The 71,669-nt window shown below is 49.0% G+C and overlaps 1 long non-coding RNA gene across 1 annotated transcript; it reads left to right on the forward strand.

The window, feature by feature from the left end:
• The first annotated feature begins 25,541 nt into the window (after positions 1-25,541).
• LOC138837969 (uncharacterized) lies at positions 25,542-26,255 on the forward strand. Its single transcript, XR_011375525.1, has 2 exons — positions 25,542-25,933; positions 26,030-26,255. It is a non-coding gene; the product is annotated as an uncharacterized lncRNA (long non-coding RNA).
• Positions 26,256-71,669: the final 45,414 nt, after the last annotated feature.

Consider the following 71,669-nt stretch of genomic DNA (forward strand, 5'->3'; position numbering starts at 1 on the left):
ACAGGGATTATACCATGGGGGAAGAACATACAAAAGAAACAAAAAAAATCACATAGTGCATTATAAGTACATTAAACACAACAGCGACAAAGATAAAACCTCTTGTGTCCCTACCTTGGGGTTCATTTCGCTTAGCATCATCTTATATGGTCATATGTACATAGCTTTTGACCTTTTCTGCTTGTCTGGTAAGATTATCCTATATGTATACTAGTTATTGCAAATAAGGAAAACCTATGTTTCTTTGGGTCTGGCTTACCTTACTGATAGAGTGCATATAGGTTGATCTGTAGAGTAACTTTTCTGAACTGGAGTTAAAAGGTATTTTCTCAAACCACTCAAACTTCAAGCTATGTTCCACAAATAAAATGACGAGAGACTGGTAGTCAAGTTTCATAGTCTAGAAAAGACATTGTACCTAGAACCAGCATCCTAGGAGGATAGCAATAACATAGTAGAAGGTAGGTGTCTGTCTTGGAGAGCTTGGCAAACCTCTGGGTACACAAAATACTGGCTTGCTAGTTTTTCATTGCTTTCTCTAGCATTCATGATCACAGGTTGCCAGTAACTACTGGGCACTAGCCCACGCTTCTCTTATTAATTTTGAGCCCAGAGGACCTCCTTATTTTCCTTTCAGATAAAGTATTTCATATCTCTTGCATCCCAACTTCTTGTTCCCACTCCTCCCTCCTCGGTCTCACTAGCCACTCCTGGTGCATTCCTGTATTTGGTGATTCACCTTGCTCATCCTCGGTGCCCCCAGCTACAGTACGAGCTCTGTGAAGGGGGTAGGGCTGCATCGTGTTGCTCATGGCTGATTTCCCGGGCTCCTGGACCATTGCCGGAGCACATAAATATTTATTGAGTGGGTGAATGAAAGAATCTCATTTGGGCTGTGTGTGGTCAGGGGCATCAAGACAATAAACAAACAATGAATATAAATACAATCTCAGGATGGCGTGAGAGACAGTGTCCAGGGCTGTATTAGGTGGCAGCCTGCCCAGGGAAATACTCCCTGAGGAGCAGTCTTAGGGGTGAGGCTTGGCTTTTTGCAGGCTAGACCCTAGACTCAGGAAATGGGTGACGTGCCTAAAGCCTGGCGGGAGATGAGCAGCGGCTGGGTTTTGAGGCTAGAGCGCAAGCGTGTCAGGTGCCTGGAGCTCTCTGAACACCTCCGTGTGGCAGCTGGCTGGGCCCTTTTGTACCCCAGGCACTTTGCCCATTATGTTGGTGGGCACTTAGTCTGTGATTTCTGTGTGATTACTCCCTTCCCAAGGGACAGACAGCTCCTCGGGGCTCACCAAGGCCTCATCCATCCACCTTGTATTCCTAGTTCCCGTTACAAGGCCTCGCTGTCAGCAGAGTCTCTGTGGGTGGCTTTGCCGTGAATCCCATGTGAGGCAAGGTGTGTGTGCCGTGGGGCTCATGAGTGTGGAAGGCACTGGAACTGTGAGAATCCTGGTGACAGCCGAGCTCATTTCATTAAACCCAGGGAGAGCAGCATCTGGAGGAGTTTGAGATCAGCAGACAGGAGGATTCCATCTATGCGCAGGAATCTGGGAGACTCTGAGTCAGGGCTTTGCTCCCCATTATGGGCTGCAAATAAGAGAAAAATGAGGCCTGGTGGATGAAGTCCCTGAAGCCCCGGGGCCTGTAATAACTAGGGGGCTCCTGTAAGTCAGAGCAGGGGGAGAGGCAAGGATCCCTGGGACCAGGAAATGCATGATCGCCGTGGGAACGGAAGGCCAGAAAGTGAAGTGAGGCTACACCTGTACAACCAGATGCCATCCAGACTCACAGCCCCAGGGTTCATGGTCAAGAAAGCCTTTGAAAAGCCTGACTGAGCACTGTTTTACTGACCCTCTGAGGCAAATACCTGTACTCCTGAATCTGTTACCTAGCCCCTGCTCTTTTACAGCAGCTTGCTTTGAGAGGACTTACTTGGAGACATTCTGGAAATGTTCTTTGTTATTTCTGCTTCTGTGTCTTTCTTTTTCAGTATAGGGGTTTGAATTCCAATCCTTACACTTGCTCCACTGGTGCTCTACCACTTGAACTATACCTCCAGCCTAGATTTTTGTTGATTAATGGGAGATTGAATCTTGAAGACTCTTCTTTTCAGGCTGGCTTTGAGTTGTGAACTTCCAGACCTCAGCCTTCTGAGTAGCTAGGATTACAGGCACAATTCATAGCACCTGGGTCTGGAAAGATTCTTGAAAAGACATAATGTGGGTGGAGGGGGGAACAGGCACACCCTTATTCCACGTGGGGCATCTGAGTCCTTTCCATGGAAAAGCCCGTGGTTGCTAAGGACAGGACTTGGAGAGGTGTCTGGAGAAGGACTTGGATAGCATTGAGTTAAGTGTAAAGTGAAGATCCGCTTACTATCAGTTCAACATCAAGAATTCTTTTTAAAATAAGTTTTTTATTGTGAACATACTGTACAGAGGGGTTATAGTTACATGAGCAAAGTAATGAGTACATTTCTTATCAAGCATTGTTGCCTCCTCCCTTGATTTTCCTCTACCATCCCTTCCCTCCCACCTCCACAACTATACTCCCATCGCCTCTCCCTGCCCTTCCACGCCTAAATTGTAAAGTTCGTTTTTCAACATCGTGTACTGTACATCTCATTGTGACAATGAAGAATTCTTTTTTATTCTAAAGAAAGGAAAAGAAAAAGAGCAACCCATTGGGGTGATTGCTTTGAAATGAGATCTTTTTTTTTTAAAAACCATCCAGAATTTTAATTTAATGTTCTAGCAGACAATGTACATTCCTCCATCACCTTTCCTTTAACGTAGTGTCCCAGTTTTTCACAATAAACTGCTTAAAGAGAAGCTTTGGTCAAAAACGCAATGTAGCAGCAAAAACAAAATAAAAACAAACCCCAAACAACCCGAACCTCTGCTGCCTTTAGAAGGAACATTTTCACCAGTGAGATTTAAACACACACACACACACACACACACACACACACACACACACACACACACACACACACACACACACACACAGAGCTCAGCCAGCTCCCCATCATACCAGTGATGAGCCCTGAGCAGCTGGTTTCTCATGCTGCATGCTAGAGGCCCAACCAGCTTCCCAGAGCCCAGGGACCTGGAGGACAGACTCCAAGGTTCTGATATCTGAGACTGTCACGACCCCATCGGTGTCCGAAGTATAAAATCTGTGACACTTCACTTGAGTGATGTTGTTCTGATGCAGAGTCTCTGTGAGGCCGTGCTGCAGCCTCGGTCGGGGTCTTCTCATCCATGGTGTAGAAGTGGTCCACACTGACATGTTGCATTGGGTACTCTGTTTTAGAATGTCTGGCTGGAGACAGAGCCAAGCAGCTGTGGTTGTAATTACAGAGCACTGGGCAGCAGCCGTGGCCGGCAGCAGTGACACAATTCTCAGTCGATCTACTCAGGTGTGGCAGGGACTGGTTTTAGAATTGAGACCCAGATGGACACTCTTTGAAGTGTTGGAAATGAACATGGTGCCGTTATGGCTGACCAAGGCATAAAGTCTTCCATTATGTAGAAGCTGTCTGTGGACCCAGCCACCAATGCCACTGCCACCAAACCTGACGTAGCTGACTGAAAGGCAGCTCACTGCCCCAGGGAGTACTGGCTGGCTTTTCATCCTCTTCTTTAAGGTAGGCAGAAAACATTCTGTGTTTGAAGTTGCAAGATCCTGCAGCCAGAAAAATGGTGCTGGGATGCCAGTCCAGGCTAAGCACTGTGGAGGAAGTTTCCTTCTCCTTCTCCTTCTCCTTCTCCTTCCCCTTCCCCTTCCCCTTCTCCCCTCCCCCTTCCTCCTCCTCCTCTTCTTCCCCCTCCTCCTCTTTTTCTTTTCTCTTCTTCTTCTTCTTCTTCTTCTTCTTCTTCTTCTTCTTCTTCTTCTTCTTCTTCTTCTTCTTCTTCTTCTTCTTCTTCTTCTTCTTCTTCTTCTTCTCCTTCTCCTCCTCCTCCTCCTCCTCCTCCTCCTCCTCCTCCTCCTCCTCCTTCTCCTCCTCCTCCTCCTCCTCCTCTTCCTCCTCCTCCTCCTCCTCCTCCTTCTTCTTCTTCCTCTTCCTTTTCTTCTTCTTCTCCTTCTTCTTCTTCCCTTCCTCCTCCTCCTCCTCCTCCTCCTCCTCTTCTTTCTTCTTCTTCTTCTTTCCTTCTTCTTCTTCTTCTTCTTCTTCTTCTTCTTCTTCTTCTTCTTCTTCTTCTTCTTCTTCTTCTTCTTCTTCTTCTTCTTCTTCTTCTTCTTCTTCTTCTTCTTCTCCTCCTCCTCCTCCTCCTCCTCCTCCTCCTCCTCCTCCTCCTCCTCCTCCTCCTCCTCCTCCTCCTCCTCCTCCTCCTCCTCCTCCTCCTCCTCCTCCTTCTTCTCCTGTGGTTGATCATGGGGCTTGAATGCAGGGCCTGGGCACTGTCCCTCAACTCTTCAGCTCAAGACTAGTGCTCTACCACTTGAGCCACAGCGCCACTTCCAGTTTCTGGTGGTTAATTGGAGATAAGAGTCTCACAGCCTTTTCTGCCTGGGCTGATCCTCAGATCTCAGCCTCCTGAGAAGCTAGGATTGTAGGCTCGAGCCACTGTTGCCTTGCTGGAAGTCAGCTCCTTAATGTGCTTGCTCACTTTCCCTGCCCACCTCCCCTCCCCCACCCCGCCCCAGTTATTTTCAGAAACGAATCTGCTTCCCACTGCAAATGTGTTCTCTAGGGACAACCATTGCACAAACATGGCTGCACGCCTCCTCCCGATCGCTGGTGCTGGCTTCCACACACCATCCTTCTGGCTCTAGACACAGACATGGCTACCTTCCTCACAGTGAGGATGAGTGGCCCTTGGGGGTCCCTCAATACCCATGATGTACCCACTGTGCTCCCTGAATTTGTGAGCACTTACAAATGCCCTGGTTCCTGTTCTCGTAGAGGCCCAGTCTGTGATTACTGGGGCTAAGGTGGTCTGGGTTCAGGCTCTGTTCCCGGAACCGTGATTAGAGCTGGTAAAAACGGATGCATGGACATTATTCTCAGTGTTTTCAAAGAACAGGAAGCTGGGCTGCTGGGGACTGAAGTGGGGGAGAATAGAAAGCTTATCTGTGGTATTGCCAGTTCTGTGTGTGTGTGCCAGTATGAGGGCTTGAACTCGGGGCCTCAGACTCTCACTTGGCTTTTTTACCCAGCTGGTGCTGTTCCACTTGAGCCACACCTCCAATTTTGGCTTTTTGTTGATTAGTGTCTCAAGGATTTGTCTGCCTGGGCTGTCTGCCTGAACTCCTATCCTTAGGTCTCAGACTCCTGAGAACCTAGGATTACAGGCATGAGCCACCGGTGCCTGGCTCAAGAAGCCAATGCAATCCTATTTGTCTAAGGCTGTCATTTTGGAGCCACATCTCACAATTTTTGCCTAGACCAATGCTGCAGAACTTACCCCCACCTCTCCTGCTAATAGGTTCACAGTTAAGATCTTACACTTGTCTTTGACTGGTGCGAGTTGATTTTTTGTATATTATATGAGAAAAGGATCTACTTCCATTCTTTTTTGCATGTAGAGCTCCAGGTTCCACAGCGTTGTTTATACTCTCTTTTCATCATGTGTGCCCTGGGCATCTGTGCTGAGACCAAATTGACCACCTATATATTCTTTTTCTGGGCTCTTTGTTCTATTCTGCTGGTCACCATGCTGTTTTGCTCACAGCAGCATTGTAGTGTATTTATGAAGGCGAACAGAGGAAATGAGCAGAGTAGAGTCAGCTGATGGGTTGAGAGAAAATACTTGCAAACCACACATCTGATGAGAGTTAATTTCCAAGCATACAGGAGACTTAACAGCAAGGAAACAAATCATCCAATTAGATGTGAACAAAGGACTTAACAGTATCAAAAGAAGACCTACAAATGGCCAACAGAAATATGAAAAAGGGCTCGATGTCACTCATCACCGGAGAAATGCAAGTTAAAACAACAATGAGCTATCATCCTCACTGCAATACAAATGGCTTGAATAAAAAACACAAAAGATAGCACATGGCAGAGACAGTTGGAGACCATGTGGGGGAACCCCTGTACCTCCACAAGTGTCTGGGACCTCTGGCATCTTCTCTCTCTGATGCCTCTGAATTCTGTCATTAATTCTGAGTCAACACCTGTAAGCACCTGCTGCGTCCCAGGAGTGGGGTTCAACATGGAGATCCCCAAAGAGCTGGTAAGGACAGATGGGCCCTGCCAGACAGACCTCCCCTGCCCTGTTCACTGGGGCTGCTGCCCTGTCCTTACTCAGGAACTTCCACGTCCTGCTCTGGCCACCTCCGCTGCCCACAGCCTGGCAGCCTTGTCCCTGCCATCAGTTTTGTGTTTTTAAAAAAAATCTTTTTAATTTCCTCAGAGCCCATAATAAAGGAGGGAGAATAACTCCTCCTCCCCACCCCTAACAAATAGAGCCCAAACCACGGGACTAAGTAGGCGACTTCTTGTTCCTTCCCATAAGAAATAACCAGGTTCACGGAAATTAATTCTAGGCCAGCCATAAGTGCAGAATAAAGAGGAGCCAGTTAGCTCCATTCTCTCAGTCTAGGATTAATCTATTCATCAGCGTAGCTCACGGGGAGCCAACATGCTTCTTCAGGAGTTTTCTAACAGAAAATAAACGCCTCATTACGTTAAATGTATTAACCTGAGAGCCGTCTTGATGGCAGGTAGACTAATGAAACATCATTACAGGGAGGGCGCGGTGGTCCTCAGAGGAACTCCCCCAGCCGCCAGGAGCTCCTTGCAATTGCACTCAGCCATTGTATTATCTGATAGAAAGAGAGGGAGAGACTAGGGAGGGTTGGGAGGGCAGGGGGAGGGCAGGGGGAGACTGTCCCCAGAGCCACAGCCATCTCTCTGAATGATGTTCCCTGATTAAGTCTGGCATCTTTAGATACCCGAGTCGAGCGAGAGTTCTTAGGTGACATTACAAGAAAATCCAGAGTGGAAGTTGGGGTCTGGGGCATCCGTTCCAGCGGTGGCCACCACTCCACCACTGGATTTGGGTCACTGGGTCTGAAGGTCAGAAGGTTCTTGGTCTTGTCAGATTAAAAAAAAAATTCAAGGAGAGACCCAGAGGAGACTTAAGCGGGTGCAGATTTATTAATGTGAAACAAAGCAAAAGCCAAAGTTTATGCTGAAGTCGGAAGTTGGGCAAGCTCAAGAGGGGGCGCTGGACTGGGTGTGGGGATCCAAATAAATCACTTCAAGCTTTTACTGGGGGAGGGCCGTCTGTGGCCAAGAGTGGTCAGTCCTGGGAAACTGACATATGAGTCATTACTTCCTGGAGACTGGGTTCTGTGGCAGTGACTCGGGGAGTTCTTGGCCTTGGATGGTCAGCCTGAGGCTGATATGGTTCATGGATTGCTCATGCCAAGGGTGAGCTCCCTGACATGTGTCCAGTACATTGAGGTGGTGACTTAACTCAGGTGGGGGTATTCGTGTCCACTTGGAGTGAAAGGCTGCTGTTGTCTGGCAGTGCCATTTCTGCAATCATTTGTTTGACGCAGCATTCCCCTTGAGCTTGGGGAAAGCAGAGAGCAAGCATCTAAATGTTAAATAACAGAATAAGGGAATGTCTGAGGGAGATGTAGCTCCTTGAGTTGAGGGTCGTCTTCTGGCCCAGTAAAGAATGTGGAAGAGATAGTGTACTGGATGTGGCCCTTCCTGGGCCTCTGGAGTTGGTGCGGACTAATTCTGTATCCCCAGGAACCATGGCCCAGCTTCCCGTGCGGAATGACCGTGTGGAGGTGCTGCAGGGTTTCCTCCTATGACCCGCGCCTGTACATGGACGATGCGGGATGTGGGAAACTGGGATTGCGGGAATCAGAGTCTGTCCCAACATACTCAGGAGGTTTGGGGAGCAGGGGTTTCTTTTTGGTGGGGGGAATGTCTCTGTCTCTTGCACAGTGCTGTTTGATTGTCTGGAAAGACTCATCCACCGCCCTCCTTGGGCTCAGAAGTGAAGTTTAACTTCAGTTGGAAGAAAAATAATTAAGACTTGTAAACCCTCCTTGTAAATGTCTCCAAGGCTTCTTGAGGGGGAGGCAAGGCGGAGTTTTATCATTTCTGGGTCTTAGGCAAAAGGCCCCCTTGGTGAGCGATGGACCACTTAGCACTTGTTAATGGATCTAAGTTCCACAGACTTTAAATGATTCCTTGGAATTGATCTTTCCATGAACAGTATGCTTTGGAGACACAAAATAACCACGAGAGAGCCTTAAATGACTTACGCTTTATCAAGCGGAGAGGAAAAAACAGAGAGCTTGTCATCTGCACTGAGAGGGAAATAAAGGCCTGCGATGCTTCCCCATGGGCGGGAGGGACAAGGCGAGAGTGGTTTGTGGGGTGCAGCCCTTCCTGTAGCCCTGCATCTACCCGGAAGTGCTGCGGCCTGGATCACCCTCTCAGCTGAGCCGTACAGCACTTCCTGTTCCTGTCCCCCTCTGACCCCTTCTCAGGGTGAAGGGTCTGTCTGGATCTCTCCCAGACCTCATTTACCCCTCAGACCTCCTCTGCTGAGGAACTGAACCCCAGGAGCAAGGTGGAGATATTTCACCAGAGACAGAACCAAGATGAGGCCCCTGCCTGTCTCCCACAAGGGCACAAGGAGGGCACTTGAATCATCCAGACACGAAGTTCCCAGTGCTCACCAGGGCCCGGCTGTGTCTGTCTCTGTGCCTGGGCTAGAGGCTTGGGAAGGATGAGCCTTGGTTCTCACCCTCACATCACCAAGGGCGAGGCCATGTTGGCCTGTGACCCAGGCAACTGCCACCTCTGGGAGCTCATGCTGCTCTGTGCTCTGCCTCGCATGGGTCTGGTTCTTGGTGTAGCCCTGGCAGTGTTTGTGTCTCCCCCTTCCCTCCCCTCCCCACCCCCTGCCAACAAATACCAACTTGGTGAGCACAGAGCTTTTCCTGCCTTGCTTAGGGCTATGTTCTGGAGTTTTGACCTCTTCCTGGTGGGCAGTGACACTCTGTTGTGGAAATGCAGGCCACAGGAGAGTACCACAAGGGGGAAACAAAGGCAGAGAGGCCAGAGTCCTCAGAGAGCTCCTTCCTGGGCTGTGAGGGCCAGGACGTGATGGGGATCCCTTACATGGGCTAAAATCACAGAACATGCAGTAAGAGCATCAGAGTCTCAGAGCTAGCAAACCTCATTCTCTGCAGTATCCCATGTCAGGGGAGGTGAGCTCAGTAATCAGGTGAGCTCAGTGATCAGGGGAGAGAGAAGGGTGTCCTTGGGGTGTGTGTCCTGCTATTGACCCTCTGCTCTGAACTCTGTGGCTTTGGCCTTGTGCCCCATTGTTGGGATTGGGCCTTTTCTGTCTGTGGGAAAGCATCCACCACAGGCCTTTGTCTCCCTCCCGATAGAGATTCCACGCTCACTGTTTTTCTCTCTGCTTGATAAAGCGTAAGTCATGGTTATTTCACATCTCCAAAGCACACTTTTCATGGAGAGATCAATTCCAGGGAAACACTTAATGTCGATGTGGAACTTAGATCCATTAACAAGTGCTAAGTGGCCCATCGCTCACCAAGGGGCCTTTTTCTTAAGACTCAGAAATGATAAAACTCTGCTTCTGTCTGAGACCTGGTGGCAAGTGCCAAGGATGGGCTGGGCGTCCCTATGGGAGAGCACTTTGATGCACTCTGCGCTTTGAACTTCAGGGATGACAAGAGCTGGGGCAGACGAGCCCCCTGCCAGTCATCTTCAAAAGGGACTCCTTAGGTGTCTGGGGAGACAGATTTCCCTGAGCCCATGGCCAGAGGCCAGTCATAGTCTTGGGTTCGTCACAAACACAGGAGTTGGATTTGTACCGATGCTAAGACCCTTGGGCAGCAGTGGGGTTCAATTCTGCAGACAGAGTGCCGGTCACCCCATTTGGGGAGGAGATGTCTGAGCCCCACAAGAGTAGGGAAGGATGGTAGGGGAATCCGGCTCCAAGATAGAGTGGGTCCTAATGATATATCCAGGCTCAGCTGTCTAGGTTCATTCTCTGGAGCCACTGGCTGGGGTTCAAATCTCACTCCTAGGCCTTGGTTGCTTCATCTGTAGATTAGGGAATCATTAACCTTTCCGAATGAGGCAGCAGTGAAGAGCTAGGGTCACCGAGTCAACATGCTTGAGTTTGAATCCTAGCCACGTGGCCTTCAGCTATCTGTGCAACTTCTCAGAGCCTGAGAATCTCACCTTGTACTGAATATGAGATTACAATGCATCTCAAGGGGCTTCTGTCAGGCTTAAGCGAATGTATAAATGAGTTTCAGAGAGGGTCCTTGTCCACAGGTAGCACATGGAGCCATTTTCTACCACTGTTATCCTGATTGCAATTATTTCTATGTATAATTACTCACGTCCTGCTCAGAGCCCTTCCTGGCTACAGGGCCTCTTCCCTAGGCTCCTCTGTCTTAATCTGTTCTAGCTGCCATAACAAAATACTTGTTTATAAACAGTGTGCAGTTCTGGAGGCTAAGAGGTTTAAGATCAAGGTGTCAGCAAACTTGGTATCCGATGAGGATCTATTCTTCGTAGTTGATCCTTGCTTTGGGTCCTTACATAGTAGAAAGAGGCCATCAAGTCTCTGGGAGAAAGAATGAGTGTGGGTCAAGGTAGAGAGCTAAGCTTTGAGGAATGGTAAGTGGGTTCAGGGAAGGGAGGCTAGGTTCTGGGTCAGGGACCCTGAGATCTCCTGTGGCCTGGACCATGGGGGGTTCACATGTGCAGGGTGAGGGGCTTTTCCTGGATGATCTTTGAGTGCCTCTCAGCTCAAGGCTCAGCTCTGTGTGGCTCCCCAAGACTGATATTCTGCTGCTGCCCAAGTGACTGGTGGCTTCCTGACATACATCAGCCTCCTGTAGAAGAAAGGACTTGATCCTGTATTGAGGGGACCCCTCACAGATCTGGGGCTTCCTGACAGAAATGCGTCATACCTCTCTGTCCAAGTCCTCTCATGTACCAGCCTGCATCCTCCCCCTGCTCAAGGGCAAGGTCCCAGTGCCATCCTTTCTGAGTGCCATTACATCTGTCTCCTCAGACTACCCCATGATGCCATTAATGTCCCCAGTTACAGAGAAGCCCAATCGCAGGACAACCTCATCTTGTTGCTTTGTATGTCAGTTCTACTTCCTGAAAAACTGCTCCTGCCTGCTGACCCCAGCATCTTCTTCCTGATGTCCTGGCCTCCCCAAGATGTATCAAAGCCATTGCAGATGGGGTTCATCTGTACCTGAACCTGGCTTAGTGATGAGATCCTGGGCCTCGATCCCAAGGGCAAACTTAGGGACCTTTTAGGGGGTTGAGAGAGGCACTGGAGACACACTACCTCTGGGGAATGCCACTGTCTACTAGATGGCCAATTAGTTGAGGCCAACATGGGCCCAGGCAGAGAGAGAGAGAGAAAAATTCAGCTGTCAATAAAAAGAACATGAGTTTCTTTTTTTAGAAAAATGTTTGAATTTTTCTAATCTGGGGAGGGAAAAGGAAATAACAAAATGCTTAAATAAGGATACAGGTTGACCCATTGTAACAATAAGATGTATAAGACACTATGTTGAAAACGAACTTTACAACTTGTGGAGGGAGGCAGGGAGGAGTTGTGGGGGTAGGGAGGGAAGGGATGGTAGTGGAAAAACAGAGGAGGAGGTAACAATGCTTGATAGGAAATGTACTCATTACTCATATAACTGTAACCCTTCTGTGCAGTATTTTTTACAATAAAAATATATAAGAATGTTTGAGAACTGCCACAGATGACATATGCCATTGGCATAAAAAGTTGGGTAAAGTTAAAGTGTCTTCTATCAAGGATAGAAAATGCACTATGCTTCCCAGGTGGAACTGTTGATCCTACTTCTCCAAGGTCCAAAGCCCAGTCTGTGGGTGGAGGCTCTAATGAAGATTGCTTCCCATATAGTTACATTCTCCAATTGAGCTACCCTGGACGTTAGACCAACCAAATAAATAAAGGCCTATTCTTCAGCCCAGAGTAGGACAGCAAGAAGACAGCTGAATATTTGGTGTACTGCATTTCGTAGGAAATAGAGGGACAGAAGAACGCTTTGAGCCCACTTCTGTGTCTTATTTTCTGGAATTTTCTTTGTTGCGATAAGTTAACAAATTTTACTGGGTCCTAAGAAGATATTTCTTTTCTGAGTAGCTTCCATTTAAACTCCCAACTCCCCGGGGGTGGGGAGTGAGTTTGCTGGAGAAATACCAAAGAATGACTTCGCATGTCACCATAAACTAATTAATGAAGCAAAAAAGGTAATGCACATTGTGGAAGATTTAAAAAAGAGACAGAAATCCTGAAAAGCAAACTAAAAGCAAAGAAAGGAGAAGTAAAGTGAAATGTCTTTCTAGTACAGTGGATATGATGGAAGACAGGGCTTGAGGGCAGAATAAATATAGTGGATGTATCAGGAGAAAATATAGGAAAAAGGTTGAAGACATATGAAAAAGGAATTTTCAAGAACTTTGAGACTCAACTGAAAGGTGAAGTGACACTGATCAAGATGCTCTGTACTCATAAATGGACACTGCTGAATTGAAAACTTCTAGTGCAATCTTCAAATAACTAAAAATAACCTAATATTTTCAAAAATAATCAGTTTAAATATAAAAGACCAAAGTTACGTCTTATTGGCATTGATGAAGGAGAAGAGAGAATAACTAAGTGATTGGAACTATATTCAACAGAGTACGATCAGAAAACTCCACAGACACTGAACAAGAGAATTCCATCGAGGTACAAAGGCTTTTAGAACACCTGACAGACCAGACCAGAAAAGGAACTCTATATGAAATATTATAGTTAAAACAACAAGCACAGAGAACAAGGAAAGAATACTAAAAGCTGTAAGAGGTGGAAAAAAGTCACTTACAAGGGCAAACCCATCAGAATAACAGCAGGTTTCTTCACAGAAACCTTTAAAGCAAGGAGGGCTTGATGTGTTTCAAGCCTTGAAAGGTAACAGCTGTCAACACAGAATATTCTACCAAGTGAAACAATCATTCACAATAGAAAGGCAAACAAAAGCATTCCATTATAAAAATGAAAAACAATTTATCAACACTAAACCAGCAATACAGAAAATACCTGAACACAGAGATCATCATAAATATGAAAAATGTGGAGAAAACATATCCTGCCAGATGAGTAGATTAATAGAGGAACAATAGGAAAGAATTTAAAATTAGTACTTTGGGGGGAAATGCACCAACTACTACATAGCTTTAGATTTTAATACCCAATGTCAGCAGACTTAATTCTTCAATCAAAACACCTAAAGTAATGGATTTAAAAAGACCCAACCATCTGTTGCCTGCAAAGAAATCTATCCATCTGACAAAAACCTTTCTAGAGTGAAGGATTGCAAAAAGTCTTTTAAGCAAATGGACCTTGAAAGCAGGTAGGAATAGGTATATTTACATCTGACAACAAATATCTCAAATAGTCAGAAGAGACAAAGAAAGTCATCGCATACAATTCTTAGCAACTATGTGCCAAATGTCAGGAGTCACAACTTTGTTAAACAAACACTACAGGATTTAAAGATTCACATAGACCCCAACATAAGGACAAATGGAGACTTTGATACTGCACTGTCACTAATAGATAGATCATCTGGGCAAAAACTCAAATCTCAGATTCAAATGACAGTGTAGACTGATTGGACCTAAGAGAAACCTGCAGAATATTTCATAGGGCAGCTGCACAATGCATCTTTTTTTCAGCAGGTTATAAAACATTCTCCAAAATAGATCATTATTATTCTAGGCCATAAAACAAATCTCTATGAATATAAGGAAGTAGAAATAACCACTAGTCTCCTATCAGTCCTTAATGGAATAAAATTAGAGGTTAACAACAAAAGAAACCAGAAAACATTCAAACTCATGGAAACTGAAGATCACATTGCTGAATGATTAGTGGGCCATTGAAGCAAGAAATGCAAAAGTTCCTACTATTCAATGAACATGGAAACATAATGTACCAGTAGCTTTGGAATACAGAAAAGGCAGTGCTAACAGAATAGTTTATACCCATGAGTGTCTTAACATGAATAAAACAGAGAAATATCAATTTATTTCTCAAACAGTGTACCTCTCCCCAGATTGATGCAAATAAACAATAAAAATTAAGGTAGGAATCAGTGAAATAGGAACTAGAAAATCGGACAAAGAACAAAAGAAAAAGTTTGCTCTCAAAAAGATAAATAAAAACTTTAAACCCTTAGCCAGTTTGATGAAAGTAGAGGAGAAATTACACAAATAAATAAAATTACAGATGAGTATGGGAATGTAAAAAAATTAAAGCAAAATCCAGAAGATCATGAAGGAATAAAAATCAGCTAGAAAATCTAGTAGAAATGGATGCAAATCTCAACCTAACAAAATTGAGCCAAGAAGATGTAAACCATTTTATCTGATCTATAGAGTAAGCAATGAGATTGAAACAATAATAAAGAACCTCCAATTTAAACAGCTGGGGACTTATGGGTCCACAGTTCATTTCTACAAGATCTTTGAAAGAGAACACTAAGCCAGGCGCTGGTGGCTCATGCCTGTAATCCTAGCTATTCAGGAGGTTGAGATCTGAGGATTGCAGTTCTACATCAGCCTGAGTAGAAAAGTCCATGAGACTTTTATCTCCAATAAACCATTCAGCAAAAGCTGGAAGTGGCTCTGTGGCTCAAGTGGTAGAGCCACAGAAAAGGAGGGTGACTACCAAACTTATCCTATAGAGCCTGTATTGCACTCATTCCCCAAACCAGACAGGGAAGAAACAAAAACAGCCACCACAGATGAGAACTATAGATTAATATCTCTGATGAATATAGACATAAAAACCTCAATAAAATACTTGCTAACCATATTTCAAGTAAGGAGGTCAGGTCTGGCCGCTGCCATATTGGCCATATGTTGGATGATAGGGTCTGGCATCTTGTATTCATGACACTCCCACCTCCCAGGTAATGGGTACGCCCGGATCCCTGGAGGCAGGGGTGGGCACTTGACTGATAGCTTACTGTATCTGTCAGACCAATGCCTGGGTCTGGGACTGAGCATCTGCTCCCTGTGCTGACCTATCTAGGCCTGGACCAGTCTAGCCGCCATGATGCTGTGCCACATGTGTCTGTGATCGTGTCCTGTGTCCTGTCTCATCTCCAGTCATCACGGTGTCCCAATTCAGCTTTCCATTGGAGCTGAATTGGATTGTTGGTATTGTTTTGTTCTTTCTTTCCTCTTTAGCCTGTTTCCTAGCTGTGTTATGTGTATGTTACAAAGGGCTGCAGCCCTTTGTAACAACTGTCAGCCTGCAGCCTGTTAACTGTATAATAAAGACTCCAATATTCTATATTTCAAAATGTGGCTTCTGGAATGATTCACCTTACAACATATTCAGCAACTAATCGAAAAGATCATACACAATCAACAAAGTTGGTTTTATTCCTTTGTATGCAAGGTTTTCCTAATACACATAAACCAAGAGATATAACACAACACATAATTTTCTAATTTTATAATTTTTTTCTTTTTGGTGCCAATCCTGAGGTTGAATGCAGGGTCTTGGTGCAGTCCCTGAGCTTCTTTTGCTCAAGGCTAGTGTTCTACCATTTTAACCACAGCTCTGCTTCTGGCTTTTTTGGGTAGTTTTAGTGGAGAAGAGTCTCACAGACTTTCCTGCATGGGCTGATTGGACATGTAATCCTCAGATCTCAGCCTTCTGAGTCACTAGGATCACAGGTATGAACCACCAGTGCCCATGCCCCTTTGTAATTTTTGAGTGCTGTAGTTTATGTATTCCTTGAAAATTATCTGTGAGGTAAGGTATTTAGATTTAAACAATTTCATTTTTACAAATGTGAATCAAGGATAAAGAATATAATTGAGGCAGAAAAGGCCTTTGATGAAATTCAGCATCCTTTTATGATAAAAGTCTCTGGAGAAGCTAGGAACAGAAAGGTTGTGCCTTAACATAATAAAGGCAATATAGAATAAATCTATAGTCAACATCATAGACAGTGGTGAAAAACTGAAACAAAACTCTCAAGGAATCAATAGCCCAATGGGGAGAGGAGCTAAACAGACACTTCTCAGAAGAAATACAAATGGTCAATAAATATATGAAAAAAACGCCCAAATTCCTGGGCATAAAGGAAATGCAAATGGAAACAACATTGCAGTTCCACCTACTCCTATCAGGATAGTCAGCACCAATCATTCGAATAACAAATGATGGTAAGATGGGGTAAAGAAAGGAACCCTAGCACATGGTTGATGGGATTTATTGCAACCACTCTGGAAAGCAGCTTGGAGATTCCTCAGAACACTCAACATAGAACTACTCTATGATCCAGTGAAAGCTCGGACATTTAGCTGAAAAAGTACAAGTCAGGATATAATAAAGGCCCTAGTACACCCATGTTTATTGCAGTACCATTCGTAATAGTCAAGGTATGGAAATTTCCCAGATGCCTTACAGTGGAATGGATCAAGAAAATATTGTATATATAATGGAATTTTATTCCTCCACTAGGAAGAATAAAATCATGCCATTTGCAGGTAAATGGGTGGATCTGAAAAAAATCATTTTTAATGAAGTAATCCAGGCTCAGAGAGATAAAGGGTGCTGCTTTCTTTCATACGTAGTTATTTAATCTAAAATATACACATACATGTAAACATACACACACGTCATGTGACGTGTATGTACATGATCGAATAAAGTATGGTATATATAGAAGTGAGATTCTTGAACCATTAACAGTTTAACTAAAGGAGTATTAGTAAGCCAAAACATGTCTTGATTGGGGTCGAGGTGGATGTAGAATGAGGCAGGCAGGCCAATGGAAAGAGGGGGTATTGGTCAAATATAGTCATAATACTCAATGTACACATGTGAAAATGGAACTATAGAATTTAACAGAGGTGGGGAAGAGATAGATGGTTGGAAAGAAAACATTGGAAGGGGTGACTGTGATCAGGATGCATTGTACACATAAATGAACATGTTCAATTGGAATTATCTTGCACAATGATTCGACTAGCAAACACCACAAAACTAACCAAGTAACCAAAGACAAAGAAACAAAACAATCTAGGCACTGGAGGCTCATGCCTGTAATCCTAGCTACTCAGGAGCATGTGGTCTGGGGATTGAAATACAAAGCCAGCCTGGGCAGAAAATTCCAGGAGACTTCTCTCTCCAATGAACCAGCAAATACTAGACTGGAAGTGTGGCGTAAGTTGCAGAGCACCAACATGGTGTGAAAAAGCCAAGGAAGAGAATAAGATGATCATGAGTCTGGGTCACCTCTGGCCCCACCTGACGTGGGACTGGTTAACTGGCTGGCTACACACACCTTCTGACTTCCTGCCCCAAATTCTCCCTGTTTAACCTAAGGCCAATGTCTGTATTTCAGGAGATGGGTGAAGATCAACTAAGGTACCATCTTCTCGTGGCACCATGTAATCTCTATGATGTATTTCTTTCCCAATAAACTTTCCTATCATTTAAAAAAAAAGATATGAGAGAGGGAGAGATAGAGGGAAGGTAGTAGGAGAGAGAGAAGAAAGAGAAAAAGAGTGGAGGGGGAGAGAGGAGTTCACTGGGAACAGAAACTTTTCTGGTGACCAGTAATAAGGAAGAATGATAGAATGATGATCAAACCTGCCAGCAAAAATTGAAGCTGCCTTGAATCTGAGCCTTGTTCCCTAACCAAACCCTCCCCCTGAAAGGAGATAGAGAAGGCAGTTTACACATCTGATCTCCTTCTGCCAGAAAAGAGGAGGATGGCTAGAAATTACACAATCACAGAGATACCTGCAGAACCAGTGGCCAGACACTTCTATGAACCATTTGCACCTCTATCCTAGGCCAAGTGGCTGAGGGGATTTGGGTAAGCATCTTATGAAGGTCTCTCTTTCCCATTTCCTCACTTGCTGTTGTAGATTTTTGGAGCCACTGGTTGGTAAAAGAATTCACTCAACTGTAATCCTAGCTACTCAGGAAGGCTGAGATCTGAGGATCGTGGCTCAAAGCCAGCCATGGCAGTAAAGTCTGTGAGTCTCTGATCTCCAACTAACCACCAGAAAACCGGAGGTGGCGCTGTGACTCAAGTGGTAGGGTGCTAGCCTTGAACTGAAGAGCTGAAGGACAGCACCCAGGCCCAGAGTTCAAGGCCCACAACCACCACCACCACCACCACCACCAACAAAAGAATGCACTCAAAGAGGAGAATAATACTAATCCAAGGTCTATAGGATATTGGTACAGTAGGGAGCCAAACAGAAGAGCATAGCACTTCAGGAGTGGGGTTTGTGCCTTTGGTCCTGTTACTTTTGATTGGCTATCTCCCTTCTTATGGGCTCTTGATTGGCTCTCTTGCTTGGACTATGGTAGAATTTCACATGCATGGGAACACTTTGAGAGTCCAGTGTTTCTCCCTGGTCCATTTCATGGGCTGGACTTTTTTTTTTTCTGCATTCGGTGTGGCCAGTTTCCTGTGCTTGGCTCACTTCTGTATTCTATTCAGTCCTCTTAGTATTTCTCTGTTTGCCTTGTCTGATTAAATTGGGCTCCTCCACAGCTGCTCCTCCTACCTTGCCATGTGGCATAGACTCAGTTGACACTGCCTTGAGCTTCTGTTGATTCACCCAGCTGGCAGTGTGGATGGTGACCCTGTCTCACAGTTGCCAAGGACCTGGGGCACAGCAGGTCCTCGGCAAGCTCAGATTGTCATGTAGTGTGTGTCCCTGCTCCGGCAAATGGGCACAAACCCTGAGGAAATGTCACCTATCAGCCACACTCTGAGATTCCAAAAGCAAATGGCAGCGGCTGCGGGGGGTGGGGGGTTGGGGTGGGGGTGGGGGTGGGGGTGGAGGGGGGGATGGGATTTCTAAGCATACACTTTCTGCATGGAAGGGGAGAAAGAAAGCAGGGGAAAAAGGAGGGCCAGAGACAATTCTGACAAGTGGGAATTTTCTACATATAAATATAACTTCTTTTTCTTCAGCTAGCTCTAGGAGGGCAAGGTCCCAGGGCTATGTCTGTTGTCAGCAGAGTTTGGACTCTGTAGGAGTTTGCTGCTGAAATAGGAGAAATGGGATCCTGCAGGCATCTGTAGAAGGAAAATTTTGGACAAACTAAATTTAACTGAGTTTAATTGACCAACGAAGAGTTTGGGATTCTGGCGGCCTCAGGATAGGGACAGATTCAGAAAGAACCTATGGCTACCATGTGGCTGGATAGTATCCATAGAGAAAAATGGGGAAGCAACTTAAGAACCAGAAATGAGCTGCAGGGCTCACTGAACATGGAGGCCAGACACAGGGCTCCCTGGATTTGTTAAAGCTGGGTACACCTGTGACGGACTGATAGAGGGATGCTCTGATTTGGCTGAGAGTCAGCTGTTAGTCAGCAAAGGTGACAAACAGTGGGTGTTCTGTTCATTTTCACTTGGACTGAGGTGGCCGCTCCCCATACCAGGACTTGAGTGTGCTAGTGCCAGGCTCTTACAGGCCAATTTGGTTTGCTTTCACCATGAAGGTCAGGGCTGTGCAGCCCCTTCCTGGCTCGGTTGCGATGCCTTTAGGAGCCATCAGATGCACTTGCTGCAGCCTCAGGAGGAAGCCTCTTCCCTACCCCTGCAACACTGTGAATACCTTGGTTGGCTCACTCAGGTGAAGAGCTGGGCTCCAAGCCCAGCACCACAGAATCTGCAGCAGAGAGAGGGTTCTTCCAAAGCTTGCCCTCAAGGCCCTGGGAGGAATCCCTGAGAATTTTGGATGGGGAGGTGTTATGACTCCAGTGCCTTCATCTTTTCAAAAGTCACATAGAAATGTACACACATCCGATGGAATTCATTCCTTCTTAATGCAGTACTCACGTAGACAATCACATGCAGGAGGAGTTTGTCTTTTTTGCTCTTCTGCCTCTGCCATGTGAGGACACAGCAATAAGTCATCATCTTAGAAGCAGGAAGACCACCATCCTCTCCTTCCCCAGATATGGAACCTGCCAGTCCCTTATTTTGGACTTTGCATCCCTTAGAATGGTGAGAAGCCCATCAGCATTGGATATAAATTGACCAGCTGCTAGCATTTTGTTATAGCAATACAGGCTAAAACAGGAAGGAAGGCAGACATCTTAAAATGCCAGGCCTTTGAGTCCATTCGACAGAATGTGCCCAGGGAGGATATTTTGTCTAAGGGAACTTAGTGCTGTGCACCAACATTAAGTCTGTGCTACAGTTCTGGTTGGGCCCTGGGGCCCAACTGTCTAGCTCCCTTCAAGTCCTTCCTCAACACCATTTCTCCCATAGTCCCTCCCACCTGACTTGGCTCTCAGGCCTCAGGAGTTGTGGGATGGGGGTGGCTCTGGGAACCTGTGGATGGTGTGGTTGTCAGACAGCAGAAGTCTCCACTCACCCTCTGGGCAGACAGTAGTCCCAGCAGGTTGGGGTGCGGGCAGCAGAGTATACTACAGACTCAGGGAGGGCTGACTGCTCCAAGTCCTCCACTCCACATTGTAGTGGTGTCCTGATGGTGCCTGGAAGGGGCTCCCTTCTAGAGCTCTGTGATGGGAGCCTTGGAGCAGCCAGGAGAGCAGAGGGGAGATTTGCCGACATTTGGTTACAATCTAGGCATTATGCATGAGGGTTTTCCCATATTATTCCACTGTACTAGTAATTGTCTAGTGGTTATTTCCTGACAAGCTATTGTTTCTCTGGATCTCAGATGCCCTTTTTGAATCAGGAGTGGGATGTCTGGAAGACCCCTTTATCCCACCAATGATTCCAGGGTTTCGTGGTGTAACAGGTGAGTGGTCATCCTGAGCCGGTTTCTCCCGCAGAACAGGGTGGTAAAAGCACTTATTTCACTAAGTGCGGGGAGAACCCAGAGGATGTGCTGCTCTGCTAGGGAGGGGGGCCAAGCCAGAGGACTGTTATTGTGATGGGCGGGGTGACTACTGTGGTGGGAGGATTCGCTGCTGTGATGGGCGGGGTCACTGCTGTGATGGGCGGGGTCACGGCTGTGATGGGCGGGGTCACTGCTGTTGTGGGCGTGGCTGCTGAGACAGTGGTTCAGGTTGCTGCTAGGATGGAAGGGCGAGCGGGGACTGTGGCATTCTGTGGAAGTTTCTTGGTGCCACCACTGGTCTAAGCTCTTCATTCTAATTGTCTTTCTGCTCTCATGATCCACAGAGGGACAGAGACAAAGGTCCTCAGTGAACCGTGTGAAATACAGATCCCTTTCGTCCCCAGTTTCTTAAAGCTCAGGGGCTCCCCACTCTGCCAAAGTAGAATCCCCACAAGACTAGCTTTTAGAGTCTGAGATGCCCAGCTTCTGCCTGTCCCATGCATCATCACCAGAGAGCTGATGAGATGACCCCAAGGTCCTTTCATCTGGAGATAATGGAGCTGGTTCAAACCTGGCCTGTCAGCAGTCAGTCTAGGGCTCAGCCAGGTGCCCAGCCAGCGGCTCTTCAACAATGGGGCAACACTCTTCCGCTCCCACATCTCTATTGGATGGGCACATGCTGCCCACCGCAGGCCAAATCCTGTCCAGTCCAGGTGTTGAGAGACCTCAGTTAGGACTCCTTTGCCCTGCAGGGGACCTCATGCTCTGGTTCACCCTGACTTACCTCCCTCCCCCAATTCTAGAGTGGGGAGTGGGCCATGGGAGGCACAGGAGGCTCCGCTGTATGGGCTGAGTTTGCCTTTGTAGGGAACAGCAGTTCATCTGCATGCTGAGCTGGGCCCAGCCTGAGGCTGCGATCAGTCCCCAGCTCTTAATGAAATAGCTAACAGGGGCAGAGAACAGACATCTGGAGCCTCCCTTCTAGGCATCTAGATCGAGGCATATGAGCATCCGTATCAGAGAATAAGGCTGAGCTGCTTTGCTGTCCGGTTCACCCGGTGATGAGCACAGCCTATCAAGTGTAGACCAGCCAGGAACCTGGGCCCAGCCCTCTCCCTTCTTCATTCCATGGCTTAGGCCCTGAGCTATGGGGTGATCAGGATAGAAATGATTCCTAAGGGGCGCTCAGTCCAACAGCAGAGGCAAGTGCTTAAGTGGACAATTACGCTGCAGGACCAGGAAACCCTGTGGTTAGGTGAGTACAGGGTTTGTAGCAGCATGCTGTGAGGTGGTGAAGGGTCAGAGGCTCCGTGGCCTTGAGACCTGGCTCAGCTGATGGCTGGCAGTGGGGCTCTGGGTGAATTCTTGCCTCGCTGAGTCTGCTCTCTCATCTTCTCAATGGGGCTCATGTTAGCACCTGTAGCATAGGGATGTTGGAGGAACAGGTGGAGAATGTACACAGTGGAGCTTATTAGGGAGTAGTTGTTATTACTATACCTCACTTAGAGATATTTGGGGGGGTTCCTACTCTATGCTGGATTGGAAAAACAGTCAACTGATGAATAAAAGATAGTTTTTGGCCTTTTTTTTTTTTTTTTTTTTTTTTTAGTGCCAGTCCCGTGGCTTGAACTCAGGACCCAGGCACTGTCTCAAGACTAGCATTCTACCACTTTGAGCTACCGCTCCATTTCCAGCCATTTCCTGTCCTGAGCTGGCTTTGAACTGCGATCCTTTAGATCTCAGCCTCCTGAGTAGCTGGGATTACAGGCATGAGCCACCAGCACCCGGCAAAAGACATAGTTTTTGAGCTCAAGGATCTCAGACTATTGGAAGAGGAAGAAAATTATGCACTTACAGAGGTGAAAGGAACCATCAGCTGAGCTTGACTGTGAAAGAAAGCCTAGGGTGAAGGGTTCTAATCCAGTGGTGTTCGTGGGCGTGTGGGGGTCATGGAGGAGACGGTAAATAAACAGATCTAAAAGATGAGTGAACTTTTAGCTGTTTGGGGTAGAGAAAGAAAGTTCTAGGCCTGCAAAGCCCTGTGATAGGGAAAGCCAGATACCTCCCCAACTTAAAAAGGTGCGTCATTATGGATGAGGTGGCCAGGGCAGTCCTGAGGGAGGAGTCAGGGCAGTAAAGGCATATGAAGTCTGGCTGTCCTGAAGTTTCTTGTGCCAAGAGCAGAGGGAAGCAAAGAGGCTGCAGACAGGCGGATTCCACGTTGTCCCTCAGCTGCTCCAGGAAAGAAGGGAGGGCAGGTCCAAGGAAGGGTTATAGCAGTGGGCAGACCAGAGATTAAAAGATGTGGAGGAGACAAGTCTGGATGTTGGTGGAGGAGAGAAGAGATCAAAAGAAGGGTAATGGTCTCTCTTTTTCTTTCTGTCTCTGTCAATCTCTGGCAGTACTGGAGATTCTACTCAAGGCCGTTTATAAGCACTCTACCACTTGAATCATGCTCCTAGACCTTTTGGCTTTAGTTGGTTTTCTGATTGGGCCATGTAATTTTTGCCCAGCCTGGCCTTGGATCTGGATTCTCCTTCTCAGGCCTCCTACATGACTGAAATTTCAGACATGCACCACCATGATGGGCTTTTGGGGTTGAGGTGAAGTGTTGTTAACGCTTTCCCCAGGCTGGCCTTGTACCTTGATATTCCCATGTCTTTGTCTCCTGAGGAGCTAGGATTACACCTTTGTTGCTAGGCAACCACCAACAATGGTAGCACTCTGTATTGTGAGGGAAGACCTTTGAGCAGGGGTCTGACATGCAAGACTGCAGAGGGGTAACCTCTGATATGTTGGCCTTCCAATGTCCCAATTTGCTGGAATAGATAAGAAATCCAGGAACACAGCTTTCTATCTTCATTCAAACTATAGATCAGAGGGTCCTGTTGAGTCACTAGTAAAGTGAAGGAGGGTGGCTGAATTTAATTTCTTAGTTGAAAGCCCGAAAACATTTGAGAGGAAAGATAGACTGAGAAGAACTTTGTCCTTGGAAGATGTTGGCAGAGGAGTCAAGTTTATTGCTCTAACCTCCCATGCGTTGTAGATTCAAATAGATCCAGACATCTATCGGAACATGGCCTGGCCCCACGAATCTTAATGTTCTTGTCTGCAAAAATATATGCAAAGAAGGGACCCCAGATTCTGTGGGACCATTCCCCAAATGGAACAAAAAAGAGATTAGTGAGTTCTCAAGGCAAGCCGTCCCAAAGATGGAGAAAAAACATTCGGGAATCCAACCAGAGTAAGCAAAGAGAAAGCAGGCTGTCATTTTCTAGAATTCAAAGAAAATATTTACACGATGAAATGAAATAAGATATTGGGGAACTTTAAAGTAGGTGCTCAATCCAGGAAAGGATCCAAGGCAAGGTTTGAGAATTCCTCTTCAATTTCTTAATGAAGTGAAGCCCCAGATTTAACCATCAGTGAATGTATTCTTACCTTTTCTCCATTCCAGTTCCGCAAAGCAGACCACATCTCATGAATGCATATGTTTATTAATTTCGGTTAATCATGACATTGCTCTTTAATTTGCTTCTATACTCTTAGGTTTTAAAAGGAGCTTTCACTTTGGTTTCCCATGGGTTGAATTCCCCAACCTCATTCTTCAAAAACAAAAAGACTCCCAACCAATTATATATTCACTTGATATCTGCCATTTATTTATATATATTATCTTGTATCTCATCCTATCTATCTATCTATCTATCTATCTATCTATCTATCTATCTATCTATCTATCTATCTATCTATCTATCTATCTATCTATCTAATCTATCTATCTATCTATCTATCTATCTATCTATCTATCTATCTATCTATCTATCTATCTATCTATCTATCTATCTATCTATCCATCCATCCTGTTTAGAAAAGTTGGAAAAATACAAATCTCATCATATAGAAACCTCCAAGAATAAATCTATGCCTCTTTCAAATAGCACAAGATGTGCTTGAAACCAGGTACATACAGCAACCTTTTAAAGAAATGAATTTATGATTTTTTAAATTTTTTGTCCGTCATGGGGCTTGAACTCTGGGTTTGGGCGCTGTCCCTATGCTCTTCAGCTCAAGGTCAGCGCTCTACTGCTTGAGCCACAGGGCCATTCTGGTTTTTCTAGTGTTTTATTGGAGATAAGACTTGTCTCACAGCCTTTCCTGCCCGGGCTGGCTTTGAGCATCCATCCTCAGATCTCAGCCTCCTGAGGATGACAGGCGTGAGCCATCGGCGTCCGGCTTGAATTTATGTTTCTTTAAAACAACAACAAGAAGAAGATTAAGTACAAAATTAATCTCTGTCGTGTCAAATACGGTGTGTGGTAAGGTAGGAGTCATGATCATCTCGGTAGGTCCTTTTATATTCTAAGAGCTTTCAGCCACAAGCCGCTTGGAAGCAAGAGGATGGGAACCTTAAATGTCTTAAGTAATGGGCTGGAGGTGCTGTGAACATTCAAAAGTTGCAAAAGCAAAGCCATTTGTCCAGGGTCCTAGGCCCGGCTTGGGGAGGGTGGGGGGGGCGGGAGGACGGGAAAGGAGCCGAGGTGGGCGGAGCCAGTCCGGGGGAGGGCGGGGCGAGCGCCCACTATTGACGCTTGTGACGTCAGCGTGACGCCCTCTCTGGTATATAAGGCCCGGCCCCCGGCTGGGCCTGCTTACTTCGCCCGCGCCTGCACCTGCCTCCGTCGGCCGCTGTCCGCCCGGGAGCTCGGGAGCTCGGAGCAGTGAGCCAGACGCGGCGCCGCCGATTCTCTGACATGGGAGGGGGAATGATGACCAGGCTGGGGCTGGGGCTGCTGCTCCTGGCGCTGCTTCTACCCTCGCAGTTGGACGCCCAGGAGGAGACCACGGCCGGGGCGGAGGCCCCCGCGGGGGGCCACAGCGAAGGTGGCTCGAGCGACGTCAGCGCCCTGCAGTCTTCACTCAGTGTCCTCATCTTGTCGCTCTCCTTCCTCCTCCATCTCTACTGTTAAGACTCAGGCCGGGGAAACATCTTCACTCTGCAGCTTATCTTTAGACCCTCGAGGCAACAAGAAGAGCGGCCTCGGGGAGGTGAGGGTGCGGCGAGGAAGGCGGCGGAGGTTTCTTGGCTTTTTGTTTGGGTTGTTTTGCGTTTTCTTCACCCGAGGGGACCCCTTTTCCACCCAGCGTCCGGCCTCGAAGAACCACCTGGAGGCTGGCGTCGAACACCTGCCGGCGTGGCGTGCGCGGGGCAGACGGCAGCGGCGAGGCCGCGGGGCCGCGGGCTGAAGGAGGAGCGGACTCCTTGGCTGGATCTCACCTCTGTGGGGGACGAAAAGGATGGGATGTAGAATGGAGACTTTTGTTTCGATGCACCAGATCTGTAAGGCCATAAAAACGATTATGTGCTCTACTCCTCTCCTGTGGCTGCCTTTTGATTGCTTCTTTCCCCCCCCCCCCTTCAGGGTAGACAGCAGCATCCTGCGGATTCCCACTCCTTCGATGTGTGGGGGTGCGGGGTGGGGGAGTATTGCAGGGGGTTTTCGTGGAGTCCTGGATGGGTCGATGGCTGGAGGTGTGTAAAAAAAATGCCAGCATCTGGAATCTTTTTGTTGTTGTTGTTATTGTTGGTCCCAGGGCTTGAACTCTGGGCCTGGGCGCTGGCCTTCGGGCTCTTCAGCTCAAGCTAGTGCTCTACCACTTGAGCCACTTCCGGTTTTCTGGTGGTTTATTGAAGATGAGAGTCTCATGGCTTTTCCTGCCGAGCTGGCTTTGAACCGCGATCCTCAGATCTCAGCCTCCCGAGTCGCTAGGATGACAGGTGTGAGCCACCATCTCCCAGCGAGAGTCATCTTTTCACCAAGGTAAAGGACACATGGCAAAGGGCAAAGGGCACAGGGCACTAGGCAAAGGCAGGCACTTGTTGGCATTAGTTACCATTAACAAGGGTTGTAACTCTCTTCTCTCCACTTTTTTTTTTTCTCTTTTGCACAATGCCAGGAAAATTTAGCCACCCAGATTCATTTAACTACGAAGAAGACCTGGTTCTAAATGGTAGAAGAGCACTGACTTCAACAAATGTTGAAAGACCCTTCTCTAGAAAGGAGGACTTGGGTCACATGAGCTCCCCAGGTCCCAGCCCACAGTCTGAAAACTGGACAGGAGGGACTTGACATTTAGCTTCCTATGGCTTCTTTAATCTTTCCCAGCTCCTCCCATCAGCATGCCCCCTCTGTCCAAGAGCTTCCCTTTACAGGTTCAAATCCCCCATGTGATACGTGATAATTACTGGATATGGGTGTCCAAACTCCCCTTAGGTTTCAATATGAAGAGGTAAAGGGACCTTTTTAAGCACCTCAGAGGTGGTTGCTGGCCTCCTCTCTGGCTCCGGTTTGCCACCATGTGCTCACCCTGTCTTGTATTACATCCGCAGCATGGCCATTATAAGGCCATGCTGTGGGGTGAGGTCATGCTGTTGCACCCCCAGCAATGTGAGCTAAATGATCCTCTTTTCTTTGGGCAAATTCCCCAAAGGGACACCTGTCTGTACTTTTTGCCATATGAATTTTGTGTGTGTGTCACATGAAGAGGGTCCTTTCCTGATTCTAGTCCTTGGGATCAGTCACATGCTTTGCTGTGAAATATGCAACAATGCCACATTGTTGTGCTTGTTGTGCTGTCATTGACCCTCGGGGTAACTTTTTAATCCTGATACATGTCATGATTTGGAGTTACTTCACATCCCTGTCATGATTTGGGATCACTTCACATTCCTGTCAATAGTCAAACCCACAAAGCTTTTGTGAGCTCTAGCTGTTTGGGGCAAGCAGATGTTTTATAACATACCACTAGATCATGCTTCAGTAAGCAGCTGAACCACGGAATAAGGTAGGCTGTCCAGTTCTAGAGCACAATGCTGCACACCCTGATGTGGGTCTCTGGTAGGTACCAGCCTTAAGAAGCCCACTTGATTCCCTAACAGCTTTATTGCCACAGGAAAAATCCTTCAAAAACAATATTCGCCCAGATCTAGCGCACAGTAGATGCCCATTTTTGGGCTGAGAAGCACCTTTGTTGAGTTGACTTGCTGCTCATCTGTACCTCATTCTCCGTCCACTATCAGGCACTTGCTCTGTGTCTCCCAAAGCCATGCTTTGGTCAGGTTACTGATGCTCTGACTGGTAACCATGGTAGTGGCTTAACAAAGGCCATTCTCTAGTTGTGCAACATGCCCATTGTGGGTTAGATGGGGAGGCTGTGCCATGTAAGGTCACTCAGGGACCTGGTAAACACAGTGACTATCTAGAGGGAACTTGAGTGCTGGAGGTATAACATCAGCAATCAGATGCTGGAGATGGAAGAAGCCTTTCTGTCCCAGAGAGAAGGGCAAGATGCCCTACAAGGAGCAAAATGAAAAATGTTTCGAGAATAGCACTAAAAGGTCTGCCTGTCTCTGTACGTCACACTCTAGTCTGCTCTCACAGTTGGAGGAATTTATCCCCTTCCACACAATAATCCCAGTAACCTTAACATGGAGGTTTGGAGCCACATCGGAGGATTCCAGGAAGGGCTGGAATCTCTGGCAAATGGACAGCGAAGCTTGGAAGGGTTAGCAGGTGCTCAAGCAGAGAACAACAGAGGATGGAGGAGCCCCGAGAAAATGGCCTGACCCTGTGCCTGGGGGAGGAAAAAGAAGGCAGATGCACACTGGGATAGAATAAGGCTGGCAGGCTGAGGCTGGGCGGCCAGGCAGGCTCCTCGCAGGGGAATCAGTTCAGGCAACCTTGGGAAGCCTGGATGAGCCACAGATGCTGAATCCCTGAGGACTTGGGGGAGGCAGGCTGCATTACAAACAAGGCTTGGGAGATGGCCAGGCTGTGGGTCAAGGGACCAGTTTGAGTAGCAAGAAGGGAGATAAGAGGCACGGGCACACCTAGGCTTGAAATCCAGACCAGCTACCCTATGTCGTCACGTTGCTAAGCTTGCTGGGCCTTCATTTCCCATCTGTGACATGGAAATTACATTCCTGGGTATGGATGGTTGGGGGAATGGCATGAGAAGAGGTGTATTTAGCAGGTGCAATAAGGCCTCCTTCACAGAGAGAGCCCCTCCTCTGTGCCAGGCCCTCCTTCCCAGCAGGGGCCCTTGAACAAGCCCTGGCTGAGGACCCATTGTTACACCCTTTTTACAGCAGGCCACAGAGGTGGCTGCCTGAGGCCACAGCTGGTCAGCTGTTGGGTATGTTCCCTGGGCATTTCCTTAGGGACTTCACACTCGTGGACAGAGACCCAGACCATCGTGGGTGCTTAGAGCAGAGGTCTCAGTCACCATCACTGATTACCCACCTTTTGCTGCACCTTGGCATAATCCTGACCCAGTGACTATAGAGCTCTATTTGTTTTTCCCAGAGAGAATCACTTCATTACAGAAGACACCTTCCTCACAACAGAGGCTGGCTGAAGCCACTGAGTTCAGCATCTGTTGGTAGCTAATTTTAACCGGATCTTTCCTTGCTTCTCACTGGGCTCATCTGCCCCTCAGTGGGCAGAGGCTTCGAGAAGCATCGTCGATCTCTTGCCTAATGAGTCTTCGTTAAATATAAGTCTGCCGTTACTCAGAAAATGGCTTGCTATGACAGCAGAGAAGTGCTGTGGGAGACAATAGCCATAATGCCACGGTGCCATCGCCTCCCTGTACCCACCTCTCCCATTGCCTTGACTTTGGCCTCTCAGCTCGGTCCTGGGAAATGGATGTCTTTTACTGTTTCAACGGTGGCTCAGAGCTGCAGGGACAGGACAGAAGTTCAGTGTGAAAGGTATTTCCGGTTGTGGGAAAGAGTTAGCACCTGTTGATTTGTAGGAGGTCCAGAGGCCCCACACCAGTGGAGGCAGCAAGGAGGATCTGGGCCCCAGAGAATGAACACGTTGGTCTTAATTTGTATCTGGACCACTGTGGAACTGAGACTCCCTCAGTAGTGGGCTGAGCCCATCCAAGCCTCCATGCTTTATGTGATGAGGTTAGGTCTGTGATCCTATTCTATCTGTTCTGTCCCAGCATTGTGTAGGCTTCATTTCTTGTCTTTCAAGTTAGTATAATCCAGTAGGATGTTGAGTAAACAGTGAGATTCAAACTGGCTGTCAGTCTGTTTTATGAGCTCAGGCACCTGCCTCCTGTCCCCAGAGTACTTTATACAGGGAGGGGAACATGAGTCTGAGCCCAAGAGATGGAGTTCAGGACATTGGTTTAGCATCTCGGGTGCAACTGCACTGAACTCTTGGCAGAAGGGAACTTAGAATTTGTTGACTGGTTTTTATATACATTTTATTTTATTGTTTATTTTTCATTTCCTCAAATGGGATCTGAAATAATTACCCCAAATCTAAATGTAGAGAGAGAATATGAAGTTGAAGTGGTAGAGGTCACCTTAGTTTTTCCTGCCCTGCCTGCTTCCCTGTTCTCTCAGGGTTCTGAGTTTTCTACCTACATTCATGAAGAGCATTAGTCTGCAGTGTGCTTTTCTAGAAATTTCTTTGATTTTCTTATCAAGGTCATGCTGTCTTGAAAACATAAGAGTTAAGAAGTTCTCTCTCCTCCATTTTCTGAAAGAATGCATGGAAGAGAGTTATCATTTCTTATTTAAATAGTGGTTGGAATTATCCGTGAATTAACCTGGGCATGGATTTTCCTTTGTGGGAAAGGTTTTTTAAATTAGAAATTAAATTTGTGCATAGGTACAGGATTAAGATTTTTTTCTATTTCTTCCTAGGTTTGTTTTGGTGATTTTGTGTGTCTTTAAAAAAGGTGACCATTTCTTCTAAGTTGACAAATTTGCTGACAGGTTCTGGGATATTTTCTTACTATACTTCTGTGTTGGAAGGGTCTGTAGTAATGTCTCTTTTCTATACTTGGTACTTGTGATTTGAAACTTCTCTCTGATCAGTTTCATGAAAAGTTTATGTATTTTATTAGTCTTTTCAAAGTCTCAGTTTTGGCTGTATAGATTTTTTCTCTGTCAGTTGTCTCTTATCAGAAAAATGGTTTTAATTCTCATATTTATTACATTATTCCTTCTCCTTACTCAGAATTTAAGTTAGCTTTTTTTTGGGTCCGGTCATGGGGCCTGAACTCTGGGCCTGGTCTACAGGTCAAGGCTAGCATTCTACCACTTGAGCCACAGAGCCACTTCCGGCTTTTTTCTTTTTGCTTTATGTGGTGCTGAGGAATCGAACCCAGGGCCTCGAGCATGCAAGGCAAGCGCTCTACCACTGAGCCACCTTCCCAGCCCCAAGTTAGTTTTTTTTACCCCAAAATTGTTGGAAGAAAAAGCTTAGGCACACACACACACACACACACACACACACACACACACACACACACACACACACACACACACACACACACAGCTTAGGTATTATTTAAGGATTAAATTTCTCATTCATTAGCATTTTATTACTTAAAAAATTAACAAATTGTGATTTAGTGCATTTTTGTGTCTACTCATTTCAAAATATTTGCCAGTACAGGGCCTCCAGCTCTTGACTGCCTTTCAACCACCCCCTCCCTCCACCCCCATGGCTGGCTCTCTATCCCTGGGCCTTCAATTCTGGCTTTATGATGGTTAATTGGAGATAAGAGTCTCTTGAATTTGTCTACCTGAGCTAGCTCCAATCTGCAATCCTTAAATCTCAGCCCTCCCAAGTAGCTACAATTATAGGCAGTGACCAATGGGTCCCCAGCTTCAGTTTAAAATATTTAAAGATTGCTGCTTGTGATTTCTTCGTTGACTCATAAGTTACTTGGATGGAATTGTTTCCTTTCCATAAATGTAGGAAACACACAGATATGATGGTTTGAATATGACATGTCAACTGAATATGAGCGAAGTGCTTGGTCCCCAGCTGGTAATGCCATTTTGGAAGGTTCTAGAAAGCTTAGAAGGTGGTGGTGGTGGGGTCTAGAGGGAGGTTTTAGGTCACTGGAGGGATATTATAAAAGGTTATACCTAATCTCCAGTTCCTTCTCCTGTCTCTGATTTGCTATCCATCTTGAGGTAAACTGCTCTCTCCACAGGCAGGGGAGGAATGCTCCGAACCCAGGAGCAAAATGTCAGTCCTTTGGTCTCAGTGATGAAAAAGTAATGAACACAACAGTTACCTGTTTGTGACTGATTGGTTCAGATGTGCTGTGTGTAAGGCCCATGATCTGTGGGGTACGATTCCTCTAAAAGAGTGTTTTGATACTTACTTTATAGTTCAACACATGGTCTGTCTTAGTGAATATTTCATGTGTGTTTGCAAAGAATCTGTATCCTCCCACACAGATGGACCAACTGCTCTATAAATATCAATTAGCTCAAGCTGGTCTTGTTCAATCTATAGACTGACAACACAAACTCACTTCACCTTTTCATGTTTTTAGTGCTTGCTTCATGGGTTTTTATAGATCTGTCATTTGGTGGTCTGATTTATACATCCAGTTAGAAATATACCATAGCTGAATTGATCCCCTTTTTCACAAAATGTTCTTTTTGATCTTTTTTAATGTCCTTGGCCTGAAGTCAAGAATGTTAATAGAATTGCTTTGGCTTTTTATGATATTTGCATGGCATGTCTTTCCCTATTCTTTTTGTTTGTTTGTGCCAGAAGTGGCACGGTGGCTCGGTACAGTGGGTAGCCTTGAGCAAAAGAGACTCGGGAACAGTGCCCAGGCTCTGAGTTCAAGCCCCAGGACTGGGAAAAAATAAAAACCAAAATAAAAAAAGCCTCAACTTTGATTCAGTGTGATAATCCTTGCTTTTCCCTCTGTGTGTGTGTGTGTGTGTGTGTGTGTGTGTGTGTGTGTGTGTGTGTAAAATGGCTAACCCCTCAGTTAGTTTGGAGGTGGAAATGGTATCATGAACAGGTATGGACCCCAGACTTCTGAAAGGTTTGAGTCCAAGTTAGGACGATCAGAAGACTGACTGATGTCTCTCTGCAGCCCTAACTGACCTTTCAAGTGATGAATTGTACTTCTAAATATTTAAGCAGCCTTGGCTGTTCACATTAAAAGTTAATAAGCCTCGATCCAGCTTCTGTCAGCCAGTTTTAACGTCCTGCTGTGGACGCTTTCCTACCCAGAAGCTTCTCATGCGGCCCAGAGGCCCTGTGGGCGATGTGGGTGACTTCCAAAATGATGCCGCAGAGAATCTGCTGCTGGACTCATTCCAAAGGAAGAGAGGCCTCCCCGTGTTCATCCCATCAGACGCTTCCCTTTAATTTCCCAGGAAACTGGAGCCTCTCATTGGAAACTTGCCTCAGATTCGGGCTAAAGAGGGAACTGATTTCTGCTGAGCTGGCCCCAGTGGATGGGCTAACTCCCTTGCTGGGAGTGGAGAGCTGCCAGGCTAGTGTTTGCAGAGGTGAGAAGGAGAAGGAGGGGTGGGGAGGTGAAGAGAGAGGAGTCAGCAAGCCTCCCAGGGGATCTGTTTACTCCCATTCACTCCAGGAGATCTTTGAACAGGCTAAAAATATCACCTAATCCTCTCCATCGCAGTTCAGTGCTTCTAGAAGAGACACTTGACATTTAAAGTTGTGGAAAAGAGGGGAAAAATATAAATAGGAGAGTGAGGATATGTGTTGGAAAACCACAGGATGGAGACATTCCGGGGAGCTGGTGGAGAGCTCCTTATAGTCTGGGGAAATGAAAGCAGGTGAGGAGAGGAGGTGGTAGCCGTACAGTCCCTCAGCCTGGGAATGCCTCTGCATCTCTGACCAGCAGCGCTGCTCCAGGGAGGAGGAGCTTTGCCTCTGTTTCCTCCCTGCCTTGTGCCTTCCAATAGAGTACAGAGGCTGCCATGTCTGAGTAAGCCTATTGGCCAGTGCAGCCCTGTGGCTCTTCCCCTATCACCTGCCCTCAGAGCCCATCTTTTTAGTTGGAGGAAATGTGCCCGCCTCTGTCTTTCACTTCTGAGTATCTACATCTCAACAGGAACGATGCTGTGAGCATCACTGAGCAAACCATTGGTGGATAGGATGCCACATCTTTTTTTTTTTAATTGAGATTAAATGATTACATAAAATTCACAGTATTATGGGATAGTGGTACTTAGTTAAAGTCACAAACACATTTTAACCTTCACAAGGCAAATGGTCATTATCATGGTCTATAAAGTTTGTGAATTCTAGGAGCTTTGACACTACAACTATTTCTTCCACATTAGGTGATAAGTACATTTCTTTCCTTTTGCTTCGTATGAGCTGTTCCTCTCATTCCCTCCCTCCCATTGCTGCCCTTGAGTTGCTTAGTTCATTTTCATCCATGTCCAGTGCAGCTGAGGGGCCCTTCTGATGTATATTTTCCCTGGTTTCCCTCTGATTCTGTGCCCTCCTTCTAGCTTCCTTCAGATACATACATATATATATATATATATATATATATATATATCTGAATACAAATCAGATACATATATATATCTGTATCCTTCAGATACAGATACACACACACACACACACACACACACACACACACACACACCATATATGTGGTCAAGAACATGGAGTCACTTAGAAATGGAATGACAAATTAAGTAGAGGTCCTTTGTTTCTTGAGTCCTGTTTATGTTGTCATATCTCCTTTCATGTTGGATTTAACATCCACCTATCAGAGAGACCATAGGATATCACACCTTCTGGAGACAGAGGCTGGGGATTCACTGCTCTGGAACCCAAGAGGGAGAGATCTTTGATCCTAATGCTCAAGATAGAGAAGATTTGCAATGTAGTGAAATGTTCTATCTCAAATCAGGACTAACCACAACCTCACTGTCCACGCCAGGGGACCAGGAGCAGGTATTTGTTGGTTGATCTGTGACAAAGAATAGGTCTGTCATCTTAGATGCGGTGCCATTCACCTCAAGGGTGTTGCTGTCTGTGGCATAGCCATTTTTGTTTTTGCAAGTCTCCTAAGAAGTGTGCCTAGCAGACTGAATGCTTTAGGTGTGCATTGCTGAACTGCCTGCTTTCAAAGCTCAGCTTCATTGTCTATAAGCCGTGTGACCAGGGGCCAAAGATGTCCCTTTTCCAGGCCTTGGTGTCCTCATCTAAAATAAGGACAAGCACTGCTCGGGTTGTGAGGATTTAAAGCATCTGGCTTGGCTGCTCAGGAGCAGCGGTTATTCTTGTGTTTTCAATTACTATTGTAATTTTTAATTAAAATCTTATCAATCATGGTTTTCATGCCTGCAAAGTGTTTATGCCAGTAAACTCCTGACTGGTTTAGAAATAGATAGGAAGGAGCAAGAGAGCTCACTTCTTGCATTTGATCTGTTATTGACTCAGTATATGACTCCGTGTGAGTCGTTTCCTCTTAGCCCAAGTGCCTGTTTTCTCATCTTTTAAAGGAGACCATGGTCCCATCTGACTACCGAAGACTGCTTCTAGGCCAAAATATTCATGCATAGAAGTGCTTAGGAACCAATGTGCTCCTTCAACAGGACAGACATGCCCTATTCGTTTTTTTAATATTGACTTTCTCCTCAATACTTCAACCTCTTCCTTTGCCCTCCCAGTGAGGTCTCATCTTCGCAGACTTTTGTCTTTGCTACCCCTGAGCCTTCATCAGAGTGATCCGGACCTTCCTGATTGTTTTAAGAGCTTTGAACCTTGGAGCACAGGAATTAATGTGCTTGCTTGTTCCCTCCCAGATAGCCTTAGGCCACTTAAGTCAAATTGCTCTCATAGCTGCTATCCTTCAAGTCTGTGTGGTTCAATAGTTTTGTGTTTTTTCTTTTCTCTAGAAAAATATTCACGTTCCAACTCACTGGATATCCTTCAACAGGATCAAAAGATTGACTAGCTCCAGTCAAGACTGCAGATATTTACAGCTCAATGTCTATGGGCTTGGGACTGTAAGCCCATGAAGACACTTCTTACTGAGCCCGGGGAAAGAGATGCTGCTGCACCCATCTGGGTTCCAGCACGAGAGCCACCTCATAGGAAGTTAAACAGGAGGCACTTGACATGACATGCCTTAATCTAACAGGAAAAGTCATTATACAGTTGGAAAGACAACTGTAAAGAATCCACTGGGGCTAGACAAGTATGGTAGTACACAGCTGGAATTCCAGCTACTCTGAACGCAGAGGCAGAAGATGGCAAATTCAAGCCTCGCCCAGCAATGTGTGTGAGACCTCATTCCCAAAACCAAACAAAACACAAACAAAAGAGCTGGGAGCATGGTCTAAGAGGTAGAACACTGACCTAGCAAGCTTGACACCCTGCCTGGGTTCAATCCCTATGAATGAGGGTGGGTAAGAAATACCCTGGGGCCAAGCGGGGCCTCAAACATCCTTGGCAAAGGTGGGCCTGTGGTCCTCTGGATGGCAGAAACAAACACTGCTTACCTAGAAGAGACAGAATGACTTGACCACAGGGAAATGCTTAGAGCCAGGAAGCTCTGGGACTGCTCGGGGTGCAGAGCTGCGAGCTCCTCACGTGCTCGTGGTCACGTGACACCCTCTGTAATGCCGAATCTTTTCTGATGTCCTCCTTCCCACAACCTGCTAATTGCCAATGTTCTTCTCTGCCTCTGAAGCAGGCTACCTACTGGGGCTCCCCACCTCCACCCTGCCCCTACTTTCCTTCTTCCTCGCCTGCAGCATCTGCGAGAGCTCCTACTGTGAGCTCCACCTTGGCCAAGGCAGGGGAAGCATTCAAACCTTCCAGTCTACAGGACAGAGACTAAGACCTGACTTCTGTCTGCTAGGAGCATCTGGCTCCCACATGGAACCCTGGGGCATGGTCCTGGGTGGGAGACATCCAGAGAATGCCACCCTGCTCCTCCATTGGCATTTTGGGGACCTTCAGAAGCACAGTGGAAAGGCAACTGTCACTGAGGATCAAGGAGGGCTTCCTGGAGGTGGTGAGGATGCCTGAGTTGAGTCTTAATGACAGATGGCAGGGCAGGGCAGGCCTAGAGGGGTCTTACCAAGGTGGTGTTTATTGAATGGGTGGAAGAATGAATGAATGAATCTCTCTTTGGCAGAGAACTGGGCCTGGAGCTGACCAGGAAAATGTCTGCCTTACACAGCTACCATGTGTCTTTGCAGGAGGATGGGGATTCAGTTCTTATTCTTTGCTATATCCCCTGGATGGAGCCGAAGGCTCAGTGCATCGCAGACCCTGTCCTGCTGGAGGCCCAGGGCCCTGATTTACTTATAGCTTTTAAGATGTACTAGCGTCTTGAGGCATAGACCGGGGTTCAAACCTTACACTGCCGTGAGAAACTGTGTGACTTTGAACAAATCGCTGTCCTCTGTGAGACTCAGCGTGATGTTGTAATGACTTCCTTGTGATAGAGAGCCCCGGTCTCTCCGTGCGTCCAGGCCCCTCGCAATGCCTTTAGCTCTCCCTACACAGAAGCGGAGTCTGCCCACTCCTTGAGTCTGGGCTGGCCTTGGGTCTTGCTGTGGCCACATGAAGGTGGAGAATGTTGTATGGAAGCCCGGACCTCTAGAGACATTGGCTATTTCTACCCACTCTCTTGGTAAGCCTGGTCAGCCTACAAGGGCCCAGCTGGCTCTACCCCCTCGACTGGATGGAATGTCCACCGTAGGTGTCCCATATGCCCCACAAATGTGGGTCGAAGGAGTCACACAGAAGGAACCATTCTTGTCCCTCTGGTGTCAGCTCTGTCCCCCCCAAACCACGGCTCTCTCTTTCAGGCTTTACTGGCTCCACTCCTTCTTCCATCCCGTACCCTCAAGGAACTTAATGCTTATCCTAACACTTCTATTCCCTGCCTTTTGGACTCCACTTCAGACATTTGAATGGGATTCTGCTCTTCCTGGGACAATGTGCCCTTTGTAGTCCTGCAATCTGGCCTTTTCTCCTCCTTCCAGCCTCCATTCACAGGTTCCCACTCCCCCTCCCCCCCACCTCCCCAGCCACACTGGTCTTAAGAGTTCTTCAGATATCCATCCACAGGGCCTTTGTACCACCCCCAAGTGTCAATGTCTTCCCTTTGGATTCTAGCTCAACCAGTCTAGACCTGAGGGTGGGGTTGGGGGGGGCCTCCCTCAGTCTCCCTAAGCCTCTTTGTCTTGGCAACACATGGGTCCATGTTGCACAAGTAAGAGGATCCTTCTGGTGATTCATTGATTAGTGTCTATGTCCTGTTTCCCCTACTTCCCGCTCCCCCCTCCCGCCTTGAGCTGAAAGCTCCATTACACTAGTGCACTTCTCTTCCAAGAGCAGATTCCACCCAGGGCTTGGATGTGTCCTCATTGCCCTGTAGTCTGGTCTTCACCTCAGGATCCGTGCCTGCACAGATTACCTACAGAGGGGAGGAGAAGAGAGGCAGGCAGGAAGGAGGAATCAGCGAAGGAATCTCTGACACTAGCAGCTGGGAGGCTGATCTGTGCAGAGATGGAGGAGGCTTCACCCATGCAGGCATCTGGCTCCCCAAATAGCCCCAGCCCCACTGCAAGCAGCCCTGGCAGCAGAGTACGTGTATGTTCTTGCTGGTCAAGTTTCATAACTTCATTATGGGATGTGGATGTCAACCAGCCTCAGACAGAGAGGGAGGAAGTACCTCTCTTTCCCACCTGTGGGGGCCCAGTACATTGTGGTGTACCACACTGCTCACATACAATGTTCAAGAACCTCTTTCACTTCAGTGAGGAGGAACAAGAGTCCCACCGTCCCCTGCATGCCTTCAATGAACCCTCATCTTCTTCCAAGTTCCACCACCTCCTGGTAGATCTGATCTGGAGACCAAGCCTTTTCCACACAGGCTTTTGGGGCCATTCCAGACTCAAACCACAGCAGGTAGATACATGCTTTGCCTCGATGTCTCTTTCTCCTCCTTTTCATCTCTGCATTGCCTTTGTTCCCAGACAGTAGTTTTGTAAGGGGCTGCCAGAAACTCATACTCAGCCTCAGCAGTTCAGCGGCCTTGAAGAAAAGCGACAGCCTCTTCCTGCTTCCATCAGAACCAGCTGGCTCACTCTGAGAACCGCCCAGGCCCTGTGCTCATCTCTGGGCCTCTCACTGAATCAATCTGGATGAGTGGAAGTTACTGGCTGCCTGGGACAGAGTCACATGCTCAGTACTAGGTGTGTGCTAAACTGGGTGTCTGCTAAACCCTGGCCAAGTACTTCTGATGAAGAGGTAGGAAGGTGGGAAGGAAACCTATAGATCTCTATGGGAAAAGTCAGAAGAAGGGGGATGGATGTTGGCAGCCTAAAGGATTGGCTTTGCAAGGCCAGTGCTCTTCAGAGGTAAAGGTGAGGCAGGAAACTGCCCACAGACGTGGGGGGGGGGGCACACAAGAAAGGTGTGACTTGGAATGTCTACAAACTCCCACAAATACTCCCGTTGTGGTTATCACCTTATCTTGTGGTTGTCTGTAACCTGCAAAAGGGTAAGGAGAGATGAGTAGTTCTAGCCAGTCCCCAAAGCATATCTAGTCTTGTCCAATTGTGAGCTCTAAAAGCCTTTTTAGCATTTTCCCCTATTTAACAGCTCATGAATATTACTTGCATATCATGCATCTGATTAAAAACCCAGGAATGAGCATTCAGCACACGAATGGTATGGCTTGAATTATGTAACTCAGATCTGTCAGTCAGACTCCAATTAGCTTAATCACTCCCAATAGGAAATGTCTTCAAAATCCTACTTAGAGAATATAAAAGGAAGTAGTCCAAGCCACAGGGCTCTAGAGTTCTTAATTCTAGCCCACTGTCTCTCTTGACAGCCTACTTCTGCTTTTGAACAAAATAAAGTTTGTTGTTTTGCAAATGTACTCCCGTCTCTTGGCTCAATTCTTTAATCTTGACTCCAGATGAGAGAACAAGACGAGACCTTAGACTGCTGGTAACAAGGACACACATGGGTTAAAATGGAAGAGTTCGGTAAATAAATCAACAGGGAAGCAATGGGTAAGATAAATGAATCAAAGAACTGGATTACTTATGTAGAGAGCAGGAGAGTCTTAAAGGTCAAGAGTGAGAGAGGCAATAGCAACATTCACAGTATTAGGAAAATGGCTATTATTAACAACTTAATGTCATTAAGTTTTATTATACAGAGGAAATGTAGAGATTCCTTGGCAGACACAAACTTCTGGTCTTTCAAGTGGAGATAGAAAGAATGGTGAAATAGCTTAGCACTAGTATGTACAAGGACCCAGCACTACCAAAACAACAGCAACAAAAAAGGAGAGATAACCCAAATCTATCTATCTATCTATCTATCTATCTATCTATCTATCTATCTATCTATCTATCTATCTATCTATCTATCTATCTATCTATCTATCTATCTATCTATCTATCTATTCTATCTATCTATCTATCTATCTATCTATCTATCTATCTATCTATCTATCTATCTATCTATCTGTGTGCATGGTGGAGACTACATGGCCAAAGGGGCTGGAGGGCTGTTTTGCCCAGTCTAAACTAGGGAAGGTGCAGGGAGAAGGTGTGGCCTGGTAAGGGAAGGTATGGTAGCACCGGATGTGGATGTGACCTTAGAGCCTGGGACCCTCCCACAGTCCCAGAGGAGGCATGACCAGAGGCAGCCCAGGATATGACTTCAGAGGAGGGGCGGATGACTACCTCCAGGTATGCCAGTTACCTAGGTGATACAGGTACTGGGAGGAGACTTAGCCAAGAGCAGGGAGGAGTCTGCTCCTTCTTCCCAGAGCAGACTTTATAATATCTACTTTAAAAGTGAAATTTATAGCTAAAAACATTCTCAAAAAAAGGCTCTAGGTATAGATGGTTTTACTGGTGAATTTTATCAAATATGTAAAAAATTTAGGACCAGGCTGGGAAGTTGGCTCGGTGGTAGAGTGCTTGCCTTGCCTGCCTGAGGCCCTGGGTTCGATTCCTCAGCACCACATAAGCAAAAAGAAAAAAGCCAGAAGTGGCGCTGTGGCTCAAGTGGTAGTGCGCTAGCCTTGAGCTGAAGAGCTGAGGAACAGTGCCCAGGCCCAGAATACAAGCCCCACGACTGGACCCCCCCCCAAAAAAAATTAGGATCAAGAAAGAATGCAAAACTAAAATCTTAGGGAGAATGCCAGGAACTACTATATACCTTTTGATTTTAACACTTACTATCAATAAACTCAATTCTCCAATCAAAAGACAGAATAGCTGGGTGATGGTGACTGATGCCTCTAATTTTAGCTATTCAGGAGGCTGAAATTTGAGGATCATGGCTCAATGCCAGCTCAAGCAGGAAAGTCTATGAGACTCTTATCTCCAATTAACCACCAAAAAACCAGAAGTTGAGCTGTGGCTCAGTGATAGAACACCACCCTTGAGGGAAAAAAGCTCAGAGACAGCACACAGAACCTGTGTTTAAACCCAAGGACTAGTGTGTGGGCACACACACACACACACACACACACACACACACACACACACCCCATAGAATGGCAAGCTGGATCAAAAGACAAACCCAACCATCTGTTGTATACAAAAAACAAATGCATTCTGACAAAAACAAACACTGGTTTAATGGAGAGATTGAGAAAAATGTTCTCCAAGCAAATAGATCCTGAAAGTAGGCCAGGAGTATTTACACTTATATCCGACAAAGTGTATTTCAAATAAAAATTAGTCAGAAGAAACAAAGTTACTTCATATTAATAAAAGAACTCATCAAAAATAATTTTAAAAAATTTATGTGCCAAATGTTAGGGCACCTACCTTTGTTAAACATTATTGGACTTCAAAACACACATAGATCCTAATAGTGGTAGCTGGGGACTTCAATACTCTACCCTAACCAATAGATTGGTCATCCTGGAAAAAAAAAAAGACAAAAACAAAAACCCCAGCAAAACAACTAAGATTTAAATGGCACTACAGACCAATTGGACCTAACAGATATTTATTAAATATTTCATCCAGAAGCTGTATGATATATATTCTTCCAAGCAGCCTGAGGAAGAGTCTCCAAATTAAATCTCATTCTATGACATAAAACAATTCTCAGCAAAGTCTCCAAAAAAATGAAATAACCCTTTGTATCCATTATAGAATAAAATTAGAGGTTAGCAGCAAAAAAAAAATCACAAAATAATGTCCAAACTTATGGAGATTAACCAACATATTGCTGAATTAGTGGGTCATTGAAGAAGTAGGAGGAGAAATAGAAAAGTTCCTAGAATTTACTAAACATGAAAACACAGCTAACTAGAGCCTTTGGGACACAGAAATGGCAAGATGAATAAGAAAGTTTATAGCTATAAGGGCATTCATCAATACTCAAATATTATACCTCAAGCGCTTGAAAAACAAGAACAAGCTAAATCCTGAACCAGTAGATGGAAAGAAACAATAAAAGTCAGGGTAGAAAGCAACTAAATTTGGACTAGAAAAACTGTACAAGGAAGTATTAAAACAAAACATTGGTTCTTCAAAAATGTAAACAAAATTGGTAAGTCTTAGTTAATGAAGCAGAAAGAAGAAATCACCCCAGTAGATAAAATTAGGGATGAAAAATAGAGATTTCACAACAAATACAAGTGAGATCCTGAAGGTTGTGAAGGAATATTTCACAAGCCTTGACTCAAATAAACTAGGCAATCTAGTAGAAATGGGTGCCTTTCTGGATAATCTCAATTCATCAAAATTGAATCAAGAGGGAATAAATCATGTTTTAACAGGTGTGTAAACAGTAAGATTTAAACAAAGAAAAGTCAAAGACCCACTGCATCTATAACTAATTTTTACAAGATCTCTAAAGAACCAACACCAATGTTCTTCAGAACTTTCCATGAAGTTGTAAGAGCGGATTCAACACTATATTCATTCAATAGTCACCATTATACTCATCCCAAAACCAGACAAGGAAACAACAACAACAAAAAAGGGAACTGTAGTCAGGCACCAGTGGCTCACGCCTGTAATCCTAGCTACTCAGGAGGCTGAGATTTGAAGATCACGGTTCAAAGCCAGCCTGGGCAGGAAAGTCCGTGAGACTCTTATCTCCAATAAACCACTAGAAAACCAGAAGTGCTGCTGTGGCTTAAGTGGTAGAGCGCTAGCCTTGAGCTAAAGAGCTGAGGGACAGTGCCCAAGCCCAGAATTCAAGCCCCACAGCTGACCAACCACCCCTCCCCCCCAAAAAAAGAGAACTGTAGACCAATCCTCTTGATGAAAAGATGCAAAACTCCTCAATTAAATACCTGCTAATCGAATTCAATATTAAAAAGACCATACAACACAATCCAGTTCGTTTCACCCCAGGTTGATTCCACATAGGTAACCAATAGACATAATACAGCATACAAGTAAACTCAAGGGCAAGAATCACGCGAACATTTCACTAGATGTAGAAATAAAATCACTGATAGAATCCAACATTCTTCTATGAAAAAAAAGTCTGGAAAAACTAAGAATAGAAGGAGTGTGTGTATGTGAGTGTGTGTGAATGTGTGTATATGTGTGTGTGTGTGTGTGTATGTATGTGAGTGTGTGTGTGTGTGTGTGTGTGTGTGTGTGTGTGTGTGTACTAGTACTGGAACATACTTGAATTCAGGGACCTGAGTGTTGTTCTTGAGCTTTTTTTTTTTTGCTCAAGGCTAGTGCTCTCCAACTTGAGCCTTAGCTCCACTTTGGCTTTTTGTTGGTTAACTAGAGATTAGAGTCTCAGAGACTTTGCTACCTGGGCTGGCTTTGAGTCATGATCCTCAGATCTCAGCCTCCTGAGTATCTAGGATTATAGGCCGGAGCCACTAACACCTAACAGAATAGAATGATTTTTTAACAACATAATAAAAAAAGTTTTATGTCTTATATATGTGTGTTATATATAGACACGATAAAAATAGAGTAGAAGAATTTTTACCTCAACACAATGATTTTATACACGCATAATATAAATATATATATATATATCCCATATCAGAGCAGGGGGCTCATTTTTATTGTCTCTAGGGCTTCTCTTACTCAGCAAGGTGGAGTGAGTTATGCAGGTCCCTGACTCGCCCTGCGGTCAGCCCAGCAGAGCTGAGCGTGAGGCTGTGTCATTTTCTTTCTGATCATAGTAATTACGAGCCACAGCCAGCTGACATCCTCTTTTCTTTTCTCACCTCCCAGAGAGATGGCGATCCACAGGAACTGTACCGATTTAACCTGAACACCTCATCACCAGGCGTGGAGGGTAACCTGCTCCTGGGGACGGGGAGCTCAGGACGAAGAACCGCAGCACCGTGGAGAGACTGAGACACACAGTAGGGACACAGCCCGTCAAAGTCACGTGACGAGTGTGCGTGTGACAGAAGCGAGACTGGGATTGGCCTTCTCACTGTACTTGACGCTGGGCTCTGCCTCAGACACAGGAGGCCTGGCCAGGGCTTGGTTGGGTCAGAATCTCAGTGGCTAGGAAGGGGGCCGCGTGAGGCAGGGATCGGTGGCTGTGCTGTGTGGGAGGATGACCCTGGAGTTGGGCCGTGTGCTGGGGCTCCCCGGGCCTGGAGGCCTCCAGTGAGTGAGGGCCACGGGGCTGGCCAGGGCCCATGGCCGAACTGGAACCTGGAGCCGTGGTAGTCTGGGAGGAAATCGTCCTGAGTGCCCGGCAAGATGAGGAGAGCTGGGCGCATGTCAGCCGTCTTCACCGCGCTGCCGACTGTCAACACCTCCTGAATGTGTGAGGTCTGATCCTACTTTGGGAAATGCCATGTTCAGGCATTTAAAAGTCAGCGTGATTCAAGGCTGAACGATCCCAGCCTCGGATGGCTTTGGCCGGGAGCAAGGCTGAGTGTGCAGGGACAGAGTGTGAGCTCGCGTGTGTCCTGCTCTGCTCCACTGAGGACGAAGGAATCACCCTGGCTCCAGAGGGCACCCGGGGAAGCAGACGATTCCAGAGAGTGAGAAGTTCAGTGTGAGGGCGGAAGAGGGGGATGGAGGAGGAGATGGAAGGGAGGAGGGTAGCAGTGTCTCTGGGTAGGCTTCGGCGGGGAACTGGCTCCGTCAGATTAGGTAATTTGAGAATTTAGAAAGGGGGTGGCCAAGGAGTAGAGACCCCAGAAGTAGTGCGTTTCCCAGGCATCAAGCAGGAGAGGGGCTCTGTCACCACCATCAGCCGTTGGGAGGCCAGCGATGAGCGACGAATGGAAACCAGAGGGGCCATGTGCGTGCGTGCGTGCGTGCGTACGTGCGTGCGTGTGTGTGTGTGTGTGTGTGTGTGTGTGTGTGTGTGTGTGTGTGTGTGTGTGTGTGTAATGTCTCATAGTCTAGGGACAGTACTAGCACTAGGTTATAACTAGGTTGGAGCCAGGGGAATAAACACTCTGTCCTTAGTTCTCTTTTTATCTGCTCTCCTGCCTGGGCTCCCTGCTGCCCAAACCTACCTTAAAGCTAGGGAAAAGGGTGCAGGGGTCCTTCAATTTGGCCTATAGATCAGCCCCTGAGGACCACAGAGCAGAAGAGGCAAGGCTGAAGGAAGGAGCACTGTGGAACCACACCTGGCGTTGTGGAATGTGTAGATGACACAGCCACCCTGCAGGTGTGGGTGGTGGAGGGGGCAGTGGAGAACAGAGAAGGGAAAGGAGGGATTGGTGGAAGGGGGGCGTCTAAGAGGTCCCCTGGTTCTCCAGGCTGGCCTGAGTCTCAGAATAAGTCATGGTGTGTGGAGACGAGACAGTGTGTCTTTGGTCTCAGATGCCCCTGGTCAGAACCAGGAGATGAACACCCCAGAGCACCGAGTGCAGGTTTCATGATGCCCCAGGGTACTGATGCCTGAGTAGGAGTTCCCTGAATGGAGGAGGGAGGGAAGCCGTGTCCCAGAGAGAGAGGGCCCCACATGAACGATTCTGGAGGCGCAGGTCAGATTTCACTGTTGCCCAGCCACCTTCAGCGTGTCAGGGACCAAACGTGAACAGGAACCAGAGCAGAACGTGGTCTGCACCCAGCACCCCCTGGAGAAGCCCACCCCTGGGGGGCTGTTGGAAACGTTTAAGTGTAGTGTTCAAGTCAAGAATGTAGGAGACAACTGCTTGATGGCAAGTCCTGTCTTTGTGTTTGTCATCTATGCGGGCGACGCTGGGGGAGTTATTTAATCGTTCTCTGCCTCCGTTTCCACACCTGTGGCCTGGGAGTATTGCACCAAGGTGGGCTGCCTTGCTCCTCCAACTCACAGGAGGAGGCGCCCCTCTGCTAGGCTGCTGCCACGGGTGCCCTCCTCCCCGCCCCCTGCGCATGCCCGCTGCCGCCCCAGGAGCACCCCTCCCCCTCTCCGTGGCCCTCTGCCCCGTGCAGGAAGCGCACAGGTGTCACGAAGAGCGAAGAGCGTCTGAGGCGCCCTGCTGCAGGAATTAGCTTGAGTACACACAGAGAATCTCCCAAGATTCATCTCCTAATATTGACTCTGGAAATTGGAACATGCAGATAAGGCGAGTGTGTGACACGGGAATGCAGAATAAATTTACATTCTCCAAGCCACGGGGAGTCATGTTCACACAGCACTGGGGCTGTGTGTGTGTGTGTGTGTGTGTGTGTGTGTGTGTGTGTGTGTGTGTGTGGAGGGGAGGAAGTGGGGTGGGGTGGAGGGGCAGAAAGCTAGCCACTTCTGATGCCCTGTTCCCAAGCAGAAAGGAGGAATCTAGCACCCCTGAACTGCCCATCCTACAGCCCTGGACTCTCAGACCCCCTAAGTCTTAGCTTCTGAGAGTTAACCTTGTCCTCTGTTGCCTGAGCACCAAACATGCATCCATCCATTCATTCATTCATTCATTCATCTGTTCATCCATTCATATACTCACTCATCCATTCACTTATTTACTCCTCTCCTCCCTTCCCATTTATCCCCCTCTCCCTCCCCTTCCTCTGTCCTCTCCTCATATCAGGGAGCTCATTGCTCACCCCTATGGACCCCTGGGACTGAGGAAGTCACCCCTCTGCTCCTAGGCCCTGGTGTTAACCAGCGGGATCCGAGAGACCTTCAAGATCACCTGTGAGTGAACTGGCCCGGACCCCCTGGGAGGGCCGCAGGACGGGGAGGAAGGGACAGTGTCTGGGGAGCCGCACAGCAGCTGGGCTTGACCACAAGAAGGCCCCCACGTGGACGTGAACACAGGCTCCACGGAGGAGGTGGGCAGGGTGCAGGGAGGTGGAACACTTCCTCTCCAAACACATTTATGAAGAGTTGATTGCATTACTGCTTCTCTGCATCCTTTAACTGCAAAGCCAAAACATGGAAAGTGCTTCGTTTGTGGCTGAGGGGCAAGAAAGGCAGGGCCCAGGCCGGCTTTGTGGACGCTGCCTTTAGCGATAGCCACCATGAGCAGGCAGCCAGCCATGCTGCTGGCCCAACCTGCTGCGTGAATGGATGTGTTGCTGGCTTCTCTGGACACTTCCCTCAGCAGCCTCTGTCACTGGCTTGGATCCAGAGTGCCAAGGTTTTACCTTGTGGGGCGTATTGGAACCTCAGAGGTGCTCAGGATGCAGAGAGCCATGGAAGGAAGGGGTGAGGGGTGCAGGCAGGGTGCACAGAGCCACCAGAACCACTGTGGACAGTGGGCCCACGCTTGCTGGGGACCCTTGGAAGACCCACATGCTACACACCTCAACCCTCTCCCAACCCCACGCAGCCCCTGCTCTCCGGTGGGTTCTGGGCAGGACAGACAAGTTTCTGTGGGGCTGGACCAAACATTTGCATTCTGAAGCTGTAAGGCCTCACAGGTATGGTGACCCAATCATGACCCTGGGCTTCTCTCTCTCTCTCTCTCTCTCTCTCTCTCTCTCTCTCTCTCTCTCTCTCTCTCTCTCTCTCTCTCTCACACACACACACACACACACACATCCATCATGGGGCTTGAACTCTGGGCCTGGGTGCTGTCTATGAGCTCTTCAGCTCAAGGCTAGCGCTCTACCCCTTGAGCCACAGCACCACTTCTGGTTTTCTGATGCTTCATTGGAGATAAGAATTTCCCAGACCTTCTTGCCCAGGCTGGCTTTGAACTGCGATCCTCAGATCTCAGCCTCCCGAGTAGCTGGGATTACAGGAGTGAGCCACCAGCGCCCTGCACCTGGGCCTCTCTTGTCCACTCCCCCTCCACTCCCCTTTCCCCGCAATCTCCAGTGCTCAAACATTCTCAGATGACTCCAGAGCGTCTCTCAGCCAATCAGTTCCAGGTTGGGTATCTGGAGTTGTCCAGATCCTCCAGGCCTGGGGGCATGGCTGTCTTGCTTCCCGCTAAGTTCCCAGCATTCCATCAGGTTGGCCAATACTACTTGTGTGGAATAAACTGGCAGCATGGTGCTTGTGTTCCCCAAGCCAGGCACCAGGGACATGGCCTTACCAGGCAATGCCCTGCCAGCCATGGCCCCTGGCCTCAGGAGCTGGTGGCACAGAGGGGGGGTACTGCCTGGTAACCTCTGGCCTCCCAACCTCCGTGTGCCCGCCACAGTGTTTTCCCTGTGTGTGTGTGTGTGTGTGTGTGTGTGTGTATGTGTGCGTACATGCCTAAGCCTCATTACTTAATTACAGTCCTGACAGACTTCCTAGACATCCAGCCCTGGGGCTTTCAGGAAGTTACTTGAGAAGCATGAGGAGCAGTAGGGGGCCCACGGGGTGGGGGTGAGGGGCGACCACAGGAACTCACTGTCCAGGGCCATGGCTGAGGGATGGAGAAGCTCTCAGAGCAGATTGTCCTCCCTTCCATGTACAGCAGGCGTCCTTGTGGGTTTGTGACGGGGACTTGTCTCTTCCGCAGTCTCCTCAGTCAGGTGCAGCATGGGGCCTGTCTATGATGCCACGTTCCGAGCCCTGTGACGCGGGAGTGAGGATGGAGATGGCCATTTATGGAGGAGGCCAGCATGGTGCCGAGGCGCCAGCGCACATGCTCTCTGGTGGGAAGGTTGTGACGTGTTCTCCTCTTCCCCCTTCTGACAGAAGTGAGCAGTTGCATCTCTCTCTGGAAGCTTTTGCCCATTCCTGACTTTCCCCTTCATTTGGGGCTCCCTAAAGGGGCAGATAGACTCACCTTGCTCTTAGAAAAAAAGAAACAAGGGCTGGGAAGGTGGCTCAGTGGTAGAATGCTTGTCTCCATGCATGAGGGCCTGGGTTCGATTCCTCCACGTAAACAGAAAAAAGCCAGAAGTGGCGCTGTGGTTCAAGTGGTAGAGCGCTAGCCTTGAACTGAAGAGCTGAGGGACAGCGCCCAGGCCCAGAGTTCAAGCCCATGACTGAAAAAAAAGAAAAGAAAAGAAAAGGAGCAACAAGTGTGTGTGTGTGTGTGTGTGTGTGTGTGTGTGTGTGTGTGTGTGTGTGTGTGTGTGTGTGTGTGTGTGTGTGTCCTGAGGGCTTTTATCTATTAACTGGAAAAACAGGCTGGAAGAACATTGTAAGAGGAAATCAGTTTGGCCTTTCTGCTACCACATCTCCATCTTGAATCCCCTCTTCCCTCTCTTTGTCCCATTCTGGATTGGTCGCCGAGTTGTGGCTGTGGACAGTGGGCCAGGCAGATGGCTCCGAAGAGGGATGGGTGGGCCCTCTGTGGCCAGGGACCGTGGTGATCCATCAGGCCCCTTGGAGCCTAGAGGGGATGGAAGGAAAGAATCTGTCTTGGGTCTCCCTTCGACCACACAGAGGTGTGGCATGGGCTCCATCTTGAGACTCCGTAGAGAGCGAGATGGGCTCCAGGCCCCGCAGCCTGTGGCTGACACTGTGCCCATGGCCTGAGAGTCCAACATCCTGGTCATCCTTGGGGCTGAGGTGGGCACCAGGCCTTTGAAGCCCCAGGGAATTCTGAGCCTGAACAGGAGGGAGACACTGCTGCTCATAGTCTGGGAGGAACTGTGTGCCATCCTAGTTCAGAGCTCTGGGCTCAAAACCTCTCCCAACCTCCCCCCTGCTGTGCAATCTCAGGCAAGAACATTACCTCTCTGAGCTCCTCTGGGGACCGAGGAGGGCCATGGTGACTGCTGCCCAGGGTGTAGACTCAGTGTGGGGCGTACAGTGGGGTTCTGAGCTGATGGGGACCCTGGTCACGGGAACTCTGCTGTGCCCCAGGGTCCTGCCCCATGGGGCTGGCTCTGCATTCCTAGGGCACTCCCAGGACTCTTCCTGTCCCACACTCCTCCCTCTGGGATGGAGATGAAGATCGGGGCTCCATCTGTCACCCCTTTTCTTCTTCCCTGTAACAAACAGCTCCACTTAAAAAGCCATCTGGGAGGATGGATGGCACGAGGCACTTTCTGTAGAATAAGTTTTCGGGGAGAAGAGCCAAGAAATTAAAGGCACAGTGCTTAGCATCCCGATCTCATTAGGCCCTGTAACTCTGACTGAGGAGGAATTGTGTTTCTAATCATAAATGTATCCTTCACTCTTCTGCACGGTGTTCTGGGCTTGGTTCTTGTTTGTCGTCTGGTGGTCTGTCCCTGATGCCTCGAAGTCTCTCGCCAGGAAGGGCTGCATCCGGGACCCTTCTGACCCCTGCCATTCTCTCCAGCACTATTACTGGCCCCTCTCTCCCTTTGGGCCCCTGGCTGAAGGCTTGTCTTCTGTGAGTGTCCCAAGGCAGATTAGGGGTCCAGGGGCAGATGCTCCGAGAAGGAGAGCCGTGTCCAGAGTTGGGATTCGCAGGTGGCCATGGGGAGGGCTGATGAGCACCCCGTCACTGGAGGTGGGCACAGAGGAGGCGGGCACTGGACAGAGAGGACTCGCAGGCACACAGGCGGAGGCTGGGGTGTGGGCCTGGGAGGCCGGGAGATCTGGGCCAGGCCTGGCCACGCTGCTGCCTCCAAGGTGCCTGACCTTCAGCAGCCAATTTCCACTCTCCCAGCCTCGGTTTTTCTCATCTGGAAAATCAGGTAGAATAATAGTCCCCTGCTTCCTGGGGTTGCCATGGAGACAGGCAAAGCACTGAGCACAATGCCGGGCACAGTTTGTATTTAATATGTATTGGAGGTGATCACCACCAGGAAAGTAGCCAGTGCCCGGAACAGGGTACAAATCCAGGTCACTGCAGTAAAGAAACTTGGGCTTTATGGTTCCTAGGCTTTAAGATGATATATTTTGGGGACTTATGATCATGACCAAGGTAGGAAGAACAACAAGGAATAAATCTATCCTTCCACCTGAATATTAGAGGGAGAAGAGAGCAAGAAGAAGGAAGAGGTGGAGGAAGAAGAGGTGGAGGAAGAGGAGGAGGTGCAGGGGGAGGAGAGAAGATTAAATAGAAAATGAAAAACACTGAAAGAGAAAAAAGGAGAAAAGGGCCAAATGAAAAATGACTAAAAAGGCATCATTGGCCAGGCACAGGTGGCTCACGCCTGTAATCTTAGCTACTCTCTGGAGGCTGAGATCTGAGGATGGTGGTTCAAAGCCAGCTGGGGGCAAGAAAGTCTGTGAGGCTCTTATCTCCAATTAACCACCAGAAAACTGGAAGTGGAGCTGTGGCTCAGAGGGTAGAGCAAGCTCAAGGATAGTGTCCAGGCTCTGAGTTCAAGCCCCACAACATACAGAAAAGAAAAAGAAAAGGCCATATAAATGCGAGTGGTCAGGTAATGAGTACATTTCTTTTCGAACAGTGTCACCTCTTCCCTCGTTTTCTCCGAGTTTTTTCCTCCTGACTCCCCTCTTCCCGTAAGTTGTATAGTTCATTTTCAACATAGTGTCTAGTGAGTGTCACCAGCACTCGACACCTTTAGTTCACCCTTTGTCCCACCATTTTTGTATTTCCCCTTACCATCCCCAAATCAGATAAACTTACAAGACAAAAGGTACAGAAAAAAACAGCAACCAAAGGGCACCCCCCCAAACCCCCAAAAAACAGAAAAAAGAAAAACAAACCACCAAAAGTAAAATAATAAGACCTCTTGTTGTCAACTGAAGTCAGATCTCAAAACCCAGCCCCCTGTCTTAAGGCCAAGATCGCAGGTGGCCCTTCAAGAGGCTTCTTTCCTCTGCTCCCTTCTCTTCTTTGTCTAATGCGTTTTGTTTTACCGACTGTCACAGCCTCACCTTTCCCCCATCCTCCTCTTCTGGAAGCTTCACCCCTTCCAACTCTCACCTTGGTGTCCTTCAAGCCCCTGTCCTGCTCCCTAGGAATGAAGAGGCGCAGTTGTGACTAACCGGGGATGATGGGACATGGATGGGCCACTACCGCCCATGACGGGGGGGGGGGGGGGGACGTGAGGAAGATAAGGGCCACTCAAGGCCCTCCCTGCCCTCCTCTCCCTCCTCCTTCACCACCTGTGCCTGGCAACAGGTGCTCTCTGAGGACCCAGCCGTGGTGAGGCAGGTGGGAGGGAAGAAGAACTCAGGGCCTGCGCACTATCCTCACTCCAGCCTTACCTTCACCTCCAGGCCTGTGTTGGGCAGGGTGCAGTCAGCGAAGAAGACATTGCCCGGAGGCTCAGATGCAGGAGTCGACAGTCGGTCACGAGGAGCTAAAACACAAGGAGCCCTCTACAATTCAAAGTGCAATCTGCTGGCCAGCAGCGTGGGCCCACCTGGGAGCTCGTTAGAAAGGTGGGACCTCAGCCCCCACGCAGGTCTCCTGGATTGGAGCCTGCATGCCAGCGAGCTCCTGGGTAGCATCGATGTGCACCAGAGGCTGCAGAGGGTGGAGGCAGAGCAGCGCCCTCCGGAGACTTCATGTCAGATGGCTGCACTTGTGGACCACCCGAATCCGGATCTAGGGCCAAGGTGAGCCCTGGCAGGTTTTATCTCCCTGGGTACCCAGGGTTGAGAACTGCTGGTCTCCATGTCTCCCCATGTCCCTCCAGGTTGACAGCTCATGGGGAGAGTCCATAATGATGTCGCATGTCATTGTGAAGGAAGAGCAATCATGGGCACCTTTCCATCCTGCAGATCTGGCTTGAAAAGGCAAGAGAGAACAAGAGTCAACAAGAAAGAACAAGAGAGAAAGCTGGGGCAGCAGGAAGTAAGGCGTGTGTGTGTGTGTGTGTGTGTGTGTGTGTGTGTGTGTGTGTGTGTGTGTGTGTGTGTGTTAGTATAGAGAACATTCATCAATCTGAAGTACATTCACACCTTCCTCCACACACTCAGACACACACACACTCACACTCTCCTCACACATTTTTCACACACGTATATGTGTACATGGGCACCCACAGGCACACACACACCTCCCACATACAATCATCTACTCATGCACACATATATTCAAATGCACACTCACACTCTCACACACATCTTTAAAAAATTTACTTGTCCAGGCATCACAGTGTGGGTTACAGTTACATTCCTAAGGTAGTGAGTACATTTCTTGTCGAACATTGTTACCTTCCTTAGTTTTTCTCCCACTTTCCCTCCCCTGAACCCCCTTCCTCCAAGTGGTACTGATCATTTCCGACATATTGTCTTGTGAGTATTGCTGTGGCATTGGTTTGCCCTTTGTCCTTTGTCTCACCATTTTGCTGTTCCCCTTCCCTTTCCTAATTCAGATAAATGTCTACACACACAGGGTCCCCAAATCAAATACAGTGACAACAGGGGATAAACCATAGGGGAAAAAAAGGTATGTAAGAAAAAAGAAATAACTTCACACAGTACATTAAAAACAACCACCACAAAGAAAAAAACACTCTTGTTTCCATATCTTGGAGTTCATTTCGCCTAGCATCATCTTATAGGGTCCTATCGCACACACATCTTATTGGTTCCATTTCTCTGTAGAGCCCTGACCAATATAATTTGTTATAACAACCAGTATTACTATCAGAAATCATTATCATCACCACCATGATTGCATCATCACCATCGCCACCATCACCCTTATCACCATCAACACCATCATCATCTTGGGTGCCTACTGAGCCCTGTGACTGCCAGGTGCTGTGCAGCCAGCTGCTTCGTGACAAGCGCTACCCACAGTCTCAGAGTGCTGAGACTCCCGCTCTAGCTCCCCTGGACCCCCACCACCCAGCCCTGGACCTGAGCTCACCCAGACCCTCTGCGGAGAAGGAATGGACGAAAACTCCTTCTTGCGGTGACAGTGAAGTGCAGAGGTGACAGCCCTTTAATGGTGGTGGGGAGGGGGGGTGTCTTTGTTTGCGGCTATAAAAGTTTAAAGTCTGCTTCTTCTACTGAGTGTCTTCTTGTTTGACCAGACAGAAATGGACGTGGCTGGGAGAGATCAAAGAAAATCAATAAGTAATAAAAGTGAACGCAGGAGGCCTTGCCTTATCTCAATTACAAGCTGTGTGGCGTGGGGGGGAGGAGGGGAGGTGGCATGAGGTCGGGGCTGGAAGGTAGGTGGGGTCTGGGCCAGTCAAGTGGCCTTCATGTCCAAGGGGGCAGGTGTGATGTTTCCTGGCCCCAAGATGAGCAGGGCCTGGTACCAACCTGGTATTCGTGCCAGTGGGCAAAGATGGTGACAATGCAGTTCCTAAACTGACCACTGGGTGGTGCTCAGTGACACATAGAATGGTAGAGTCCCTTGGCTGGACTTCTTGTCTCTTGGGTGACTTTCTTGGTGTCTTAACTTTAGAGGGATAGACGTTGGGCCTGGACAGGGCCAGGCTTTCTGTCCCCCTGGAAAGTACCAGAGTCAGGTTGTCCCTTCTCTCCAGCTCTGACCAATAGTTTCCATCCCATAGTGATCCTGCTAGCCCAGCCCTTCCATCTTGGATCTAAGGACTCTTTAGGACAATGGGGACCGGCCATTCTAGGATCATGTCAGCTGGCACCCATAAGGCCCATATCAAGGTACATCACATGGCAACTTCCATGTGTACCGTCCAGCACCCTAGCAGCAGGCGTTGTAGATGGCTGAGGAAACTGAGGCATACAGAGGTGAGGTCACTTACTGGAGGTCACATTGCTCCTAATTCACAGCCCGATCTCCCACATCCCACAACTTCTGTGATACCCAATCCTTCCTGTTTTGTCTTGCAGAAGAGGAAAATGAGGTCCAGATAGGGGAAGAAACTAGTCCAAGGCCACACAGCATATTAAGTAGCCAAGCTTATAGCCCCTTGCTTTTTGTCCACCATTCCTTTATCTGCACACAGTGCCGGCCACCTTCTCCTCAGCCACCAACGTGAAGGTGACTCAGAGATCAAGGGAAGACTAGATATGGGGAGATGTAGTCAGCACATGAAGGTGCCAAGGAGAGGAGTAATTCCCATAGCAGCTGCTCGGGACACCTGGGGTCCCTTTCTGCCACCCGAATTCAGCGCAGGAACACAGCCTTAGAAAATGACTTGGCTTAGAATAAACAGGCGAGGGACAGCCACGGCCAGCACTTTATTAATTAAGTCACTCAGATACATTTAAACCTGGGCATTTAATTTAGATTTATAGGATAAGTTAGATTTATGAGACTAGTTATTATGCACTAAGTACAGGAACACCCGTTGGTTTCATGGGTGACATTTATTGGAGTGCGTAAAAGGAACTGTGGACAGTTTAATCACTCCTGCTGGTGTGAGGGCTGCCAGGGAGGTTGGGAGGTGATGCTTGTACATGTAGGGTGTCCGGGGCTGGACCGAGGAGGAAGGACAGCAGTGGAGGAGGACCTGGGTCCATCTTAGGTTGGCCAGAGGCAAGGGACACAGCTGCTGGTTCCCAGGAGGACTCTGAATGACTCTAGATGCTGTGACAGCCACCACAGGACTCAGAGGAGGCGTGCTTAGGGATCTTCTGCTTGAGCCCTCGCCCACCCCCTTTGATAGGGCCCTGAACAAGGCTATGTGGCCTAGGAGGAGGGGCGGAGGGAAGGACCTCTGTGCTGTCACCAGCTCTGCTGGAAGATGGCGACCCTCAGGACCAAAGCGGAAGCTTTGACACTTGCCAACCTATGTCTCCTGAGACTTGGGGTCGGGGGCCCCTCATTGTGGTTCCCTGTGGCACCATCTTGTTGCAGTTGTGGATGGTGTCCCAGGGCCCCTCACTTGTTCCTGGGGGGACCGGCAGAAGAGGAGAAGGACTGAGGAGCCCAGAGAGCTCCTTATCTATTACCTGCTATCCATGAGGTCCATGCAGAATGAAGAAGCAGTCAGTGCTGGGCGCTGTGCCTCACACCTGTAATCCTAACCACTCAGGAGGCTGCTACCTGAGGCCAGTCTGGGCAGACAAATCCATGAGATTCTTATCTACAATTAACCAGCAAAAATGATGCAAGTGGATCAAGTGGTAGAGCTCCAGCCTTGAGTGAAAAAGCCAAGCAATCGCTGGAGGTCCTAGGTTTTTTTTTTGTTATTTTAATTTTAATTTTTTGTGAACACACTGTACAGGGGGGTTACAATTACATGGGCAGGTTAATGTGTACATTTCTTAGCAAGCATTGCAGCCTCCTCCTTTGTTTACCCTTCACATCCCTTCCCAGCCTCCCCCCCCCACCCCCCCCACCCAATCCTCCCCGATTCCCCCCCCCCGTTGTCCGCCCCCCCCCCCCACACCAACATTGTAAAGCTTGTTTTCGACATGACAACTTGTACTTCTCATTGTTGCAACAGGTCCACCTGTATCCTTAAACGAATTGTTTTTCCCCATCTCCTCTACAAGTTATACTGACATCAAATATAGTGAAAGCAGGGGTTATACTGTGGGGGAGGGACATACAAAGCAACAAAGAGATAATCTTATAAATGCGTTAGAAACACATGCATGAAAGAAAAAAACATTAAAATACATATCTAAGGGTTCATTTTCCTGACATCACATTATCTGACCTTTTGGAGGCCCAGGTTTAAGCCCTAGTACCAGCATGTGAGTGTGCGTGTGTGCACACATACACATAGCAACTGGAGGAAGGGATCTAATTTAGACAGAGACCTGGCTGAAGTGGGAAACTGAGGCAGGTGGTTGTTTGGGGAGAGGAGGGGATGACAGGAGGGAGCATATGAAAGGAGGCACAGGGTAGGAGGGAAGGGATGAAAAGAAAGAGGTAGGAAGGCAAGGAAGGAGAAGTGGGGAAAAGAAGGGGTGGGGGAGGGAGGGAAAGGGAGGCAGGAGGGGGGAGGGAGGGAAAGGGAAGCAGGAGGGAGGGGGAGGGAGGGAAAGAGAGGCAGGAGGGAGGGGGAGGGAGGGAGGGAAAGGGAGGCAGGAGGGGGAGGGAGGGAGGGAAAGGGAAGCAGGAGGGGGGAGGGAGGGAAAGGGAAGCAGGAGGGGGAGGGAGGGAGGGAAAGGGAAGCAGGAGGGAGGGGGAGGGAGGGAAAGGGAAGCAGGAGGGGGGAGGGAGGGAAAGGGAAGCAGGAGGGGGGAGAGAGGGAGGGAAAGGGAAGCAGGAGGGAGGGGGAGGGAGGGAAAGGGAAGCAGGAGGGGGAGGGAGGGAAAGGGAAGCAGGAGGGGGGAGAGAGGGAGGGAAAGGGAAGCAGGAGGGGGGAGAGAGGGAGGGAATGGAAGCAGGAGGGAGGGAGGGAGGGAAAGGGAAGCAGGAGGGGGGAGAGAGGGAGGGAAAGGGAAGCAGGAGGGGGGAGGGAGGGAGGGAAGGGAAGCCAGAGGGGGGAGGGAGGGAAAGGGAAGCAGGAGGGGGGAGAGAGGGAGGGAAAGAGAAGCAGGAGGGGGGAGGGAGGGAGGGAATGGAAGCAGGAGGGGGAGGGAGGGAGGGAAGGGAAGCAGGAGGGGGAGGGAGGGAGGGAAGGGAAGCAGGAGGGGGGAGGAAGGGAGGGAAGGGAAGCAGGAGGGGGAGGGAGGGAACGGAAACCAGAGGGGGGAGGGAGGGAGGGAAGGGAAGCAGGGGGGGGAGGGAGGGAGAGAAGGGAAGCAGGAGGGAGGAGCACAGGAACAACTGATAGGATCTGCAGGTATGGAAAGGATTTGAGATTGGAATGGAGGGTTGTGGGAAGTTGGTGACCTGGTGACCTCCTTGTCCACAGTGTGACCCCGGGAGGAGGAACTTCCGGTCCTCCCAGTTCTGCCTCTGCCTGTACCCTGGACTGAAGTCTCACCTCGCTCTGACCCTCTGTCTTCTCTTCTGTGAAATGGAGGAGGAACATACTGGAAAGATGTGGGTCACTATCAGCACTCAGTACGCACTGGTTGCTCTGTGGCCGGCTGTATCTAAATTGGGAGAACATGCACAGGTCAGGGGAAGGGGGCCACGAGACAGCATTCCAGGTGCACCCTTGAAGCTAGGAACAAAGGGGTGTGGACTCGGAAACGAGTATGAGTCCCACTTGAACTCTAGACAGTCCCTGGCCTCCCCAGGCCTCCCTGCCTCTCCAGGAGGGCTGGTCTCACAGTGGCCTCTGAGACAGCCCAGGGAGGATCACACCAACCGAGCGGTGGACATCTCCGTGCCGACGCCATTTGTCCAACTCCACCTGGGGCTCCCTGGAGGTGGCCACTAGATTGTCATCATGACATTAGCTCCTGGAGGATGCAGACATGGTGGCGTCACTCTTGTTGGTGCCCTGCCTCACCAGTCCAAGTCCCAGGGCCCTGATTGCACCTGGGGGTCCCTCTGGGCAGGGCTGAGCTGTGTGTCAGTACTACCCCAAATTCCCTCTGGGTCCTTCCATCCCTGGTCTCTGAGATGCTTCCTGGGGTTAGGTAATTTGTTCCCACTGGCTATCCATCCACTCAGGGACCAGCAGGGGTGCCACTCCAAGTGCTGGCCACTGGGAGAATGGTTCTCTTCCCTGTGGTTTTTTAGGTGCTGTAGAAGATGCCTCTCGATGGAAGGAATATGAGGAAAGATCACTTTCTAAGCCAGGCCTCTGCTTCTCTCCCTCATCTGCCTGGACGTGAGGCTGTTGATATAACAGACAACAGTCCTAAAAGAAGGAAGGGGTGGGGCTCCGGTTGTGCGAGCCACCTGTGAACGCAGCTCGGCTCGGATGAGCCACCTGTTCCTACAACTTACCCGTGTCGTCAGGGTCTGCTGGAGCAGAAAGTCACATTCACACCGTTTTCATGTGGTGACAGATTACTGCTGTGCTTGCCCAAATGGATGGCTCAGAGGATCAGGTGACACCGGGCTCGTGACAGGCAGCCAATGACATGGCTCCAGAGGCTCCCCGCCACCCCCCAAGCAGTTCCCTTCAGCGGCGTGCAATGATTTACTCTAATTCCCTGCGGGTCTGGGCTGCTGGGACTTGCCTACAGGTTCCAAAGCAACTCCATCTGTCGCAGACAGATCATTAGATGCTAGATCATGAGGCCCCCAGGAGCAAAGCAGTCGGCACAGGGGCCTAGACTTCCCGTAGGGCTTTTCTCGCCTTGTGGCCTGTGCACAGCCAGCAGCATTATGGTTCTACCAATAAGAATGAGGTGAAGGATGTGTGGCTTCCGGAATCCAGAGAAGCCCTTTCTGAGTGAAGGCAGCAAACAGGGCCTGTTATAACAGAGACAAGGTCCAAATGTGCTTGGGATATTGGACATCTGAAACCTCATTTAGGAGTCAACCCCTAACCTTTGATGTCATTCCCCTACTCACCCACACCAAGCGTGTGTGTGTGTGTGTGTGTGTGTGTGTGTGTGTGTGTGTGTGTGTGTGTATGTGTGCTACTCCTGGGGGTTGAACTTAGAGCCTCAGTGCTGATCCTTACCTTTTATTTTTTTCCCCTCAAGACTAGTGTTCTATCTCTTGGGCTACTACTCCACCTCTGGCTTTTTTGGTGGTTACTTGAAGATAAGAGTTCATTAGCTTAAAAATGTATAAGTAAAAACATTGGGTGGTAGAGTGCTTGCCTTGCATGCATGCATGCCTGAGGCCCTGGGTTCGATTCCTCAGCACCACATAAGCAGAAAAAGCCGGAAGTGGTGCTGTGGCTCAAGTGGTAGAGCGCTAGCTTTGAGCTGAAGAGCTGAGGGACAGCACCCAGGCCCAGAGTTCAGGCCCCACTACCAACCAAAAACCCCAACAAAACCCATTGAGTGCTATGCAAGTGTATACAAAAGTACTAACTGAAATATGGTAGATTCAAGGAAGAACTCAAATAGTGTAATTCCTAAGAAAGGCCAAGTCAAGTTTCAACAAAATAAGCACCAGGGAAGGTAGGGGTAGGGTGGGGTCAAGGAGAGAATGCAGTCAAGAATTCAATGCATGTCGTACAAAATGAAGAACACTCGGAGAAGGGGTGGGTGGGGAAGGTTGGGAGAGAATGTGGAAAGGGGTGACATTGATCAAGATGCGTTGTATTCAGAAACTGCTTCCTTAAATGGCAACTCCCTTTGCACAAGTACTTAAACATAATCAAAAGAAAGAGTCTCATGGACTTTATGGTGGAGGCTGGCTTTGAACCTCGATGCTCAGATCTCAGCCTCCTGAGTAGCTTGGATTACAGACATGAACCACCCAGGGTATGCTTGCATTCTTACAGCCTCTGTCTGTCCTCGCTCAGCCAGTCTAGTAGACACGGGGTCATCAGTCTGGTGACTGGGCCACGAGTCCTTATGATGCCAAATCTTCAAGCTCCTTTATCTAGGTCCTGTCCCAGCCAGTGAGCTGGCACAGACGCAGGCAAGTAGGGCATCCTGCTGTCTCAGCTGAGCTCACACGAGCTCTTTCTGGTAGATTCTGGACAGTAGCCTTGCGCAGCTCCAGGGGGTGGGCTGGGCTGAGCTGAGCTTGCTTTCCCTTCCAGGAAATCTCCTTCCTCCGCAGTGGCAGGGGCTTAGAGCAGGTTGATAGTTCTGGCTGTCACTCTCCAGGGTCCCTTTGCTTCTGTACGGGACACCCCCAGGCAAGTCCTATGAAAAGCCAAAGATGTCACGGACATGGTCACATCCTCTTGAAGGTCACTTGCTGTGATGCTGGTGGATGGGGCCAACGTGATGACTGTTGAGATGGCCGGAGCCCCTGCTGCCACCAGAGCCACGGCCCACGGCTGCTGTCCCTCCCACAGGGCCACAGTGAAGAGCAAGGGGACCCCAGCTCCATCTCTAAGCACTCCTGCAAGCTCCTCCGGTGGTCTAGGGGAGCCTGGGAAATGCAGCTTCAAGGCTCCAGTGACCCCTTGAGTGAGAGGTGGCGAGAGAGAATAGACAGATGACCATCCCAGTAGGGGCAGGCTTTGGTACCATATAAAGTCAGTTCAGACCTACTCTGTCTTTTCTAGTATGTGACAGCTACAGAGCACAGCACTTTCCTCTTGAGTAGGATGCCAGCTATCCTAGAATGAAAATTAGATGAGGTACAAGCGCCTGCTACAGTCCATGGCACTTAGGGTGCTCTTCCTCATAGTTCTTGCTTTCCATAACTTCCTCCCTGACCTTGAGCGAGACCTGGGGCTACCAGGGCTCAGTTTCTGGCCTAGGCCATGCAGAGCTTTGGGCTGAGGTTCGATGGTGCTGCACAGCATGGCTTCTCTTACAGGTGTAAGGTCTGCACAGGGATACCTCCCTCCCTTTTCACTAAGTTTCCACCCGTATCTGTTACCTAGGTAACTGGCAGACCTGGAAGCAGTCACCTTCCCCTCCTGCTAGGTCACATCCTGGGCCACCTCTGGTCACATGCCTCCCATCTGACCTTAGGAGGGTCCCAGACCCCGAGGTCACGTCGGATCCAGTGTGGCCATACCTTTCCCCCACCTGGCCACACCTCTTCCTGTCCCTGGCCTAGATAAGTCCTGGCCCAGGGGTGGGTCGCCCCTTTCCTTTTTCAGCCATGCCTTTCCATCATGCATGGCAGGAGCAGCCGTTCGGTAAATAAACTTCTTTTCCTGCCTGAACAGTGCGTGGTGTTCTCTTCATTGGCTACCTAATGAAACCTACCTAGTCAATATACCTTACAAGAGGAAATGGCAGAATGAGTTGGGAAGGGGGGACAAGGAAATTCTCACTTCTCCTGAGCCATCTGCCTGCATACTTCACCAGAGAATGTGCTGGAATTTGCTAGAATGTCCAGCAGCCCACACCTCATCCCCTTAAAGTACTTCACTTCTTCAGGCTACGATCGCCCCTGGCCGCATCGAGCTGGTCTTCGATTCCCTCTGATGTGTTCACTCTGAACGTTGTCCAAGGGACAAGACATAGCCAAAGGCAGCCTGCCATGCATGTGCACACACTGTGGTCTGTGGATAACAGGCATCTTCACTGATACCCATCGTGGGCATTAGGTTTGTAAGCTCCAGGCTCTTCCTGGATCTGAATGCCTGAGCTTTGAGAACTGTTCTGCTGGAGCTTGGCTTAGGAATTTAAACCTGTCAGAACTCAGCGCTGGGGTGGCTGGAGGCACCTTGCAGGAGCCAGGGTCCCCAGAAAGGGCTGTGGCTCAGGGGTTAGTGGTGAAGGGCTTATGATTGGTGGGACACCACAGGCCTGGAATTTCTACGACTCCTGTTTCCTCTTTTGTAAAGCAGGATGGACAATGCTGACTGTAAGTGATGCACACTGTCTCTGTCCCTGCTCTTCCTTTAGGTAACTGAGCCTCTTGCCTCTCCCTGGGACCCAGGTAGCATCGCCCATCACAGTGCCCATCTGGCCTTCCCTCCTCAGAGACTGATAAAGGCCTAGCCAGACTAGTCAAGCCATTAGAACAACAAGAAACTGGATAAGAAATGGACCCATGACCCAAATAGGACCAATCAGAACTGCCCGGGAATTTGATGGGAGAGGCGTTCCCAGTGGAAAGGACGCCAGCTTGGATTTGCTGGCACGTATGACTCCCACGTGAGGGAAGCCTCACTTTTCAGAAGGGAAGCCTCAGCAGTGCACGCATGGGGCAAAAGGACAATCTGGAGGAAAGCTCAATTAAAGCAAGGTTGAAACCGAAGATCTGCTGCTCTCTGAGCCCCCAGATCCAGCCCTACTTGGGGCTTGTCCAAGGCCGTGCATTACTAGGAAGGAATGGAAAAAGAAACTGCAGGGGAAACGAGGCAAGATGGAGATTTGTACCCCGTTCCACGCTACCTGGCTGTGTGACCCCGAGCCATGGTGACTGCCATGAACAGGCTGGCTGGCTTGACTGTCCATCTGGTGGTCAGCGCATGGGAATTCCATTATCCCCCGGGAATGGACTTGAGGCCATACCTGGCACCTGTCGGGGGGTGGGGGTGGGGACTTGCCCTACTTGTTAAAAATGGCAGCACCCCCAGTTTCCTAGGGGCCACTCATCTCTGTTGTCCCAGACTCTCTGGTGAAGCAGCAGCCCCGGTCCAGGTGAGAGCTCCACCAACCCCCTTCCATCCCTAAGCGTCGCTGCTTGAAGAGGCAGCAGGATTGGCCCTGCAGCCCACAGACAGCTCTATTATCCACTTCAAAGCCGCGCGGCCCAAGCCCTGCCGTAATCACCCCGCGGCGCACACGCGCACACACTCGGCAAGAGTGCACGCTGCCAGTGAATTCCATCTAAAGAGCCGTATCTTTCCCGGAGTTCATGACATTTCTAGATTCATCTCTGTTAATGGATCTACCACTAGAATGAACAAGAGGTGCTCTCATTTAAAAGAAAAGCAGGAGAAGAAAAGGGTTGTCAGCCGGGAGAGAGCAACTCGGCGCTCAGCAGAACCTGAGACTTGAAAAAGCCAGGGCTGCGCTGGGCACCTGGCTAGGCCAGGAGGCGGAAGGAAGGCATGCTGGCTTTCTCGAACCCGAGCAAAAATATCCAGGTGGGAGAAAAGAAGGGTTTCAGTGAGATTCTCAGGGGAAATAGCTACTCTTCATGCATGCGGGGAATGGATTTGTGTTTCCACAGACCGAGCTGGAGCTGATAGGGACACACGGAACTGAGGGGACCTCCACCGGCACTCGGGATGGGAGACCCGGAGTGAGTGACAGCTGTGGGAACGGATGGCAAGCCTCCCACGGGCCCTGCAACCACCCAGCTCATGATGCCAATCTGTGGGATGGTGGCACCTTTGGTGCTGGGTGGTGTGCGAGGAAGATGTTAGTCCTCAGGGGGGCTCAGAAGGAAGAGCTGTGATCACCCCCTTTTGCAGATGAGGAAACTGAAGGGGAGAGATGTCACAGACAGAAGCCAGGTCTCTGATTGCTGTGGGTCCGAACCAGGGATGGCCAATGTGCAAGGTCCACACTGGGCATGCTCTGTTTTCTATTGCCTGCTGCTGTGTCCTGGGAGGCCTTCTTGTCCCCAGCCCGGGCTCAAAGCAGAGACCGGAGAGCAGGACAGGGCCAACCCCACCTGCTCTCTCCCCATCCTCAGAGCTCCTCGAGGCAGGAGAGCGGCCCTTACTCCTGCTTCTGGCTGCCTGGCCTCAGCACAGCCCCTCCCACCCACTGTGCCCCCCGGCTGCCCGCTGAGGTGGCGCATGCCCACTGCCACCCTCAACCTGGTGTGTCTGGTGGGCCCCGCGGTGGTCTCTGCAGCTAGGGCTGACAGAGAAAGAAAGGGTTGGCGTATCTTTTCCAAATTGAGGGGGCCAAAGGGCAACGGAATCCACCTGCACGGTGATGGCCCCTTTTCAGGACAGAGTTTCCTACTGGAACATCCCAACAGCCTAAGAACTGGACCTCAGCTATGATGCCCAGTGTGTGTGTGTGTGTGTGTGAGAGAGAGAGAGAGAGAGAGACAGAGACAGAGAGACAGAGACAGAGACAGAGAGACAGAGACAGACAGAGACAGAGAGAGACCTGGGATCCAGGCTTCAGAGCTTTGGGGTTTGCAGCTCTGCTCCCGTACCCCCAGGTACCCCCAGGTACCCCTTAACCCACCTCCTAAACCTTTTGAGTCTGAGCGCTCATAGCCCTTGAACAGCCCTTGAACTCGAGCTTAGCTCGGCCTGGCCATTGAGTGCCAGTGTCCCCATCACAGAGTCATAGCAAGACTATGAGTCTTCCTGCCTTCCTCATCCCATCACAGATGCCAAGAGACCCCTCACGGATCCCCACCCCAGCCCCAAGCATGGGGACATTACAGAAAGATTGACTCATTCCTACTTCATTGCGACTGCTTTATGAAAAGGCAATTATAACACCAAGTCCACCCTGGAAGGAGCAGACTCCCGAGTGGGCACCTGTGGGGTGTTTGCTTCCCCTTTCTGGTCAGCCACGGGTAGTTCGTGCCACAGGAATGGAAATCGGGGTCCTGGCAGATGCTTTGGTTGCATTCTAATTGCTCTTCCTGGGGCCTACTTAGCTCATTTTCCTTTCCAGCCCGCAGCTCCTGTTTCTGCGGCTCCTGGCTGTCTCTCTAATGCATCCTTTTGTGTTGTTAGAAATTGCTTTCAGTCCCAGCAAAGCCGGTCTCTGGCTTTGCATAAAGTCCAAGTTCTCTGGCCCTGGAGGAGCAGCTTTCCACGTCTTTCCCTCCCTCCCTGCCAGTTCCCCAGTCTCCCATTGTCTGAGCCACAAAGGAAGATGAAATGGCGCCCCGAGTGTGGCAGGCAGGTCTCTTCCTGAGGCCCTAACTGTGCTCTCCTCGAGTCAGCCCAAGGAACCCCCCGGCCTTGTGCATGGATAGCCACGCTCTGCACGTTCACCCAGGCAGGAGAAGCCACGTGATCATCAGAATGAAAACTTGGAGCGTAACTCCTGACCGCGGAGCCCTTCCTGGGGGCCAGCACTGAGCTGAGCTGTGGCTCTGCACAGGAACTCGTGAAGTGTGGAGGATGAGGACCCCTGATCATCTGCACACACAAAAACAATGCCTCCCCCCAGCCCCCTGGCTTCCCTTCCCTTGCCAGCCCACGCTGCTTAGTGTGGAACAGGCCAGTGTGTGCGGGTGTTGACATCTGGGTCTGATGTGTGCCCAGATGTCTGCACTGCAGAAAACCTGACTCATGGATGTGAGGGATACACTTCTGTTTCAGGGGTAACACTGGTGAAAGCTACTCCTGTTCCCAGGAATGGCCGGCCCAGTCTGGCCCAGCGCTGGGACTTTACTGATGGGCCCCAAGCACCTTCTCCTAAGTCCCACGGCTGTTTGGTAGCCATCAGGAAGCATGGTCCCCAGTTCCAACCCCCTACCCCATTAGGGTGACTGTGGACTCGAGCCAACCCAGAGCCCCACAGGCTCCCAGTACTCTCAGATGCCCAGCTTTCCCCAGTGACAGAGGGTGACAACACCTCTGGCTTAGCAGCCACCCAGCTGGTGACTTCTGTACCCTCAGAAAACTCAAGTTCCTTGGTAACTGTAACTTCCACCTTATTGTTTTTCATTCCGGCAAATTAAATTAGCAACGTGTTCTCTAGCATCACAACATTGGCAGGGGGGGACCTCTGGTCACTGTGTGTGTGGGTGTCTGCTGCGTTTTGATCTCCGTTCCTTCCTCTGGGAAGGGCTCACTGCCCTGGACAATGCTGGGGAATTGGGGACAAGGTTTGGGGACAGGGCATGGGGGCTCTTGGCCTGGGCTTGGTGAGCAGGTGCTGGGTAGATCACTCCCCTTTCTTCTGTGTGAGATCAGAAGGAGAGGAACTCTGAGCTCCCTGTGCATAGATGCCCCACACCCATGTGGTTAAGGGCACACGGGAGGGGCAGGCTTGCTTTTCAAGCCACTGTAGGCCAAGTGGAGCGAGTCAGGGTGGCTGGTGGCTGGCTGTGAATGCCACCTCCTGGCAACCCCCAAAGCCCAGCTTTCTGCATCTGCATCCCTGCCGGTCTCCGTGTGCTGGTGATGTAGCCCACTTTCTCCGAGCCAGTTTTAAACCATAACTCTTTCTCTATGTACGTGTGTGTGTGTGTGTGTGTGTGTGTGTGTTTGTGTGTGTGTGTGTGTGTTTCCATCTTTATATATTTTTCTGCTGCTTTGCCTCCCTGTAGCACTCTCCTTTCCTGTCTTAGATTTAAAAAAAAAATGTTTTCTGTCTCTTTCCTTCGCATGACTTTCCTGTTTGTCTCCTCATGTTCTCTCTAGCCGGCTGGCCCCATGTCTCCGTGTACTTTTCTCTCTCTGTGGTGGGCTTTGCTTTCTCTCCCGCCCCATCTTTCTGCTGTGATCAGCGAGGACACTGGCAGGATGTGACTAGAGAAAAGAGAACCCCTCTGGGGTCCGGGCCGTGCACAACAGTCAGTAGACTGACATAAAGGAGTTCTGGTGAGCCCAAGGGGGCCGAGTTGCCTTCCCCAGAGGTGAGAAAAACCATTGATTAGCACAAGTCTAGTCTTCTCCACTGCCTGCAGTAGGTCACAGCTCTCTACAAACCACTAGTAAAGTTGGGCTGTTGTAGAAATTATTAGACCGGATTAGCCAAGTATGAGATAGGAAATCCAGGACAGTGTGGGATGTGGTAAATGTGACGGTGAGGTGAGAGCCAGTGGCTGTCTGCAAAAAAAAAAAAGTCCAGTGGGTCCTTGGGAATAGGGGGTAATCTCTATTGCCTGTCAAAGAGGAGCTAGACTCAATGTTCCCCCAAGAGTTAGGAGTTTCCGCTGCTGTGTGTCCTTGATCAGATGGATTAACATCTCTGAGCCTTCACTCCTCATGTAGAAAGTAGGGATTACAGCAGTGAATCTCCCCAATGCCTGCCCAGGAACAGTCTAGAAATGGAGTCATCTTATCTGTGTCCTTCCTGTCTTTACCTATGCAAGACTTTGTTGTACTCCTACCACGTGCTTTGCAGAGTCTGAGCTGCTCTCCCCCTTCAGCAGCTGTGCTCAGGGGACTGCTCTTCACCTCCCCGTGCAGTGGGCCTGTGGACCAGGGTGCCTCTGCCCCTGTGGCTTGCGCTGGAGGGTCGGAGGTCACCCAAGGCCTCCTGGGAGCTGTTCAGAGACCACAGGCCGCTCTCTCGTGAATTCCCCACTGCCTCTGCTGCAAGACTCAGGCATGCAGCGCTTCATGAATGAAACATCAAACTATTTACCAAGGAAGAGACGACTCCCAGCCGTTCTGGGCTTCTGGCTCAGGTTTCTGGTTGCCAGCTGCTGACCCGGCCCCTCCGACCTCTCTGGCTCAGCCATATGGCCCGCTGATCCCGTGACCAGTTCCCTACTGTGGGGAGCGATGAGCCCCTTGTCCACCACTCATCTGCCTCGTGGGCTCCCTGGGAGGGGAGGTGGCGGGGAGGTGTGGGAGCCGTGGCCACTGTGCAGGGGTGGGAGGAGCTGAGGCACGGGGACCAAGTACACTGGAGGCCCAGCAAGGATGGCGGAGGGCAGGCTGGCTAGTATCCAGCACTGGGAAATTCTAGGGGGTGATTAAACCTCCATCTCTCAGCCAGGGTACATCCCGCATGCCTGTCATGGTCTCTCTGCCTCTCTGCCTTCCTAGCAGGGGCACCAGCCTGCCCCAGTTTGAGAGAGGATCACAGAGGCACAATAGCTCTGTGAATATGCCAAGAAATGGGAAAAGTGGGTTTTATCCCCCATTGTACTGTTTGCAGTTATTTCTTTTTCTTTCTTTTTTTGCCTTTGGCTTATTCCTTGTTTTCATTTTTTTTTTTATTATTTCTGTACCCTCTGTCTTCTTTATAAGTTTATCTGATTTGGAGAAGGGAAAGGGAATCACAGAAACTGTGGGTCCAAGGATGAACCAATTCAACATTGATATTCACTAGACACTACGCTGGAAGTGAACTTCACAACTTGGGGGAAAGGTGAGTTGGGAGAGGGGAAATGGAAGACAATGAGGGGGGCGGGTAACAGTTCAGAAAGAAATGTCCTCATCACATTACTTGTGTGACTCTAACCCCTCAGTACATCGCCTTTGCAACAAAATTTAAATTAAGAAAAGAAACTGGGAGGGGCTGGGAAGGTGGTTCAGTGGTAGAGTGCTTGCCTTGCATGCCAGAGGCCCTGGGTTCGATTCCTCAGCAGCACATAAACAAAAAAAAAGCCGGAAGTGGCGCTGTGGCTCAAGTGGTAGAGCGCTAGCCTTGAGCTGAAGAGCTGAGGGACAGTGCCCAGGCCCAGAGTTCAGGACCCAAAACCGGACCCCCCCCAAAAAAGAAAAGAAACTGGGGACCCAGGAGGTACCAACCTGAAAAGGGGAGGGGACCGAGGTAGGCAGACCAGTGGACAGGCCAGATCAACCTCCTAGGACCCTTCTTGGGGCATGGCTAGCGCAAGGCTACACTATCTGGTCTCCAGAGGGAGGGGTAGGACTGGGCAGAAAGGTGATGGGAAGAAGAGAGAGCTGGGGATGGGCGCTGGCCAACCACAGGGCAGAGGTCACGCGCAGCAGCGCCACACACTCCCTTATCCATGCACACTGCACACTCACACGCATGCGCTCTTGCACACCAGCGATACCGGGCGCCACCTTTCTGGCTGTAATCCCAGCTTCCGCCAGGTGTCCCGTCACTCACCTTTCCCCTCCACTCCCAGATCTTCTGGGCTCTGTGAGTAGTTCACGCCTCCCAACCTTCCTTTCTTTGTGGCTGTGCTCTCTCCCCACTTCTCTGCTTCCTCTCCCCCTACGACCTCCAGGTCTCTCGCTCTCCAGTTCCTGTTTGCACTCAGTTCTCTTCCACTGCCTCTGCCTCTCACAGCCTCTTTGGATCCAGTCTGCTCTCTGCTTTCCTCTCTGCTGGCTCACCTCAGGTTCCCTGGGGTCTCTTGGAACCACTGCCTCTTGGATCTCTCTTTGTTAGTCTACATATGGGAGGCTCTCTATTTCCTGTTGTCTGTCTTGTTGTCTCTTTGTGTTTGCTCTATGTCTCCATCTGTCTGTCTTTGTCTGTCTTTGTCTGTCTCTGTCTCTGTCTCTTACACACACACACACACACACACACACACACACACACACACACACACACACATCTTTCTCTGCTGTCTCCTTGGTTTCAGCAGGTTCTTAGGTAGCAGTAGATTAGACTCTAGGCATCTGTTCAAGTCTAGTCCAGGGATAAGAGAAGCCAGAAGGATGTAGGGAGAGGCTGTAGGTCAAAGGAAAGAATGTTTGATGTTCCAAACACAGGCCCCTGGGCATTTAATCTTAATGTTCCCTGGCTCCTTCCACAGCTTTGCACCTCCCCCCTCTCTGCTCTGTCCCCAGCCTTATTCACGACCAGGGCCTATTCAGACTCCTCGTGCTTTGGGTAGGGCTGAGCCGCATGGGGTTAGGGGTAGGCGAGCAGGCCTGGCAGGCAGGGAGAAGCGATGGCCAGAAATAGGGGCTCTGTTTCTTGAGCCTGTCCATCTCCCCAGGTACCTTCTGCACTCTCTGTGTGCTCCTGGCCGCCTCTGAACCTCCTCCAGCGAGGATCCTGGGCCCTCAGTCTAAATTGCTTCCATTAAGCTGACATCAGTGGTGGTGTGGGCCTCACAGGGTAAGGAGAGGTGAAGGAGGCGGTGCTGGCTGGGAGCTTGGAGGAATACATGGCGATCAGAGCTGCTGTGGCAGAAGGAGCAGTTCAGACTTGCAATTGCGTGTGGTGGGCATTGTGGGGGCTATATGAACCCCGAGCAGGCATTGCAAGCAGCCTTGTGTTACTCAGACAATCTCCTGGCCAGTTACCACCATGGAGTACTGCCGGCCCTCTCCCAGGTTGCACAGAGGCCTAGCCTCAGTTTCCTCATGTGGTTGCTGTGCACAGAGGAGCTGGATAGAAGCTTGACAGATACCTGGTCATGTAGGGATCCTTATGACCCCCTGACTGTGCCTGGCTTCAAGATGACAAGTTCAGAGCAGGGCTTTCCTGTTATTCTAGTGCTTAGGGGAGTTCTTGCCTGTGTCTGGCTCATCGGAGTTCTGTCCTGGCTCAGATTTAGCAGCTTCCATAAAGATCACCCAGAATCCAAACAGTAGAGCCCTCCTGGGACCCCAAAGCTCTATCCAGGGTCTTGCTAGCCAGAGTCTGCTCCCAGGAAGGTGAGGACAAAACCCCAAACTACAGGGTTGAGGCTGAGATGGCAGCATGGGAGTATTTTACAGGGCTGTGTAACTCACTGAGGAGGGAGCTGCCTACTGAATGGCCACCAGGACCACGAGGCACGGGATCCACAGCAAAGGAGTGGATGAATGCATGGCATGGTATGCTGCTGTGGCCAGCTTGTTTTCCACTTTCAGAATCCTAGAACTGCCTGATCATGGTTCCTGCCACTGACCTGAGAGAGATGTGGAGCTGCCATGGTGCTCCTTGCAGGCCTAGCTTTGCTACTTCAGCATCTGACTGTAGAAGGATTGTCTTTTCCTCCCCTGCCATCAGCCCATGCATTGGTAGAGCACAGAAGCCAGGGCCAGAGGGGGTGAGGGCCAGAGGAAGTCAGGGCCAGAGGAGGCCAGGGCCAGAAGAGGCCAGGGCCAGAAGAGGCCAGGACCAGAAGAGTTCATGGCCCAAGGATGCTGGTGGAGCCACTGGGCTCTGAACTTGTAGCAGAAAATGTCGCCACAGAGCACAGCACAGATTGCTTTCAGAGATGAATCTTTTTGAATCCCATCTTCAAAATTACATAATCAGATAAAATCATCACTGAGATGTTCTCTCTCAAACTGATCATTCTACTAAGCTTTCTGATGCTTATAAGAACTGATCACTAAGGAACAACAAAAAATAGAGAAAGAAAAGAAAAAGAGAATTACAAGGTATTTAATGAAATGAGGAGTGATCAGAGAACAAAGCCAATGGACAACCAAATGGCAGAGCCTATTGTACCCCACACTGGATACAAATCCTATGAGTTTGAGGAATACAGAAAGACAAAAGCCTTTGAATTCAAACAGGGTGGTCAACTTGTCTTCCAATGCCCTTCAAAGTACCTGAGAGAACTCATACTGAATGTAAGCCACATGGTAAAGTCTTCAAATACCAGAAGGTCTACTGGAGAATAGCCACAGGGATGTGATGAAGTAAAGCTACCAGGGATCACATTCCCTTTGGAACTTATAAGAACTCATACTGGAGACATAGTCTATGCATGTAAACGTGGTCAAGCTTAATTTTCCCAAGTCCTGTGGATGACATACAAAAGAAAAAGAGTACTTGAAAAATGCTTTGAATGTGAACAGCATGGCAGATCCTTTGGATATCAAGCCTCACTTCACTTTACATAAGTGAACTAATGATGGAAAAATCTTGTCAACGTCAACCACGTGGTAAAGTCTCTGAGATCAGCTGTCCCTAGGAGCACA

This window comes from Dipodomys merriami, unplaced genomic scaffold, assembly GCF_024711535.1.
Source record: "Dipodomys merriami isolate MVZ:Mamm:240054 unplaced genomic scaffold, mDipMer1.0.p SCAF_28, whole genome shotgun sequence".
Classification (NCBI taxonomy): Eukaryota; Metazoa; Chordata; class Mammalia; order Rodentia; family Heteromyidae; genus Dipodomys; species Dipodomys merriami.